The sequence below is a fragment of the Humulus lupulus genome, chromosome 3, assembly GCF_963169125.1.
Source record: "Humulus lupulus chromosome 3, drHumLupu1.1, whole genome shotgun sequence".
Lineage (NCBI taxonomy): Eukaryota > Viridiplantae > Streptophyta > Magnoliopsida > Rosales > Cannabaceae > Humulus > Humulus lupulus.
This window is the reverse complement of record NC_084795.1, coordinates 9828561-9899583: the sequence shown is the minus strand read 5'-3', so window position 1 is coordinate 9899583 and position 71023 is coordinate 9828561. Positions and strand designations below refer to the sequence as shown.

Below are 71023 nucleotides of genomic sequence, written 5' to 3'. Positions count from 1 at the left end.
GAATCTACGTAAATGGTTGATAGCAGAATATAACTGGGTTAAAGGCTACTGATAATATAACTTATTTTTTCCTAGACTAGATTGGAGATTCTGTAACATGGGTAGTAATATATTCCACTGCATGAAAATATATATGAAGGGAAGAAGCGAAGCAATCTAATGATAAGGCATGTTTAAAGTCGTAATACTATACTATTGACCGACAGTACAGCTTGCTTGTTGCACATATTAGTGGTTTATTACTTTATGTAAATGCTGAGGATTTTGTTTTTGTTTTCTTGCAGTTGAAAATTATCTTAAAATGGCTGGAAGAGCTCAAATTCCCACTAAAAGCTCGGCTCTTATTGCCATGATTGCTGATGAGGTATGTATGATGTAGTTTTCCTGAATTTGAGACTGAATTAGTTATGAACTTCTTGGATTTTTTTGGTTCATAAACATTTTGAATTTTATATGATGAGGAGCTCCACCATTATAACGTCGATTGATAAGGGACAACAATATAGTCTTGCAACCAAACTGTGTAAATGTGTCAATTGAATGACCGAATTTATACCGATGTTCATTCTTTTTCCATTTAATTTTGGAGTTGTAAGACAATCTATATAGTTTGTGTTTTAACACGAGGGTCAGGTTGTGAGACCAACCCTTTGTTTGCTCTCATGACATTTGAGATTTGATTCATTGAGAGGATCTACCTAGCAATTTGCTATAAAAGAAATCATCTAAAAAATTGTAGGGTTCAGCAAGAGGACAAGTATTTCTATGTAGGAAAAGAATTTCTATGATTAACTTTACTGACAATGGGAGGAGAGGAAAATCAGAGGCGTTCTAGTTATAGGGGACTTGAAAGCTAGAAACAAGACATTACTACTGAAGTGGTTGTTGAGATTTCCCTTAGATTACAGTCTCTGTGGTAGAAAGTTATCAAAAGTTGGCATGGCCTTCAAGAAAATCAATGGGGCACAAATTTGGGGGAGAGATTAACTTCTAGAGGCCCTTGGAAAGGGATTGCTTCTTCTTTTTTTATAGACGTACAAAGTTATTTAACTTCAAGGTGGGTTGATGTGAAGAGAATTAGATTTTAGAAGGCGGGTAATAATGAAGTGGATGAAAGGATCAATGTAGCTTGGAACTTACATTTCAAAAGAAATCTGAATGATAGAGAAGTCCCAAAGCTTATTGCTTTGTGAGTTATGTGGGAATAAAGAAGTATCTGTCATGATATAGAAGAAAGTAGGGTTTGCCGAGGTGATAAGTCAGAAATATTTACTTGTAAATCTGCCTTGAATGCCTCGAGGTAAAGGATTTCCCACATGAGAATCTCATATGGAAAAGTTCACCTCTATCCAGAATGGAGGTGCTCCTATGGTGTTTGTTTTGGGGTTGAGTGTCGTCATGAGGTGCTCCTTCGTAGGTGTAAAGGAAAAATAAGGGATCATTTGTTTCTGCATTGTGATTTTTCTTTTAAGCTGTGGTGTAAGTTCCAAGAGTTTGATGTGCAGTGGGTGGTACAGCACCAATTCTCGGATTTTCTCAGTTCTTTCATTTCAAGAGTTAAGAAGAAACAAAAGATTTTTGTTGCAGTAGCCATGGGTATTTGTTGGGTAATTTGGTTAGAAGAAATTTTTATAACATTGGATATAAATTAGATAACCTATGAATAAAATTCAATAATGAGTAGCTATATGATTGTTTGATGTAAAAAAAGTATATAGGTTTTTTATTTGCATATCTTCTTAGAGATTGGAGTTCTATTATGTACTTTTTTGTCTGAACTTGTTCAAAGCTTTTATATTACTTCTTAGTTAATCCAAGTTCTGCTTTTCTTTTTTTTTCAAAAATAAATAATAATAACACGAGGAGAGGTGAGAGGGTCTGTGCGTCATTAGCCAATGTAATAGGAGATCTCCTTGCTTATTTGGGCACGAAGTCTTAAGTCTTACTGCTTATATTCTTCTTTACTTAAGAGTTAAGACCTTTTTAAGTATTTGTACTTTTGGTGCTTCGAACTGTTTAAATTGACCCATTTGATGTCTTATCTTGATATTGTAGGATACCATTACTGGATTTTTGTTAGCTGGAGTGGGTAATGTTGACTTGCGTAGAAAGACAAACTATCTTATTGTTGATTCCAGTAAGTTTTACAGCTTTGTCATTACTAGTTTTGTTGAACTTTTACTTCAATGTCTGAGTATATCTTGTCATTCTTAGTAACTATATTGTGAATTTTACTAGTCATCTGTAATTATGTTCAAACTTTTTTGTACCTAGGTAGATGTACAAAATGTGGAATTTGTTGTATCTTACTGTTTAATTTTGTGGGTGCTTCACAAAAAGAAAGGAATTAAAAGTTTTTATGAAGATTATTGTTCCATGTTAGCTTTTTGTGCTAATCTGTTAAAATAGTTGGGCATTATAAGCTACTGTACTAGCTCTTCAGGAATGGCTAGTTGGCTACTGCCAGCTCACAACCGGAAATCATGTCTTTTTACTGTTTGACGTTTACACATATAACATGAGTTTGATGTTAAAGTCTTTCACTGGGATATTTGCTCCTATCATTGCATAATGCCTTCTCCCTCTTTCCCCAGCACGACAAAACATATGGATGTGTAGGTTTTTATCAAGTTGGCATCCAAGTTGCTGAACATGACAAGTCAGTTTTTATAAAGAGAGCTTGAAAGATGTTCTTAAATTGGTGTATGGTAAAGGTTTTAAAATAGGTAACGTGGTTTGCATGTCTCCCCTCTTGAAGTTGTTCCATGTCTCTTGGCCCTGATATCTAAATGCTAAAGTTTAATACAGTGTGGAAAACCTGAACAACTAATTCGTAGGAATGTCTAAAACAAGGATAAATTTAATCTTTATTTTATTACCTAATAATATTGTCTTTGCAGAAACGACGGTGAAAGCAATTGAAGATGCATTCAAAGAGTTTACCACAAAGGAGGACGTCGCCATTGTTTTAATTAGCCAATATGTAAGTTCATATTGCATTTTTAATCTCTCTGTTGTATGATCAAATGTAATACTAATATTGAGACCATTATATCATGTTTATATAAATTTGAGAGACTATTATTCATTAAAACATTCATGAGTCTGAAAGATTAATATTTTACTTTTTAAAACAGGTCGCAAACATGATAAGGTTCTTAGTGGACAGCTACAATACACCTATCCCAGCCATACTTGAGATCCCATCCAAGGATCATCCATACGACCCTGCACATGATTCAGTTCTTTCTCGAGTCAAGTACCTCTTTTCTGCTGAATCTGTGGCCTCAGATAGACGTTGAGAATTGCCCATATTCTCTTACTTTGGACTCTTGTGACACACCTTTGTATGTTATGCATAGCAAGTGGGTTGCTCATCTGCATCTCTATCAGATTCTTTTTGTGCATATTTGGATTCTACCTACCATAAGAATAAATCATGACAACATAATTTAAAGGACATGATTGAGCTAGTTGGTGTGATTCTTTTCATTCATTTGATGGCCTTCCTCAGAATCTTATTCGGAAGAACATATGAATTTCCCAATTTGGGTTTTTGTTTTATGCCTGCCCAGTTCAGTTGTAACTCTCATAAAGTTGAAAAGCAAATCTTGAATAACTAGTTTCTTTCTCTAGAAACTCATTGAAGAAGACCTCTTCTTTCCACTCTAATCTATGAGAATATGTCTGATAATATCTATAAAGAATTATGAACAAAAATCTGAAGTGGGTATCAGTTGAGGATGGACCCAGGAGCTTACTCCTTTCATCACCATAGCACAGATCAGCTCATGATGATAACTGTGCTTAATGTTCTTTAACCGAATAAAAATATGGAGATTTGTTTTGTGATATTTTTCTGTAAATTTTAATTTTACACCAAAGACAAAACTCTCACACTTATCCACCTTATCCTACTCCCAGCATACACAATTGATCTTTGATATACAATCCAACGTTTTCAATAATGCATGTACATAAAGGTTATTCTCAATTAAGCTGTCTACTAGGAGAACTCCCATACAGAGTCAATCCCATAATTTTCATGAGCAAAAGTGAAAATATCGACTTGATCACTACAATTTTACAGAAATAATAAAAATCATGAAATGGCATTTTATCAAGCTTGACGAGAAAATGGTATTTGTTGTTAATTAGATTGGACCTTTGGCTTAAGAAGTCTACCAACTACCGCAACTAGTGAAGATAGCCCAATGAAAAAGGTCCAACCCATTTTCGAAAATAAAAATAACTATATGGCGTCGCCCGGGTTCGAACCGGAGACCTTCAGTGTGTTAGACTGACGTGATAACCAACTACACCACGACACCATTAGATGACAGTCATGCTAATATATTTGTAATAAACAAAATAAAACTTATGTACGAAATTCTAATTCGGTTTCGAGTTTTGATAATTTTTGGTCCCAATCCTCGTTGATAGCTCAGCGGGAGTGTCTGAGTGAGAAAAATGGTTAGTGCCGGAGGTTTAAGTTCTCTTCTCGCAATTCAGAGTACCACCACTGCGTCTTCTCTCTTGTTCTTCCCACATAAAACTCACCTGAACCAGTTTGCTTCGAACTTGAAGAACCCCTCTTCAGCTCTTTCACTCTTTGCTGTTATCCCCCCAAATGGTTTATGTTTCTCTACCCATCTCGCGTTTTCATCTGTTTATGGCCGGAAACGAACTGGGTCGAGACTATTTGCGTCGAAGAAGAAGCAGGGGAAGCGTGGAGTCGAACTCTTGGATGTGGAAGGTTTTGATGATGAACTAATGGGTGATGATGATATTGATATTGATATTAATGATGAAGAAGAAGAGGATGATGATGGAAGCATTCTCTTGCCATTGGAGAAGATGAACAAGTGGCTGGAGAATAAGCCACGTGGGTTTGGTGTAGAGAAGGTGTATGACACTTCCCTTGAAGACAAACTGCTCGAAGAATTGGAGCAAGGTAGACTGGCCCAGGCTGCTAATTTGAATAAGCTCAGGAAGGATACCCCAAATCCTGATTTGAAGAAAGATGAACAAAAGAAGAAAGGTTTGTGTATTTTATTGATTATTTGTTGAAGATGTTGTGAGAGTTTCAATTTTTATTCAATTCTGAATTTGTAGTTCTGGCCCGGGAATTTTGTAGCCAATGAGATTCCTCCAAACGGAGTTAGAGTGAGGGTTTCCAACCTTCCTAAAAAGAAGAATGCTCATAGAGATTTGAGCTCAGCTTTTAAAGGGGTTCCTGGTTTGATTTGTATAAATGCAATGGTATCTGGAAACAAGAAGACTAGGGACCCTATCTGCAAGGGTTTTGCTTTTGTTGATTTCAAGTCTGAGGGGGATGCTACTAGGTACATTACATTACATATACATTTATACATTCAATCAAAAAGATTCAACAAAACCAGTTTTGAATGTGTTCTCTCTTGCTATTAATCGAAATAGTGTTCATTTACTTGACAGGTTTGTACAAATTTTCTCTAGGCAACATGTAAGTTTTGGCAAAATTCAGAAGCAAATAAAATGTGAGATAATAAACTCAAAAACATCAGATTTTGCTCTTGAACAATCTGCTGGTAACACTCATGGCGTGCCTCCACTTAAAGTGAAAGCTGAAAGTTTGGGCAAGGTCCAAATTGCAGATTCTGATACTGATACAGATGGCTCTTCCCCGGAAGAATGGGAGAAGAGTTCTTCTGTTGAACACGACGAAGATGCTGGCGACGAGGTTCTTATGGCGGAATTGGAAGATGGTATGGAGAATTTGAACTTGGTTGATGTTGTGGAGATCAATTCTAGTGATAGGTTGGAAGAAAGAACGGAATCTGATGACACAAAGGATGATAATTCAGTTTCCTCGGAAGTAGAAACAATTCGGGCACTTGAGAAAAAACTACTTGCTAAACTAGGGAAAGAAGGGAAGGCTCCTAAGAAAAAACTAGCTGCTAAAGCTAAAGGAGAAAAAGCTTCTAAGAAAAAACAGGTTGTGAAAACAAAAGAAGCCATTCCAGGATCAGCCAAAAGGTATTGTTGGTTACACTTTTTGATGACTGCTATCAAATGAGATTAATTATTTCTTTTGTTGAAAAAGTTATCAACTACTGTGTTTGTTTGATGATGCAGGTTAAAGCTTAGGGAAAAGGCTGTGCTTACTGATGTGCTCTCTAAATATGCACAGAAATATTCCATTGATTCTAAGGAAGAGAGCTTAGTTAGTGGACTGTGATTGTATTGGTAAACCGGGTGTGAATGATTTTAGCTAGAGTCCTCTTTGAACAGCAGCTTGTACGATTTGTTATTTATGAAGAGAAAGCGTTTTGTCACCTACATTTTTGTATATCTAAACTCGAAATAGGCTTAGGTAAACAATACTTGTATGTTTATTAATGTCGATAGTCCTTGCTTGATTTGTGTTCTTTTAATTATGTTAACATGTTGATTGGAAGAGAAGAAAAATGGAAAGAAGTAAAAATATGAGGGATTAAAAATCGGAGAAATATAAATGATAAGCATTTGGTTGAAAAGATGTAGTAAGACTACGATTTACCAATTTTATTTATATTAATTTGTATTAAAGTTAAAGAAACAAATAATTGACTACAATCGCATGTATGGAGAGTTTGTTTTCTAGAGAAATTGTCCTTTTCAAACATATTAATGTTAGAGCTATTATTTGAGGGCATTTTAGTCTTTTTTTTAATTATTGTTATTTTATATCTTTTGCCTTATATAAAAGGCTTGGCTTATTAGTTATGGAATTGAATTTCTTAAGCGTAACCATAACTTTTTTTTTGGCTTGGGTCTCCTTCGTATTGCAGCAAACTGGGTCGAAGCATCTTTGCAGTATCTCGGTATGTGATTTTCGTGTTCATTATGAAATTTTAGGGTTTTGTCAGATTGCAGAATTTGAGAACTTTTGTTTGAGATAGCATTTGGAAATTTGTTCTTTGTTTCTGAAATGACAAGTAATAGAGATGATTCCCTTCAATCCATTAGTGTGAGGTTAGATGGAAAGAATTATTCTTATTGGAACTATGTGATGAAAAAAAATTTGAAAGGGAAAAAGATGTGGGGTTATGTTTCTGGAACTTTAGTTAAACCAACAAATGACAAAGCGGATTATGCAACTTTGCTAGAAAATTGGGAAGTGGATAATTCAAAAATTATTACTTGGATAAACAACTCTGTAGAACACTCCATAGGTACCCAACTAGCCAAGTATGAAACAGCGAAGGAAGTTTGGGACCATCTTGCAAAGCTGTATACTCAGTCTAACTTTGCAAAGCAATATCAATTAGAATCAGATATTAGAGCTCTTGAACAGAAAGATATGAGTATTCAAGAGTTCTATTCAGTTATGACAGATCTATGGGATCAATTGGCCCTTACTGAATCTGCAGAGTTACGAGCTTTTGCACCATATATTGCTCGTAGGGAGGAACAACGATTGGTTCAGTTTTTGATGGCACTTCGTGATGACTTTGAGGGACTCCGTGGCTCTATTTTGCATCGTTTTCCACTTCCTTCGGTTGATTCAGTAGTTAGTGAACTGTTGGCAGATGAAATTCGTCTTAAGTCTCAAGCAGGAAAAGGCATCCTCCCAGCACCCAGTCCCTCTGTTTTGGTAGTTCCTCCTCGACACTTTACTCACCATGAGAATAAACCTCACACAAAGGTTGGAGCTGATGAATGCAGCTTTTGCAAACAAAAAGGTCACTGGAAGGCTCAGTGTCCTAAATTAGTACATCGTGCACCTCAGCAACAAAGACATCAACTCAGACCTCCTCAATTCGGTAATCAACCGCCTCATTATGGTAGCCAACCACAGTTTGGCAACCACTCACAACCTCGACCATACCGTCCTCCGCAATTTAATGCCGCTGCTACTGTACCTCCATCTGACTCGTATGATTTTGGGGCCTCATCTTCCAATCCTGCTCTTGCTGCCCTCTCAGAACAGTTTCAAAAGTTTCTTACCATGCAGCCACATGCCATGTCCGCCTCTTCTTCGGTAGGTCAGCCCCCTACTAGCTCTTCAGATATGACATCCTCTACATGGATTTTAGATTCTGGAGCCTCGCACCATATGTCTCCACATTCGAAATCTTTTGTTTCCTTGTGTCCTGCATCATCTGTGCCTGTCATGACTGCTGATGGTACTCCTATGCCATTAGCAGGTGTTGGTTCTGTTGTCAGTCATCATTTATCACTTCCTAATGTTTACCATATTCCTAAGCTTTCACTAAACCTTGTATCTGTTGGTCAATTGTATGATTCTGGTTACTCAGTGTCTTTTTCTTCTACCTCTTGTCATGTGCAGGATCCGTAGTCTCAGAAGCTGATTGGGACCGGCCGTAGGCGGGGGGTTTATATGTTTTGGATGAGCTGAGATTACCAGTATTTGCAGCTCCTAGTGTTGATCTGTCTTCCTTTCGATTGTCTCCATCATCGTCTAGTTTTTATTTATGGCACTCTTGCCTTGGTCATGTTTCAGCTTCCCGTTTAAGATTCTTAGCTTCTACAGGAACCTTAGGAGATTTGCAAGTTCATGATATTTCTAATTGTAGTGGTTGTAAACTTGCAAAATTTTCTGCTTTACCTTTCAGTAAAAGTACTTCATGTTCTGTTGCACCTTTTGACTTAGTTCATTCTGATGTGTGGGGACCCTCTCCTGTTGCTACAAAAGGAGGGTCTAGATATTATGTCTCTTTTGTTGATGATCACACTCGATTTTGTTGGGTTTTTCTAATGAAATGTCGTTCTGATTTCTATGATATTTATGATCGTTTTCGAGCTTATGTAAAAACTCAACATGCTTCTGTTATTAAATGTTTTAGATGTGATCAAGGTGGTGAATATACTTCAAATAAATTCTGTAATTTGCTTGCTTTAGATGGAACTGTGTATCAAACTTCTTGTACAGATACCCCTGAACAAAATGGTGTTGCTGAAAGAAAGCATAGACACATTATTGAAACTGCTCGTTCTCTTTTGTTGTCCTCATCTGTGCCTAGTCAGTTTTGAGGAGAAGCAGTTCTCACTGCAGTCAACCTTATTAATAAGATTCCATCTTCAATCACTTCAGGTTTGTCCCCTTTTGAAAAACTATATGGACATATCCCTGATTATTCTTCTTTGAGAGTCTTTGGTTCTACTTGCTTTGTTCTTCGTCCTAGTGTAGAGCGTACAAAAATGTCATCACGCTCTGCACTTTGTGTGTTCCTTGGTTATGGTGATGGCCAAAAAGGATATCGTTGTTTTGATCCAACTTCTCAAAAATTATATGTATCTCGCCATGTTGTTTTTCTTGAGCATATACCCTTCTTTTCTATTCCTGGCACTACTCACAACTTGACCAAATCAGATCTTATTCATATTGATCCTTTTTGTGAGCATACAAGTACCTCTTCTCCTCAAGTTCCTCAAATTGTAGAGTCTGAATCTTCTCCTGCTCCTATAGTCCCTTTTCCACTTCATTACTCTCGCAGGTCTCGAGCTATTGATACTGGTATTTCGCAGGCTGACATTTCTGAAACACCTCCGCCTACAGCTGTTCTAGATCCTTCTGATACTGTAGATCCTCCTCGCTATCCTCAGCGCACTTGTAAGTCTACTAAACTACCACATTTTGTTTATTCGTCTTATTCTATCCCTTTCACTTCGTTTTTAGCGTCTATTCATTGTCTCTCTGAGCCTTTATTCTATCCCTTTCACTTGTAAGTCTACTAAACTACCACATTTTGTTTATTCGTCTTATTCTATCCCTTTCACTTCGTTTTTAGCGTCTATTCATTGTCTCTCTGAGCCTTTATCCTATAAAGAAGCAGTTACTGACCCTCTTTGGCAGCATGCTATGAATGAGGAACTTTCAGCTTTGCACAAGACAGATGCTTGGCATTTGGTATCTTTACCTCCTGGTAAACATACAATTGGTTCTCGTTGGGTTTATAAAATCAAGACCAAGTCTAATGGGTCTGTTGAACGCTACAAAGCTAGATTGGTAGCTAAGGGATTTTCTCAACAGTATGGTATGGATTTTGAGGAAACTTTTGCTCCTGTTGCAAAAATGACTACTGTCCGTGCTCTTATAGCAGTTGCATCTGCTCGTCAGTGGAATATATCTCAGTTGGATGTTAAGAATGCTTTCTTGAATGGCGATTTACATGAAGAGGTCTACATGGTTCCTCCTCCTGGGGTCCTTCACAATCATGGAGAAGTTTGTAAGCTTAAGAAAGCTCTGTATGATCTCAAACAGGCTCCTCGAGCATGGTTTGAGAAGTTCTCCAATGTTATTACTTCTCTTGGGTTTCTCTCAAGTAATCATGACTCAGCACTATTTGTTAAGTGTACCAATGCAGGTCGTATTCTCCTTTCCTTATATGTTGATGATATGATCATTACTGGTGATGATTTAGATGGAATTGCAATGTTAAAGTCTCAATTAGCTTCTCAGTTTGAGATGAAGGATTTGGGGCCTCTTCAGTATTTTCTGGGTATTGAAGTTGCCTTCTCCCCAAAAGGCTATCTTCTTTCTCAGTCAAAATACACTTCTGACATTATTGACCGTGCTTGTCTTACAGATACAAAAGTAGTTGCCACTCCTTTTGAGCTCAATGTTTAGTATTCTCCTTCTGATGGCACTCCCTTGCATGATCCTACTTTGTATCGCACTATTGTTGGCAGTTTGGTTTATCTCACTATCACTCGCCCTGACATTGCATATGCTGTTCACATTGTTAGTCAATTTGTTGCCTCTCCTACTACTGTTCACTGGGCAGCTGTTCTTCGCATTTTGAGGTATCTTCGGGGTACTATCTTTCAAAGCCTTTTGTTTCCCTCCACTTCTTCCTTGGAGCTGCGTGCATACTCTGATGCTGATCATGGTCGTGATCCCACGGATCGGAAGTCTGTTACTGGTTTCTGTATCTTTTTGGGTGATTCTCTTATTTCTTGGAAAAGTAAGAAACAAACTGTTGTCTCCCAATCTTCCACTGAAGCAGAGTACCGCGCTATGTCATCTACTACCAAAGAAATTGTTTGGTTAAGATGGTTGCTTGTAGATATGGGTGTATGTCATTCTCAACCCACTCCTATGTATTGTGACAATCAGAGTGCCATCCAGATTGCTCACAACTCAGTTTTTCATGAACGCACCAAGCACATTGAGATTGATTGTCACTTCACTCGTCACCACCTGAAGCTTGGCACTATCACTTTGCCTTTTGTTCCTTCTTCTTTACAGATTGTTGACTTCTTTACTAAGTCTCATTCTATTTCTCGTTTTCAATTTCTAGTTGGCAAACTCTCGATGCTTATTGTTGCTGCATCGTGAGTTTGAGAGGGGGTGTTAGAGTTATTATTTGAGGGCATTTTAGTCTGTTGACGCCGTTTTTCGTCAAACAGTGACAGAAGAGCACATAAACAATAGTTAATAATGACCAATTGAAATAAAACAATGTAAACACACGATTTTTACGTGGTTCAACAGTTAAATCTGCCTAGTCCACGAGTCTTTGTTATTAAACTCAAGATTATCTCTAGGAATTATTCAAGAATGAATTCTCCAGAGTTTTCTCTCAAGGATCAGAATTTCGGTCATTTACAATGATGCATGACCTCTCTATTTATAGAGAAGGCTGCAGAATACTATCCCACATATTTTGGGTAGTTACTCTTTTTGTATAAATAAAATAAATGGCTTTAAATGCCTATATTCAGATATAAAAGGAAACGTCCCCTGAAGACCAGGAGACGTATAACTGACCAAATAATATCCCACGATTCTAGGGGATTTACAATAATAAATGAGGATTACATCTCATATTTATAACACTTGTAGATATTCAAGGTGGTTATCGCGTATCTCTAAGGTTTTAGCCTCACAGGTTTCCCGTCATCTATCGAGCTAGGAATATCTCCCGAGGCCACATGGCTTTCGAGATCGTACGTGCGTCGAGCTCGGGACCCCTGATCCGAAGTCGTCCCTGAAGATGAGTGTGTTCCCGAAGCTATCTTTCGAGATCATGAATACTTCGAGGTCGTCTATATCCTGCAAGCTCGACATACAATCCTGGAGCATGTTCCCAACCTTATGAGTCCACTTATTTGCGAATCCAACTTTCGAGGTCATAATTAACATAGCTCGAAATTTGGGTGTAACATAGTCTTTTCTTAATTATTGTTGTTTTATATCTTTTGCCTTATATAAAAGGCTTGGCTTATTAGTTTTGCAACCTATAATACTTTTATCTATTTTGCAATACACTTTAGCATCCTTTTTCTCTCTTCATCTTTTTTGCTATCTATCATTTGAGTTTTATGGATTGTGTCTTTGCATAATTATCAATTAATAGTGTGCGAATTTAAAAAAAATCCAAATAAATTTGAAAAAAAAGTTTTAGTATGAGAGAGAGAGAGAGAGCAACTAATGTCTCACTCTCTCTATTCAATTTATAATATATTTAAAAAAAAATTGACTCATAAAATATAATTGTAAAATTTTATAAAATTAACATTAATAGCTAATTAAATTAAATTTAAAAGTTTAATTATTAAAAAAATAATTATGTTACTAATTTGCATTTTTCAGAAGCATCTATTGCCCAACAAAAAGAAAAAATCAATAAAAATTTACCTAAAATCAAATAACTAAATGCATTTTTTTTTGCGCCATTAGGCAAAATCATCATGTCTAGTGCATTTGTTCCAAATAAATCTCTCACTAAATGCAATGGACATTCCAAAAAATATATATTACAAGTACAATTATTTAAAGGGGAGTATACTCTTTTTTCCTTATTATAGTTTCTATCTCATTTAGTTTTTCGTAATAAATTTTTTAGCGAGACAATGTTATATAAATTGTATATTGAGGTTTCGTTTGGATGGTGGGATTGAATAATTTTTTTAATGTAATTTTGTTATTAAACTAGAGAAGATATTACAATAATTAATCCACCAACCTAAATAATCCCTCTATTTTGGGATAACTCAATCCTATTAAAAAATTTATGATAATTTTATCTTATTCAATCCTCATCTCCATATAGATTTTAGTAAGGAAAAAAAAAAATTGCTACTTTGCTTCCAATTTATTTATTCTAATTCATTGTTACCAAATGATCATCTCATTCATTCTTCTCTATTTTTTAATTCAATCCTATCTAATCTCACCATTCAAACGTGACCTAAGAATATACTAAGGCGTGTTTGGTATGGGGGTTTGATTTGATAGGAATAGGAATGTCAAATTTATCTCATGTTTGGTAAATTTATTTTTAATGAGTTGAGAATTTGATTTGAAGTAATCTTAACATCTTTAAAATCTTGAGTTTCAATTTCCCTTAATCTAAATATCTTCTAATTCTACTCCCACAAATTCAAACCTCGTATCAAACACTCTAAGTAGAGTGTTAAGAATAGTATACTTGACTTCACAATAATGTTCTTATCCATAATTGCTACTCACCAACTATTTGTGAAGAAATAAGATAGCAAGTAGGATAGTTTTTATCCTATAAAATTTAACTAAATTTTTTATTATAAAAAATCCAACCGGTAACCAAAACCGGTTATAAAAAGTAAGTCTTCACCCTATAAACCAATTGTCAGAATAGTACACATAAGTGCACTTGAGGACAGCACCTTCCCAACACTTTTACAATAAAACAATTGGCATATAATAAATTGAAGGAGCAAAAGTCATTCTTCTTATATGTCAAGCGGTTTGGAATCGTTGGTCTTGTATTTTATAGTGCGTTTATATATTGTTTTTACAACACAATGGACATTTAAAATATATACAAGTATCGACTATTTACATTTAGACCCCAAGTGTTGGATTGGGACACGATCCTTATCTTACCCAAACTTGTCCAAAGCCAAAAGTTTCTATTTACAACTACAAGTACTCATTTTTGTGTTTAGCAAAAAAAAAAAAGTACTCATTTTTGTGTGGCTTGGCTTCAATCCCAATAATGCTAACTCAGTTGGGAAATTGGTCTTCTTCAACCCCTTTGTTAGTGCCCTGTGTTCTTCCTGGTAGAGCCATAGCCATAGCCATAGCCAGTAGTACTACTTCTGGTTCATGCCAAATTATTAGGGTTAGAGAAGTAACAAGTTTAAGCAGTAGTAGTAGTATTAGTACTAAGCTTTACGCTGCTGCCAGGAGAAGAGTGAGATTTAACGAAGAAGATGAAGATGATGATGAAGAAGAAGAATATGGTTATCACGAAGAGATTGGAATGTTGGAACTGTATAGTCAAAATGCTAGAGGTGAAGCACTTCTAGTCCAAACTGTGCTCCATGCTCAAGAAATCCAAATCCTTATCTTCAAGGTCAGTTATTTCTACTTTTCATACTATATATATATATATAGTACAGTTATATAGATACACTCTTCTCTAGTATATTACATTTACATGAATTTTAATACAATACATTATTTTAATTGAAATCCACTGAAATCTTAGAAGAATAATGTGGATGTATCACTATAATTGTCATTTTTCAAAATTCAAAATATTTCAATTTCACCCCTATAATATTTAATTTCAAGAAAAGTAAACTGTTATTCATAATGAAAATTCTACCCTCATTCAGCACTTTGATACAATTCATGACTCCTTTTTTTTTATTTTCCATAAGTATCATACTTTTAAGAATATTTTGAAAAATACCTCTTTGTTCATAAATTTGATTTTTGTTTAATGCCAAGGAAAAAAAATCAAATTCCATGAACAGTAAGCAGCTATTCTTAATGAAAATTCTACCCTCATTCAGTATTTTGAAATAGTTAATGACTCAATTTTTTTTTTTTTTAATTTTCCAAAAGTATCACAATTTTAAGCATATTTTTAAAAATATCATGTTGTATCTCTTTGTTCATCTTTCATTTTTTCCAAGGAAAAGGGAAATCAATCAAAGAAATTATTCTGCTTTGACCCTCATGAAGAAGAACAATTAATTATGTTACTAAAGAATCAACTTTTTTTTTTTAAAATTGACAAAGAAGTATGAGTTCTACTTTCATCATCTCCTAGTTTCTATATTGTTAAGCCCTAATTTAATCATTATACATAGTTTTTTTTTGGTATAATAATTAGAGTACATGATATTTCAGGGATTCTCTTCATGCTTAAGCTATAGTACATCACCAGACCCATCCAAGAGCATTGTTCCAGCCAGAGCTGTGATAAAGTCCATAGACAGAATTAAAGGTCCTTTTGACCCATCTAATATAGAGTACATTCAAAAAGGCCTATCATGGGAAGAATTTAAGACCACTCTCCTATCCGAATATGAAAATAAATAACTCCACAAATTACTCTTTTATTTAATACCACTTCTACTATCTCACCCAATTATATTGCCTTGTGTTGTGCCCATTAATTATGAGGAAAATTTCCAAGAAGAAAAAAAAAGGTATAAAATTTTGGAAAAGAGTGGCAGGTTAGTTGGGTTAGAGACCCAAATCTAAGTATTGACATTGCGAGGAAACTTTTTTATAAATTATGGAGATTTTCTAAGCAATATTTTTTAGAACATGTTCACACATTGTAAAACAAATGAAAAAAAATGTTTTAAAACAAGCCCTAAATATAATTTTTTTTTGTTTAACAATGAACATTTCATTGAAAACAATCTGAGTTTAATACATTCAATAAAGAGATGGAAAAACATCTATTAATACAAGTCCATACATGAATTAAGGATGTCACAGAAAAATTAGAGAATAAACTTGCTATATCCTCTAACAAAGACCCAACTTATTATAATAGAAGGATCTCGTATAGAAATCAGATACTAAAGTCAAATAATCAGTCTTCATAAAATATAAAGGGAGCTCAATCAGAAAATACCAATCGAAAGTCACTATTAAAGTTAAAACTTCTGTTTGGATGACAGTTAAACTTCCTACAAAAACATTGTAACACTTAATGAGAATAGAGAGACACATATAGCAATTACAAAGAAAGTTATGTTATTAGTTAAAATGTAAAAAATTCTAATATTATTGTTACAGACAGCCTTAAATATGATTGTTACCACATTTATACCCATAAATATATAAATATTAATTGTTAATTAAAATAGTCCATTCTTTTCAATATACATGAGTTACTTTGGACTATGCTTTTATTCATGGATTTCAAAAGCTTTATTTTGGAACATTTGTGTAGCACATATTAGTATAAATAGATAATATTAAATTCTCATATAAGTTCCATATTTGTGGTACCAAGGCTTCATGTAATTCTTTTTAAAGGGTGTTTAATTTTTGAAGAAAAAAAAATAACCATATAATTTTTATTCAAAAAAAAAAAACCACATAATTTTTATTTAAAAAAAAAAATCGGGAGGGGTGCAAGCCCCTATGCTTACACTTACTTCCAAAAATGGCAACTTATACCTAAAAGAAGGGTGCCGAAATTCACAAATATTATCAGCTAGCTTATGGATTTTTGCTAATTTCATTTATGGAAGGAGTTTGGGTTTAATATTTCAATATGTGACAAGACAACTTGCGAAATTGATTATAATCTTCTAATTATGAGGGAAGTATGATAAAGCATTACCTATAATTAATTTATTTTCATGTTACGAGTACTAATCAGACTCAAATTATAAAAGCATCTACAATGCTAGCACTCTCTCATGTTGCCAAAAAAATTAAAATATTAATAATTTTGTATTCTCTTTCATCCACATAATCAAAAATATTTTTATTAAAATAAGAAACAAGTTGGGCAACGTTGCCAACTTTTGGCACTCTCTCTTGGCAATAATCTAATTTGGGGACCCATTTTTCTGATTTGAGACCCACAAATGACTATGGCAACTCTTCTAGCTTCAGCATTGGAGTTGCTCTAAGTAGGTAAGTTAAATAATTAAACATTACATATAGTCTAAGATGACACAAAACAACAATAACAAAAACAACCTAAAATAAAAATCACAAATTCACAGTAATTCAATAGTCTAAATTAGTTTATTAAAAAAAAGTCTAAATTAGTATATTGTTTTCACAAATGATCAAATAATGCATTTCAAAAGAAGTATGAGCGTTCATCGGTCGATTTGAGCAGTTTAGGTGGATTTTCAACCCATCCAAACTTATAATCGGGTTGACACTTGCAACCCGTAAATCACCCAATAAAAAAGAATTGGACTCCAACTTGACCATTGGTTTAGTAAGGTTAACCTGCCCAAATTGCCGAATTTTTTGTTTCTTAAACAAAATTTATTTTTCACTAGAAGTTTTAATAATTTTATCTATTTTTAGTTTGAACTTGTAATTTAAATAATTGTTACTTTAAAATTTAGGAGTTTTTTTATTTAATTAAAATTAAATTTATATAATGTATAATTAATAATTATACATATAAAAAAATTAAACAAATCATTAATCAGGCGGGTGATGTTATATTGGGTAGGTTGTCAAAAATTTCAACTCGCTCAGTATAATAATTGGATTATTTGAAATGAAGTTTAAGTTTTTCGAGTTTGCATTTTTCGTTTGTTTTTTTGGATTGGTTTAAACAATTTATTTGAGTCGAGTGTGTGGGTTGTAATTTTTTTTAACAACCCTAATAGTGACTTAGTGAGCATCTGTATCCTTGATTATTCCATGTTGACCAATAAAATTTTGCAAGCAAACATTTTCATCTACTGCCATTAGTGATATGTTGTGGGTTTTTTTTTAACTTAGTGTTTTTGTATTTTCATTTATTTGTAGTATTTTAAAGTATTGTTATTTGTTTTCAATTTCAGGATTTTATATTATTGGTATTATGTATTTTTTTTACCACTTTAGTATTTTAATTTAATCTTATCTTGTCTTTTCTATAAAAGTTAGTATTTATAAATTCGCGGTATGGTTTTTTCTTCTTTAAAATTGTTATTTTTTTAACCATATAATTATTATAAACAAATTTATAAATATTAAAATACAAAATAATCAAACATATATAATACAATTTTTTTAATATATATAACATTAAAAATAAGGATATTGATGTGATCAAATCTTATTTAAGGACTAAAATGTAAGATCAGTTTTCTTTTTCTTTTTAGGATTAAAATAATGCTTTGGACTATTGAAACACCAAAATGGTACACCTTTGGAGATGTGAAAATTTTCTAATTTATTTTTATTGATTTAATATTTAAATTGTTCAAAGACTACAATGATAAAGTTTACATTTTAATTAGAAAATAAAATAAAAGAAGACTAATATTTATTTATTGTCAAGTAGGTTAGTTGCAACTCGTTATCGTCTCCTTGTTATTCAAATATTAACTACAAGTTATGTAACAATCGACTTGTCCTTTTTATATTTGTTAAACATAATACATTATTATGAAAATGAAAAATATGTATACATTTATTTTGATATCATTTTAGATTTTTCATACTTATCAACTAACAGTGTGTTTGACATTGACAATATTTCTTATTTTGAATAAAATAAGTACTTGACATTGTTTTCGTATAACAATTTAAAAAATAGAATTAAAGAAAGTAGAAAATTATAAGAGCAACCCAAATTTAATTTTGATCATTTTGAGAATTATTATATATTATTGGTATAAGTTGAAAATTAGTCAGTTTAATGAGTTCTTAACTAAAATTATCCCATAAATATTTTTAGTTTAGTTCTACCCATTTTTATCACAGACAATTCCAAAAATACTCTTCATCACATGGTTCTCTTCTAAAAACAGTATCCACAGATTATAGGGGTATAATAAGTATATTGATTGAAATAGTGAGTATTATACTAAAACTTAAAAATTATAGATAAAAAAGAAATGACTTACCTAAAAGTGGCTACTGGATTTAATTTCAACTATATTATTTCTCTCTTATCCATGTTTTTACATGAGGAATTTACATGAAATATAGGAAAATTCAATAAAATTTTATATATATGGCTTTTTTTTGTGTGTGCATTTTTTATGGTTTTTTTTTGTTGTTTTCCTTTTTTATGGGTTTTGTTTTCCCATATTTATCAAAATATTGCTTCTGTATCCCATATTTTTTTGTATACGTTTATTTATTCTATATGGGTATTTTTGTGAGGGAATTTCTGTCTTTATTATTATTATTATTATTATTATTATTATTATTATTATTTTGGTAAACATTTTTGTAAGAAAATTTTAATTCAGTAGTTGTTTATTATGCATTTATGTGAATTTTTGTGAGGACTTTTCAGTCATTTTAAGTATTTTTTTTTAAAAAAAAATTTTTGTAAGGAAATCAATTCCCAGTATGCATGCAGGTACTTGAGTACATATGCTCTATCACGTTTTTATCTGCATCACGTTTTCTTCAGTGGTGATATTTGTTCTTAGTTTTCGTTCTGTTTTAGGGTTTATTTGAGTTTTTCGTTGTGGATTTTGTGCCCTCTATGTGTGTCTTCGTCTCGGTGAGTACCTGGTTTCAGGTATGTATTTTCCGTTTGCTTCAGTTTCACGTTTTTTATATATCGTTTGGTTCGAATTTTTTCTTTCCTTCAACATTTGATTTTTTGTGTTGATTTCTTCTTTTTTTTTTTTTTTTTTTTCTTAGGATTTTTATAAGTTTCTCGTTGTGGATTTGTGCCTCTTTGTGATGTTTTCGTATCGGTGAGTACCCGGTTTCAGGGTTTATTTTTTTTATTTTTTTAATGTATATTGATTGTTAATTTTGCTTTGTATTATCTATTTTTCTGTCTTGGGTGGTTGTTTTTTAATCTGTGTTAATGGTGGTTTTTATTTTTGGTGCACGATTTTATCGTTAGTTTTTTAGTGGGATTTTTGTCAGTTTTTTATCAGTTTATTTTTTGGGAAGTTTGTGGGTAGTTATTTGTAATTTGTGCTCTATATATAAGTATATCTGTTATTCTTTTTTCATTTGTGTTGTTTGTTTTTTTTATGCAGTGCATTGTATATTTTAATTTTCGAAGTTGTGTCATGGATCACTCTGGAGAAACCGGTGGTGTTTCTGGTTCTGAGAAGAAAATTTCTGGTATAGTAGAGGATGAATCGAAGAATGTAGGGGATGATATTGGTGAGATTCTTCCTCGAAGGAGTAACATTACACATTTGAAGTCTGTTGCAAGGAAGAAGAGTAAATCCCCTTCCTCTGTTGCAAGGAAGACAAGTAAATCGCCTTCCACTGTTAAACAGACGAAGGATTTGTGTGCATCTGGTAGTAAGGATGCTGGAGATGATTCTCATGAGACTAAACATGTTGTGGTATGTGTTTATTTTTTTAAGTATAATAATAAAAAATTGTTCATCTGTTTATGTTTCTGTTATTGTGTTTCATATTCGGTGGATTCTGTTTGTTTTATTTTTTTATGGTTGTGTATCTGGTTTCTTGTAGATTTGTAGTTAATTTGCATAATGTTCAATTCTGTTTTGTGTTTGTTTTGTTGTTATTGTTGTGTTTTCTTTTGTTGTTAAACTGTTTTATTTTTTTTTTGTACCTGGTTACATGTGGATTCTGTTTGTTTTATTTTTTTATGGTTGTGTATCTGGTTTCTTGTAGATTTGTAGTTAATTTGCATAATTTTCAATTCTGTTTTGTGTTTGTTTTATTGTTATTGTTGTGTTTTTTTTTTGTTAAACTGTTTTTTTTTTTTGTACCTGGTTACATGTGTACCTGGTTTCATGTGTACCTGGTTACATGTGTACCTGGTTTCTTTGCAGATAACAGTGAACGATTTTGCTTAATGAGTTTGTAATTGGTTACCTTAGTGAATGAATTGTTTTTTTTATTATATGTATATTTCAACCATACAAAGTTAAATACATATAAGTGGTTTTATAAATGTAAAGTACTTATCAATTTTTCATGTTTATATTTTTTGAAACTGGTTACATGTTTAATTGTTTTTTTCTTTTTCTGCAGGCTCATTTAAAGATAAACCCCTCCAAGAGGTTTGGTAGTAAGGTTCAACATTTTAATGACAAGAGTGTCATTACTGACTTGAAATCTAAGTTGACGAAAAGTCAGAAATCATTGTTTAAGAAGACACCATTTGGGCACTTTTTAGAAGTATGTGATATTCATTTTCAAACTCAACTTGCCCAACTTGTGTTATTGAGAGAGGTGTCTCATGAGAGGGAGGGAAGAGGAAATGTGGTTTAAGCTTGTTCGTAGAGTTTGTAGGTTTTCTGTTGAAGAGTTTGCTCTAGTTACGGGTCTTAGATGTGATGGTGATTTTGATTTAAATCGTTTTCAAAAAAAGAAAGTTTTGTTTAAGAAAAAAATATTTGGCCGTTTTGTTGGTAAGGTGTCAAAGTCTGAATTACGAAATGCTTTTATTAGTAAGGATCCAGTTGATGATGAAGATGTTGTCAAATTGGGTATAGTTCATAACTTAGTTAACTATTTGTACGGCTATACTAGTGAGAAGTTGGTTGATGATTTCTTTTTTGAGATGGTTGATCGAGATTTTTCTGAATTAACAAATATTAGTTTTGGGAAGTTTGTATGGGATAGGAGTTTTCATTATTTGAAAACTGCTTTGAAGGGTGGGAATAAAATCTTTGATGGACTTTTCGTTGATGGGAAGGTTGGCCTTCACCCTTACAAACTTCTTGGGTTTCCAATTGCATTTCTTGTATGGATATATGAAAGTATAGCTGAGTTGAGTCCTGAGTTTTGTCAACGGGTTGGGAAAAAATTTCCACGTTTGTTGAATTGGAAGAGTACTGACAATGCCTTCTATGCAAACTTGGTGGGAAAGGTTTTCAACAATCAGAAGGTATAATATTTTTGTTTTGTACCTGGTTACTTGCTAAATTTGTTTTATACATTTTTGGATTTGTGTTTGTGTACCTGGTTTCAATTGATGGTAACCAGTTTCTTGATTTTGTATATATATATTTTTAATTTATTCAGTTGACTATCCTGAATGTCTATCTGTCTTCTGAGGAGAGGAAGAAACTGGCAGTAAAGAAGTTTAAGTTTGAGCCTCTATACTTGCCGAAGGTGTGTGCTGAAGATGGAGACAGTAGTCCGGGTACCCAGGTACTGGTTAGTTTTGTTGTTTGTTTTAGTTAAAAAAATATATTATTTTGTTTTGAAATTTATAGGTTTCTTTTTATGTTTTTTTTTTTTTTTTGCTGTTTTGTAAAGTATTTTATTTTGTTTTTTTTAGGTTGATAGTGAAAAGTTGAGATTGATTTGTGAATCAATCTCATCAATAAAAGCAAGCCAAGAAACTATTATTAGTGACATTGCAGTTATGAGATCTGAGTTCATGGGGAAACTCAGTGATTTGTCTGCAATGATTGCAAAATTTGTTGCAAAAAATTCTGAAAAAGTTGCAAATACAAGTGATGAAAGTGCTGGTTTTAATGAAGGGGAAAAGCCAGCTGATTTTGATAATGCTTCCAGTCCTATTTCTGATGATTCTAAGGTAACTTGTTTGTTTTTATGCTTTATTGTTTTTTTTTAACCATTTTTAGTTGTAACCAGATTGTTTTTTTTTTTTTTTGGGCTAGGATTGTGGAATTGATTCAGTTGAAGAGTCTGATGGTAGTAAAGTAACTGGTTTATGTTTCTTAATAGTATGTTGTGTTTTTGTAGTTGATTAGTGTAACCAGTTACTGTTGTAACCAGTTTCATTATTTATTTTAGGGTGTCAAGAAGAATTTAAATGAAAATTTTGATGCTGTTTATTCTGGGTTGGAGTTGTCAAATGTTGTGGGTGGAGATAAGGTTTTGTAATTTATTTTTGTTTTTGTTTCTTGTATTATTTTATTTAAAATTGAATTTGTTGTAATTGATTTTATTTTTATTCATTATAGGATTTTTCAAAGAAGCCTGAGTTCAGTTCAGTTGGTTTAAGTTCTGAAGAAGTATATGTGGATCCAGAGATTTTGAATGTTATTGATAAAACTGTTAAGTATGCAGAAGGAGAAAAGAGATTTAGTGGGAGTAAGGATGATTGGAAAGTTGTGATGGTTGGTGATGATGATGAAGTTCATGTTGCTATTGAAAAGAGGGAGCCTAAACCTAGTACTCATGTCAAATATCCTTTTGTTACTGAGTTTGGTTCTTCTGAAGTAAAAGAAACTATGAAGAGGAAGGGAGAGGAAGTGGTGATTGTTAGAGGATTGCTACCATTTGAAGATGAAATTGGGCAGAATGTTTCAAAGAATGAATGCCTGGATTATATTTCTTGGATTGAGGATAAAATGAATTTTAAGAATAAGTATGTTTTTTTTTTATATTTTGTTTAATATTATTATTCTTGATATTTAATTGTTTGTTAATATATATATTTTTTTGTTTTGAAGGAAGAAGAAATTTTCTGATGTCAATAACATTATCAATCCACCAATGGATTATTCTTTTGTTAAAATTTCTGAGAAGATGTAGTTTTACAAGCTTCAAACTTGTGGGGAGGACCTTATGGACACTATAAGTAACCAGGTTCTTGGTATAATGTTTATTAATTAGTATTTGTTTGTTTAGATGTTTTTTTTTTTTGTTGATCATGTTTAAGACAAGTAACCAGGTTCCTTTTAGTACTGTGTGTAAATTGTTTTTATTATTTATGGGTAGTAACCAGGTTCTTGTAGCATTGTGTGTAACTTGTTTTTTTTATTATATATTGGCTAGTATCCAGGTTCTTGGTATAATGTTTATTAATTAGTATTTGTTTGTTTAGATGTTTTGTTTTTTTTTTTGTTGATCATGGTTAAGAGAAGTAACCAGATTCCTTTTAGTACTGTGTGTAAATTGTTTTTATTATTTATGAGTAGTAACCAGGTTCTTGTAGCATTGTGTGTAACTTGTTTTTTTTATTATATATTGGCTAGTATCCAGGTTCCTAACTTTTGTATGTTTATTTATTTTTTGTAGCATATCAATGTATGTTTTTATTACTTGAGGAAGAAGATTAAGTTGATTGATGGTTTGAACAAGAGGGTTACAACTACAGACTCTTGGTTTGATGCAACTATCAAGAATTTGTATGATAACTTTGTGGCAGCCAAATGTGATTCAAGCAGCATTCGTTTTGATAACCTCATTTTAGATTACATTATTGGTGAATATTTGTTTTGTAACACTCCTTGGGTGGATGTGGATCATGTTCTTTTTCCTGTGCATGTGAAGGTTCAGTTGCATTGGATTTTTATTCACTTTTCCATTAAGAGTAGGATGTTAACTGTAATGCCCCAGATTCCCTATTATGGTTAATGGCTGGATTAGTAGGCTGGGAGGGCCATAACTGTTTAATTATGCCATTAAATGTGCTTATGTATGTTTATGGGAAAATATATTATGATATGATGTTAAATGCATGCATGTGAGTCCATATTTGTTTACGAGGGTGTTTTGGTAATTTGGCCCGTTGGGGGTATAATTGAATATCTGTTAGCATGTTAATGATATATTGTGAGACCACATTATAATGTGGATTGGTTCGAGTATTTCGACATGAGACGATCTTTAAACATGATTTATCGGTTTGGTCATAACAGGTTTGAGCTCGGGGCTTGGGGTGAGTCTCGGGGTTGTAACGCCCTGGTTACCCCAGAACAGTTACGGTGAACGGTGAACTGGAAATTTGACCCGCTACCAGAGTCCTTTGGTTAAAAAACGTGATCTAAGTGTTATTATCAGGTTAAGGTGAAAAACCAGTAAAAAGGAAATGGTGCATTTCATTAAGTAAACAAACTGCTCACGAGCCTTTCAAAATGTTTACAAGTAGTTCGTAATACAAAAGAGTCACTACAGTTTCAAATTTACAATCCCCGCCGGCCTAAGCGGCAAAAATAGGGTAAACCCCTAGTCCCTCTGAGAACTCCTTTACCGTGGCGGTCAAGCGACCCTGTATGTACACAACAACGCCCAAGCTCTCCACTCAGGGCTGGTTAAGCTTTTCCTTCCCTTTACCTGCACCACGTAGCACCCATGAGCCAAGGCTCAGCAAGAAAACACAAGAAAACATGATATAATATCAACAGCGATCATAATAACCACTCAGGACTATCAGTCCAAACAAATAGGTGACAATAGCCGAAAGTCACAACAACGAGCATCGCTCCCTCTAGCCATGTGACGATAGGGTCGCCGGGGATTAACTGATAAGAAGTTCCTTCATAAGTTGATCAGGACAGGTGTATGGTGATTAGTCACCAACATAACCTTCCTCACGACTCTAGAGTCGAAACTACGGACAACGTCCCTTAGCCATGTGACAAACGGTCACCAGGGTCATATACCTTGGCTATAACCATCTGGTCGTAGACCAGGCAAGCGCTTATAAGTTCTTCGACCTTAGGGCCGATCCCGCATTAATGCCATAGAGCCATTCAATGCGTGATCATCAACTTTAGAGTCGGTCCCTGACTAGTCAGTGTCTTAAACAGGTAATCAGCATTCATTAGCATTTAATATGCAATCCACGTTCACATATATCAACCAACATGCCTCAATATCAAACCATGCACATCATATACCTGTACAGGGTGCAACTGTATCCATACACTGTTTTCTTACCTCAGGTTCGAGTGAAAAGTATGATAAAGACGACCCTTGAGAACGATCGATCTTTTAGTTCCTTAGCTGTTACCTAATCACAACCAATTATAACCTCCATTAATGAGAATCCACAATAATAGGGTCTTAACCTAAGCACCACCCTCGGGACCTCAAAACATTCCCACACAGTGAGTAGATTCGATCCCGGGCCTTAAGGATTGAAACCCCAAGTCAAAAACCCTTAAAAACACTCAAAACGGGGTTTGGAAGGAACAGGGTAGCGCTACAGCGCTCAACCCCTAGCGTCACAGTGCTCTACACAGAACCTCCCAAGAGCCAGAAAGCCTCCTAAGGAGCGCTATAGCGCCCTAAGGTGGGCGTTGTAGCGCTACCTCCAGACCCAATCTCCCCTGAACCGACCTTCTTCAATTCCTTCGATTCTAACTTGATTTCCAAGCTTCCAAATCCTATTCTTGATGCCAAATGAACCCAAAAACCTTCCCAACACACCCCAAACATCACAAGCATGGGAACCCTAGCCAAAACTCCCAACAAAACCATGAATTCACCCTAGAAATCTCAGCTGCAAAATAAAACCAGAACAGGGAAAACTAGAGAAAACCATGGTTAGAAACTTACCCAAGGCTTGGCTTAGGATGATCTTCAATGGTGGAACTCCCAAGGCTTGCTTCCCAAGCTTGAATCCTCAAAATTGGTTCAAAAACCACAAAGAAAAGTGAAGAGAAGAAGGTACGGGAGAACTCCTCTTGCATACTCTGTTTTTTCCACTACTTTCTTCAGCCATCAAGAGTTATATCTATCCTAGGGGTGAAATATCCATTTTACCCCTAGGTCAATTAATACTTTCTAAAGGCTCCCAATGGCATATTTGGTACTTCCCTCCTAACTCGTTAATCATAATTAATGCTCTCCAATTCCCGCTATTCTCAATAATCATAAACACCAATAACTCACATCCCGTTACCCTTTATCTCCCGGTAACGCTCTAATCATCAAAATCACCCCGAGACTCAACCCAAGTCCCGACACTTAAACCTGTTGTGACTAAACCACTAATCAATATTCTACGATCGTCTCATGTCGAAAAGCTCGAACAAACCCACATCATAATGTGGTCTCAACACATATCATCGACATGCATACAATTAGCATTATATTATAATATAATTCTCATAAACATGCATAAACACATTTAATGGCGTAATTAAACAATTATGGCCCTCCCGGCCTACTAATCCAGCCATTAACCATAATAGGGAATCCGGGGCATTACAGGGGTGATATTTATGGATATGGCGTTACCGGGGATTTTAGGGTAACAGGATATGAATTATTGGTGTTTGAGGATTTTGAGATTAGCGGGAATTAGGAAGCGTTAATTATAATTAACGGGATAAGCGGAAAGTACCAATTTTGCTCTTGTGATGGTTTTAGAGGCTTAAGATGACACAAGGGTATTTTGGTCATTTTAGGGAGGATATATGTGACTTTAGGTGGCTGTTGGCTGTAGAAAGTGGTAGACTAAACAGGACAAAAACAGAGACTCTCATCTTCCTTTCCCGTACACAATTTCCTTCATTCTTCCTTTGAGGTTCTTGAGTTCTAGGTGGGGATTCAAGCTAGGAAACTCAAGGGCTGGCTTGGTGGTCTTGGTTCAATCATTGAAGAAGGTTCAAATCTGAATTTGAGGTGAGTTTTAGTCACTGGTTTCAGGTGTTGCTCTGTTTTCGTTTTAGTTTTCAATTCATGGTTTTTGATGTGGGAAGTGAGAATCAAAGGGGGTTTTTGTGTTGTTTTGATTGAGGTTTGATGAGGGTGAGCTATGGGTGTTATTTGGGGGTTTAAATGAGTGTTTGAAGGAGGTTTGGAGTTGGTTCGAAAGGTTAGTTCCAAGGGAAAACGCAGGGGAGAGTTGGCTGGTGCGTGATGGTTTCTTGGCTGGTTTGCGTAATGAGCCGCGGCCTGTCTATGGTGTGCCGCAGCCTGAGTTGGCTTAAAAGGTGAAAATGGCCCTGTCAGGAGGGGTGAGCTGCGGCATGGCTCTGGTGAGCCGCGGCCCATCAGGGCAGATTTAGCCAAAAAGGTATTTTTGGCTTGGGGATTCAAACCTTAGGCTTCGGGGTTGAACCTAGTACCTAGTTGAGTTATGTTTGATGTCCCGGAGGCTAGATCTTGGTTTGGGAACCCTCAGTTATCATTTTTATTGATGAATCCTATATTTTGGTTATGACCAGGTAACCGTCGAGGAATTTAAAGGTTGATCGTTCTCAGGGGTCGTTCATATTTTAATTCTCACTCGAACCAGAGGTAAGAAAACAGTGTATGAATACAGTTGCACCCTGTATAGGTATGTGACATGCATGGTTTGATATTGGAGCATGTTGGTTGGTATATGTGGACGTGGATTGCATATTAAATGCTGATGTACGCTGATTACCTGTTTAAGACACTGACTAGTCAGGGACCGACTCTAAAGTCGAGAATCTCGCATTGAATGGCTCTATGGCATTAATGCTAGACCGACCCTAGGGTCGAAGAACTTATAGGCGCTTGCCTGGTCTACGACCAGATGTCTATAGCTAAGGTATATGACCCCGGTGACCGTTTGTCACATGGCTAAGGGACGTTGTCCATAGTTTCGACTCTAGAGTCGTGAGGAAGGTTATGTTGGTGACTAATCACCATACACCTGTCCTGACCAAGCTTATGAAAGAATCACTTATCAGTTAAGCCCTGGGGACCCTATCGTCACATGGCTAGAGGGAGCGATGCTCATTATTGTGACTTTTGGCTATTGTCACCTATTTGTTGGACTGATAGTCCTGAATGGTTATTATGATTGTTGTTGATATTATATCATGCTATATTGTGTTTTCTTGCTGGGCCTTGGCTCATGGGTGCTTTGTGGTGCAGGTAAAGGGAAGGAAAAACTTAACCAACCTTGAGTGGAGAGCTTGGGCGATGTGATGTACATACAGGGCCGCTTGACCGCCACGGTCAAGGAGTTCTCAGAGGGACTAGGGGTTTACCCTACTTTTGCCGCTTAGGCCGGCGGGGATTGTAAATTTGAAACTGTAGTGACTCTTTTGTATTATGGACATCTTGTAAACATTTTAAAAAGGCTCATGAGCAGTTTATTTACTTAATGAAATGTACCCTTTCCTTTTTATTGGTTTTCACCTTAACCTGATAATAACACTTAGATCACGTTTTTAACCAAAGGACTCGGGTAGCGAGTCAAATTTCTGGTTCACTGTTCACCGTAACTGTTCTGGGGTAACCAGGGCGTTACAACTTGGTATCAGAGCAATGCCAAGGTTAGGGTTCCTGTAGACTGGCTGGGTATGTACACATATCACCGAAGTCAAGCTCGACTCATGGTTTGGTAACTATTTATGTGGTTACATGTGTAATTGCTTAAATGTGATATATATATTTTACCTGTGTGCATGAGATATTATGTTGAGCCTGTGCCCTGAAATATTATATCCTCAGGAAATGTGTACTGATTAGTACTGAGATTGTTGGCGCCTGCTTATTAGTATGGTTGTTTATTATGTGATACATGCTGAGTGCTGAGTGCCATGAACATGTATCTGATTGTGAATATTGAATGACTGTGGAATGTGATAATTGTCTGTTGTTCTTGGACCGTAAGGCGGCAAGAGGTTTAGTTATTACTACCTGACTGGCCGTATTGATTATTGTTTCAGTAAGGTATCAGTGACAGAATGAACCCAGAACAGACAGGCACCTCAGCTGGCCAGAGTGGTCAGGGTCAGAATAATGACAATAGTCAGGGTCAATTGAATGACCAATCTCAGGTTCCACAGCCAGCACCTGCAAACTGGCAGCAGATGTTTAATGATTTGCAGGCTATTGTGATAAAACAAAGAGAGGAGCTTCGTCTCCTAAGACAGCAGCAAGTGCCTGTGGTGGCCAGTGTTGCAGAGGCACCTTCTGTGTCAGTGCCAATTATTGGGCAACTGCCTGGGGTTGAAAACAGATTGGAACCTCTTTATGAGCGTTCAGGAAACAACAACCTCCTGTGTTCGAAGGCAGTGCCGATCCTACCAAAGCTGAGCAATGGATGAGCATGATTACCATTATTCTTGACTTTATGAGGATAGTTGGTGCTGAGAGGGTGGCCTGTGCGGCCTATATGTTTCGGGATGATGCCCGGATTTGGTGGGAAGTGGTTGGCCAGACCACGGATGTTAATCTCCTGAGTTAGGAGGAATTTCAGACCTTGTTCAATGAAAAGTATTACAATGACGCCATTAGAGCGGCAAAGGCTGATGAATTTATGAGGCTACTTCAGGGAAGCTTATCAGTAACCGAGTATGCCCTAAAGTTTGACCGTTTGGCAAAGTTTGCCAAGGAGTTGGTGCCCACTGATGGGACCAGGAGAGAGCGTTTCTTACAGGGGCTACAGCCAAGGTTAGCCCGAGATGTACGCATCACCATTGTGGCAGGAGTGACTACTTATGCACAGGTGGTGGAGAAGGCACTTATAGCTGAAACTGCAAAGATTAAGATCTGGCGTGCCAATGCAGCCAGAAGGGATTTCAGGAGGCCAGGTCCTCCATTTATGGGTTCTGGTAGGGGTGTTGGTCCCAGTGATCAGAAGAGGAAGGTTCCTGATACCTTCCCAGTTCCAGGTCCTGACAGGAGACCTCGTGGTATTACAATAGGTCGTCCTGGGGGCAGTGAAGCCTGGAAGTCTTATCCCGAGTGTCCTAGATGCAAGAGGCATCACTTGGGAGAGTGTAAGGCAAGGGCCTGCTTTTCTTGTGGAGCAGTGGGTCATCTCAAAAAGGATTTCCCTAAGGAAAGAAAGGAAGAACCCAGGAAGGCAGACAGCTCGGCCCCAGCCCGAGTGTTTGCTTTGACTCAGGCAGAGGCTGAGGCTTCTCCCTCAGTTGTTACAGGTCAACTTCTTAGTGCAGGAACTGTTTATAATGTATTGATTGACTCTGGTGCTACACATTCCTTTGTTGCTAGTAGTGTTATTGATAGATTGTGTAGACCTTGTGATTTCTATGCTGTGGGGTTTGGTACTTTGTTACCCACTGGGGAGCTGGTTGTATCCAGGAGGTGGGTCAGATCTTTGCCAATGATAGTGGAGGGCAGAGAGTTGTCAGTGGATCTTATAGAGTTGGTTATGACTGACTTCGATATGATACTGGGTATGGACTGGTTAGCCAAGTATGGGGCAACCATTAACTGCAGAAGGAAGATGGTCACCTTTGAGCCTGAGGGTGAGGATCCTTTTGTATTTGTTGGTACTGTGCATGGACCCCGTATTCCTATGATTTCTGCATTGAGGGCTAGGGATTTATTGCAAGGGGTTGCATTAGATTCTTAGCCAGTGTGGTTGATACCACCCAGGTCGTGCCAGTGAGACCAGAGGATACTAGACTTGTATGTGAGTTTCTGGATGTGTTTCCAGAAGATCTGCCAGGGTTGCCACCACACAGAGAGATTGAGTTCGTTATAGAACTGGCCCCAAGGACGGAGCCAGTGTCTAGAGCACCATACAGAATGGCCCCAGCTGAGTTGGAAGAATTAAAGGTACAGTTGCAAGAGCTGTTGGATTTGGGTTTTATCAGACTTAGCTTTTCACCTTGGGGTGCACCAGTTCTGTTTGTAAAGAAGAAAGATGGTTCTCTGAGGATGTGTATAGATTACAGAGAACTGAATAAGCTGACAATTAAGAACCGGTATCCTTTGCCAAGGATAGATGATCTGTTTGATCAATTGCAGGGTAAGACGGTATTCTCTAAGATCGACCTTCGTTCTGGTTATCATCAGTTGAGGGTCAAGGAGGGAGACATACCGAAGACCGTTTTTCGTACCAGGTATAGGCATTATGAGTTTTTAGTTATGTCATTTCGGTTGACTAATGCCCCAGCTGCTTTCATGGATATGATGAACAGGGTGTTCAAGGATTATTTAGACCAGTTTGTGATCGTCTTTATCGATGATATTCTGGTATACTCTCAGACTGAGACAGAACATGAACATCATCTGAGGTTGGTTCTGCAGAGATTGAGAGAACACAGATTGTTTGCAAAGTTCAAGAAGTGTGAATTCTGGTTATCTCAGGTGTCCTTCCTTGGGCACATTGTCAGTAAGGAGGGGATTAAAGTAGATCCATCAAAGATTGAAGCGGTCAGAGATTGGCCAAGGCCAAAGAATGCTTCTGAGGTTAGAAGTTTCCTTGGATTGGCAGGGTATTACAGGCGTTTTGTGGAAGGGTTCTCAAAGATTACTACCTTGTTGACTGAGCTAACACGCAAGGGTCAGAAGTTTGTATGGTCAGATAAATGTGAGAACAGCTTCCAAGAGTTGAAACAGAGGTTGATTACAGCTTCAGTTCTGAGTCTTCCTACAGACCAAGAGAAGTTTGTGATATACTGCGATGCTTCTCATCAGGGTTTGGGCTGTGTTTTGATGCAATCAGAGAGAGTTATAGCTTATGCTTCTCGTTAGTTGAAGGAGTACGAGAAGAGGTATCCTACTCATGACTTAGAGTTGGCAGCGGTGGTTTTTGCTTTAAAGATATGGAGGCACTATCTCTATGGAGAGAAGTGTGAGATTTATACAGACCACAAGAGCCTGAAGTACTTCTTCACTCAGAAGGACTTGAATATGAGGCAAAGGCGTTGGCTGGAATTAGTGAAAGACTATGATTGTGAGATTCTGTATCACCCAGGGAAAGCCAACGTGGTAGCGGATGCTTTAAGCCGGAAGGGTCCGGGACAGATTTATGGTATTAGGCTGATAGCCAGAGAGTTAGCTGATGATATGACCAGAGCTGGTATAGAGTTACTGGTGGGCCAATTGGCCAATATTACGCTACAGTCTACGCTGCTAGAGAGGATTAAAGAGGGTCAGTTGGGTGATCCACAACTGATCAAGATTAGAGATGATGTCTTGGCTGGAGCATCCAGGGATTATACAGTGTCTGATTTGGGGTTGTTGAGATACAAGGGGCAGATATGTGTTCCGTTAGACACTGCGTTGAGGCGGGAGATTCTAGATGAATCTCATACTACACCTTACTCTTTGCATCCAGGCACCACGAAGATGTATCAGGATGTGAGATCATTGTACTGGTGGCCAGGGATGAAGAGAGATGTAGTGGAATATGTGGCTAAGTGCTTGACATGTCAGCAGGTCAAGGCTGAGCATCAGAGGCCGGCAGGGTTACTGCAACCTCTGGATATCCCAGAGTGGAAGTGGGAAGACATCACGATGGACTTTGTGGTGGGCTTGCCCAGGACTGTTGGTCAGCACGATTCCATTTGGGTGATAGTGGATCGCTATACCAAGTCAGCTCACTTTCTGCCAGTGAGGACTACTTATATTGTTGACCAGTATGCAGATCTCTATGTGAGAGAGATCGTGCGCCTCCATGGAGCTCCTAGGTCGATCGTGTCAGATCGGGACCCTACGTTCACTTCCAAGTTCTGGAAGAGTTTACAGACAGCCATGGGTACACGATTAAAGTTCAGTACAGCTTATCATCCTCAGACAGATGGGCAATCTGAGAGGATGATTCAGATATTAGAGGACATGTTGCGAGCATGTGTGCTGGACTTTGGTGGATCATGGAGTAAGTATCTGCCTTTGATAGAGTTCTCCTATAATAACAGTTATCAGTCTACCATTGGTGTTGCACCTTATGAGATGCTATATGGTAGGAAGTGTAGATCTCTCATTCATTGGGATGAGACAGGTGAAAGGAGATACTTAGGTCCTGAGGCAGTTCAGAAGACCAGTGAGACTATTGACAAAATTAGAGCTCGAATGCTTACCTCTCAGAGTAGACAGAAGAGCTATGCAGACCCCAAACGCAGGAACGTGGAGTTCCAGGTAGGAGACTATGTCTTCCTTAGAGTCTCACCATGGAAAGGGGTGAGAAGGTTTGGGAAGAAAGGCAAGCTGAGTCCCAGGTTTGTAGGTCCATTTGAGATCCTGGAGAGGATTGGTCAAGTGGCTTACAGACTAGCTTTGCCTCCGGCGTTGTCGGCCGTGCATAATGTATTCCATGTATCCGCTCTTCGGAGGTATGTATCTGATGAGAAACATATTTTGAGTTATGAAGATCTGGAGCTTGAGCCAGATCTCTCCTTTGAGGAGCAGCCTGTTCAGATACTTGATCAGAAAGATAAGGTCCTCAGGAACAAGACAATACCTTTGGTTAAGGTATTGTGGAGGAACAACAAGGTCGAGGAGGCGACCTAGGAGCTGGAGTCAGATATGCGGAGTCAGTATCTGTTGACTGTGTTTTTAGCCAACGACGTGAGAACGTCAAATACGACAAACCTTCAAGAGAAATAAAAATGACACAGACGGTTGAAACAGGAAAAGTAAATAACACAAGAGATTTTATAGTGGTTCAGCCCCGATTGTCGGTAATAGCCTAATCCACTTAGAGTTGTGATTTATAGATATGTACTCAAGATCAGATGGACTGAGCCAACCGAGTTTCTTCAGTACAGATTGCAAAAATACAAGAATTCTCTCAAATTTCAGCACTTTCTCTCTCTAGAATACTCAGACCCAATTTTCTCTCTCTAGAAAGAAGAAGCCGAAGAAGCCCCTCTCTCATCCCATAAGCCCTCTATTTATAGGCTTAGGTACATACAACTGATATCCCTTAGAACCGGGATATTTTATTATATTTAAATTACAAAGAAACATTCAAAATTCAAAATGTAACAAACCCCCTATTTGTGGGAAGAATGAGAGATTCCCAGGTGCCTAGACCAATTCTTGACATAGTCTCACATGCATGTTGGTTACTCCTTCAAGCTTTCCTTGGTTCAAAGTGATGTATGCATGGCTCTCCTCGGACCAAGGTCATGTGTGCTTGGCTCTCCTCGGACCAAGGTGGTCCGAGCCAACCCCCTTGGCCTTTCATCTCGGGTAAGCCCGAGCCTACCTCCTCCAATCAAGGTCCGATCGGACCTTGTGGCCTTCTCCTCAGACCAAGGTGGTCCGAGGCATCCTCCTCTTGCCTTCTCCTCGGACCAAGGTGGTCCGAGGCATCCTCCTTGGCATCTCACCTTGGACAAGTCTGAGGCAATCTCCTTGGACTTTTCCTCGGTCCAAGGTCCCTTGGTCTCTCTTCGGACCACATCCTTGGGGTCTCCTAGGACCACTCTCTTGGGGTCTCCTAGGACCACTCTCTTGAGTTCTCCTCGGATGCATTCTCCTTAGCTCTCCTAGGAGACACTCTCCTTAGCTCTCCTAGGATGCATTCTCCTTAGCCTCCTAGGATGCACTCTCCTTAGCCTCCTATGATGCATTCTCCTTAGCCTCCTAGGATGCACTTGGCTTGGTTATGACATCTTTCAAGCAGCCCAAATTCTTCGTCAGTCTACCGGGTCCTTTATCACAACTCTGAGGAGTCAATGTATTTATTGACTATTTAATGTGTCTTTTACGGACCATGTACTGCCATATGTCACCTTTATTGCCACGTTATTGATCTCCAATTTTTGGGTATAACAGTATCCCGAGCTGTTCAGGTAAATTTCGAGGACGAAATTTCTGTAAAGAGGGGATAGTTGTAATGCCCCGGATTCCCTATTATGGTTAATGGCTGGATTAATAGGCCGGGAGGGCCATAACTGTTTAATTATGCCATTAAATGTGTTTATGCATGTTTATGGGAAAATATATTATGATATGATGTTAAATGCATGCATGTGAGTCCACATTTGTTTACGGGGGTGTTTTGGTAATTTGGCCCGTTGGGGGTATAATTGAATATTTGTTAGCATGTTAATGATATATTGTGAGACCACATTATAATGTGGATTGGTTCGAGTATTTCGACATGAGACGATCTTTAAACATGATTTATCGGTTTGGTCATAACAGGTTTGAGCTTGGGGCTCGGGGTGAGTCTCGGGGTGATATTTATGGTTATGGCGTTACCGGGGATTTTAGGGTAACGGGATATGAATTATTGGTGTTTGAGGATTTTGAGATTAGCGGGAATTAGGAAGCGTTAATTATAATTAACGGGATAAGCGGAAAGTACCAATTTTGCCCTTGTGATGGTTTTAGAGGCTTAAGATGACACAAGGGTATTTTGGTCATTTTAGGGAGGATATATGTGACTTTAGGTGGCTGTTGGCTGTAGAAAGTGGTAGACTAAACAGGACAAAAACAGAGACTCTCATCTTCCTTTCCCGTACACAATTTCCTTCATTCTTCCTTTGAGGTTTTTGAGTTCTAGGTGGGGATTCAAGCTAGGAAACTCAAGGGCTGGCTTGGTGGTCTTGGTTCAATCATTGAAGAAGGTTCAAATCTGAATTTGAGGTGAGTTTTAGTCACTGGTTTCAGGTGTTGCTCTGTTTTCGTTTTAGTTTTCAATTCATGGTTTTTGATGTGGGAAGTGAGAATCAAAGGGGGTTTTTGTGTTGTTTTTATTGGGGTTTGATGAGGGTGAGCTATGGGTGTTATTTGGGGGTTTAAATGAGTGTTTGAAGGAGGTTTGGAGTTGGTTCGAAAGGTTAGTTCCAAGGGAAAACGCAGGGGAGAGTTGGCTGGTGCGTGCTGGTTTCTTGGCTGGTTTGCGTAATGAAACGCGGCCTGTCTATGGTGTGCCGCGGCCTGAGTTGGCTTAAAAGGTGAAAATGGCCCTGTCAGGAGGGTGAGCCGCGGCCCATCAGGGCAGATTTATCCAAAAAGGTGTTTTTGGCTTGGGGATTCAAACCTTAGGCCTTGGGGTTGAACCTAGTACCTAGTTGAGTTATGTTTGATGTCCCGGAGGCTAGATCTTGGTTTGGGAACCCTCAGTTATCATTTTTATTGATGAATCCTATATTTTGGTTATGACCAGGTGACCGTCGAGGAATTTAAAGGTTAATCGTTCTCAGGGGTCGTTCATATTTTAATTCTCACTCGAACCAGAGGTAAGAAAACAGTGTATGAATACAGTTGCACCCTGTATAGGTATGTGACATGCATGGTTTGATATTGGAGCATGTTGGTTGGTATATGTGGACGTGGATTGCATATTAAAATTTTGATGTACGCTGATTACTTGTTTAAGACACTGACTAGTCAGGGACCGACTCTAAAGTCGAGAATCTCGCATTGAATGGCTCTATGGCATTAATGCTAGACCGACCCTAGGGTCGAAGAACTTATAGGCGCTTGCCTGGTCTACGACCAGATGTCTATAGCTAAGGTATATGACCCCAGTGACCGTTTGTCACATGGCTAAGGGACGTTGTCCATAGTTTCGACTCTAGAGTCGTGAGGAAGGTTATGTTGGTGACTAATCACCATACACCTGTCCTGACCAAGCTTATGAAAGAATCACTTATCAGTTAAGCCCTGGTGACCCTATCGTCACATGGCTAGAGGGAGCGATGCTCATTATTGTGACTTTTGGCTATTGTCACCTATTTGTTAGACTGATAGTCCTGAATGGTTATTATGATTGTTGTTGATATTATATCATGTCATATTGTGTTTTCTTGCTGGGCCTTGGCTCATGGGTGCTTTGTGGTGCAGGTAAAGGGAAGGAAAAGCTTAACCAACCTTGAGTGGAGAGCTTGGGCGATGTGATGTACATACAGGGCCGCTTGACCGCCACGGTCAAGGAGTTCTCAGAGGGACTAGGGGTTTACCCTACTTTTGCCGCTTAGGCCGGCGGGGATTGTAAATTTGAAACTGTAGTGACTCTTTTGTATTATGGACATCTTGTAAACATTTTAAAAGGCTCATGAGCAGTTTATTTACTTAATGAAATGTACCATTTCCTTTTTATTGGTTTTCACCTTAACCTGATAATAACACTTAGATCACGTTTTTAACCAAATGACTCGGGTAGCGAGTCAAATTTCCGGTTCACTGTTCACCGTAACTGTTCTGGGGTAACCAGGGCGTTACATTAACTGTCTACAATTCTTTGACGGGGAAGAAGAATGAGAGTATTGCTTTGCCATATGTGAATACTTATTATGTTGTTTTACCATATTTTCTAGATTTTTATTGTTCTAGGAAAGATTTGGACTTGAATGTTGGTCCATATTCTGTTGGGAAGAAAGATCCAATTGATTTTAACTTTGCCAAAGACTTGCCGTTTCAAGAAGATAAGTAAGTAACTGGTTTTTGTATATTGTTGTTTATTTTTAAATAATTTCATATGCTGTTTTTTGTGTTTTTTTTTTTTTTTTGCAGTGATTGTGGAGTATTTGTTATCAAGTATGCTGATTTGTTTATCCATGGGAAGATTGATGACATCCCGAAGAACATGGCTGCCAAAATTGCTACCTATCGTGATTATCTTGCCATTAACTTGTATAGTCATGCAAAAAAGAAGCAGATTGGTGGGTACAAGACAGAAGATGATGCTCCATCAAAGAAATCAAAGAGGAGGAGGAATTATAAGTAGAGATGTTGGAGTTTTTTTTTTTAGCTGTATTAACGACCATGTCTTTTTTTTTTCTTTGTTTAATAGTGAAGTTATGGTTTGTAACTGGATACTGTTTTAGTACTGGACTTATGTATGGTTTTTTTTTTTGGTCAATGTAAAGAATTGGTTTCAACTTTTGGCTTAATATAAAGTTTTTTTTAATGTATTTTATTTTTATGTGTATGTTTTTTTTTTCAATAGAGTTGGTGATTTTTTTTTTTTAAAGTGTGAAGATATTGTTATGTACATGTTTTTTTTTCATATAGGTTTCGATTATTATTGTATGAAGATGATGTAACCGGTTTCTTCTGTGTTAGATAGTAAAAGCTATATGTTTCAGGTAACTGGTTACTGTTTCTTTAGTTTTTATTTCTTTTTTTAATTATTTTTTGATTTATTTATGTTTCTTGTTTTTTTTTTTGTGTGAACGATTTGTGATTATATAACTAGGTTTTTTAAGTAGTTGGTTTCATTAATATATAGTCGTTTGTTAAATTTACTTATAGTATCTGCTTTTTTTTTTCTATTTTATGTGTTGTAACCAGGTACTTGAATCTTCAGATTTTGAATATCTTGTGTTGGAACCTAGAAGTTGAGTATCAAGTTTATAATATTTATGTTTTTTTGTTTTTTGTGAAAGATTTGTGGTTATATAATTAGGTTTTTAAATCGTTGGTGACATGTATATGTAGTCGTTTGTTAAATTTACTTATAGTATCTGTTTTTTTTCTTTCTATAATATGTGTTGTAACCAGGTACTTGAGTCTTCAGATTTTGAATATCTTTGTGTTTGGAACCATGAAGTTGAGTATCAAGTTTTTAAAATGAAAATGTTTAAAAAGTTTGTACTTTTATTGAAGTAGAAAACATTAGGATACAATTTTATTACATCAAATGAAAATATTGAAATTGTAGTATATCTATTCTTTAGAAAATTATTTGTCTATTTCCTTTGACTTTGTTGGGTTTCGCTGCTTTCGGATTGGTTCATTCCTGCATGTTTTTCTATTATGTCTTGGCTGCGTGCATCTTCCACATTTTATTTGCACCTTTGGTTCTCCTCTAGATCTGATTCTTTTCCTTCTAGGGCGGCCTGGTGGTTTTCTTGATTTTTGTGGTAGGAAAATTTTGTTTAAAGTCTCTGGCAGTGTCCATTCGCTTTCATTTGGCAATGGATGAACAGTTGAGTCATATGTTGCTTTCATAGTTGTAGTTTTGTAGTAATCAGCAACATAATCATATGTTTTCAGCTGTGTTTTGGCGAATACTACTATTGCATGTGCACACGGTATTTCGTCTTGTTGGAACCTTTTGCATTCACATGTTTTCTCCATTAGGTTGACCAAAAAATTTCCTTTCTATTCAACCACAACTTGGTACAGTATAGTGTTTACTGAGAAGACCTGTTTATTTTAGTAGAGGAATACATGTTAGAAACTGGATACCGTGATATTTTTGAGTAACTGGTTACTAAAAGTTTTGGTAAATAATATTCAGTGCTCAATATATGTCAGGTACCTGAAATTTAATGGCACGAATAAAGTTTTCTCTAAGCACAGTTTCAGTATATGTTGTTACTTGTGTGAATGTTCCGTTTGCTTCGTTACCATTTTTCCATACCCATTTTTGAACTAAACTTCGAAGGCCCTCCATCATTGTAGTGATTGGCAGCGTTCTTGCAGCTTTCAATGCAGCATTTATTGATTCAGCTATATTTGATGTCATCATTGTATATCTTCTTGTTGGAGAATGGCATCTAGACTAAGTTGAATATCCAATTTTTTGTAAATATGGTCTTATGCGTGTGTCAATCTTGTCTATTTCATGCGTGTAGTGCTCAAATGATTGTACCCTGTATGCCTTTGCTGCTTTGACAAAGTTTAGGTTTAGGTCCTCCCCATGGACACCAAAATTGACTTTGATGTTGTTTAACAGGTGGAATATGCATGCTCCATGGAAAGCTTTTGGGTATACATCGTCTATAGCATTTTCTATGCTTTTATGCCTGTCTGAAATGATTGCCATACCTGTTTGCAAAATCACAATGGAGTAACTGGTTATTCTGTCTTAACAGAGTAACTGGTTTCATTAATTTATATGACTGTTATTTTTTTTTACACTGTTTTCACTATTTTATTGCTGGATTATTATTAAACTGATAATTTTATGAGTTTAGTTTGTTTCAATAAGAATATAAAGAAGAAAACAGTACCTTCTCTTTCTCTATATGTCTCCTTTAGCTTTGTGAAAAACCATAACCATGAGGAATCATTTTCAGAGTCTCCTATTCCAAAGGCTAATGGGAATATGTTGTTGTTAGCATCCATTGTTGAAGCAGTGAATAAAGTTCCCCCAAATGATGTCTTCAAGTAAGTTCCATCTATGACAATGACTGGCCTACAGTGTTTCCATCCTTTGATGGAATTTGCAAATGCTAGGTACATATATTTGAAGTGATATGTATTGTCTGTAACCAGGTGTATAATTGTACCTGGGTTCGAGACTTTTAGCATGTGAAGGAAGATGGGAAGTTTTTGGTATGAATCATCTTGGTTTCCCCTTGCCAATTCTAAAGCATTTTCTCTTGCTCTCCAGGCTTTTTGGTATGCCATTGAAACACCAAAATCATCTAGCATGTCGTTGATTATGTCATGTGGTGTGTGTACTCTCTTTATTGACATGTATTTTGATTTTATTAGTTCCCCAATGACATTGCAATTAGCCTGCCTGTGGTCTTCCATAATGATATTGTAACGTCCCTAAGGTAGGGTACGTCTGCCACATACTCGTAATTCTAGGGTTTACGAGTATGTAAGGCACTTGACCAAAAGAATTAAATAAAATGATACGAAGAAATACAGAAAAATTTAAAACTTTTATATAAACTTATTAGAAGAAATTATTACACGTATGAATACTTTAAATTTAAGGCAGCCATATGAAAACTCTAAACTATTATTGCATTGCTACTGAGTCCGTGCTCCACAAGTTGCTCAACAGCTAAAGCCACACCTGGAAAAATGTTGGAAAATAACATAATGAGCTAACGCTCAGTAAGTAAATCTCATGCATACACATACACATGAATGTCGTGAGTTTGTAGTGCACATATACTAATATGCTGACTTATATACTTATGCATTTCATTTATTGCTCATGCATTTTCAAACTTTACTTTTATGCTCTTTATTTTAGTTTCACGTTTTTATGGGCCCGATTTCACTTGTGCACACTGTTTGATTCGGCAAATGCCTGCAGGGCTTATAACAGATATCATATAGAATCCCATGGGTTCTCCTCCGGCTAGCCATCGTCTCAGCTAGGCTCATCATAACACTCATTTCATCGTTGCCATAGCTGCCATACTTATTACACATATGGAGGAGAAAGACGGGAACATGGCAAACATATCTGAATGGTCAACTCTGACCTAGCCCACACTAGTGGACGGCCACTATAAGCCATAATAGACCTCCGTCTTCTTTACTGAACTTACTTGATTGCTTCATCGAAACAGTGGCACCCTTTTTAACATCTTATTATCACTTTGCTTAAGCCTTGTGTCATTAAAATGTTTAACTTTACATAAAACTTTTCAAGGCATTTCATAACTTTTCTCATATTCATATGCATGGTCTTATATCACATAATAATGTATCACATAACTGTACATGCCATGCATACATGCTGATGCTGAAATGCCAATGTTCATGTTCATGATTCATGTTGATGGTATTCAATCAAGGCATTGTATCACATCTCATATAACTCAAAACATCTTTAGTCATAATACATGAAGCTTTGGGTTGGTGGCGTTGTTATACCTTAACGTAGAGCTATGGCTCAGGTCTAAGGTTTCCAGCCTAAAAACTTAAACGCTTCATATATCATAACATATAACAAATCATGAACATAGAGTAATCCACATATCCATCAACATAAGAACACATACTTGCACATAATTCATATCATTCTTAACCAAGTAAGACATCTTTCACATATCACAGAATTCATCAATTACATATCACACAACACCCTTATGGTGTTCATATAACCATTATTCACATACTTATCATATGCATCATCATCATACCATACTTAACTCATCAGATGTACACAATCAATGTAGTCATGCATCTTACACTTAAGCACAAAAGGTGAGATTTACTTACCTTAGGTCCTTAGCTTATTTTAAAACGGCTCACCAAGAGTCAATCAATTAAATCCATACAAATCCTATTCAAGACACATAATTTATTAAATTCTATCAAATCCATAAATATACACTATTGATAGTGTATATTAACAATACCAGAAACTATATAAATGATAATAATAAGTATTATCAACGTAATGCAAATCACTCTTCATATAAAACCATGCTTTAAACCTTGGTCATAAGATAATGTACTCTTACGATAATAATAATAATAATAATAATAATAATAATAATAATCCCAACAATAATAATAATTATCGTCTATAAATAAATTTATTTCAATATTCATAACAAAATACTTCAATAACAATACGTATATGAATGTATATATTCCAATAGTCATTTTATAAAAGAAATCATATTTTTAACATAAAATTGTAATAATCAGCATAATGATAATAATATAAATATAAATATTTATATTATTATTAATTAGTCATAATATCAATTCCAGTGATATAATAAATATACTTTATCCAAAATTCACTGGTCTTACAAATATCAATAACTGTAAGAAACTAATATTGATATTATTTTAATATTCAAATATTAACAAAATATTAATATATAAGAATAATTGTTAAATAGCATGTTTACTATAAATCACACTTTATATATATATATATATGTATGAAACTATATTCTTGATTTACTTAACAAAATAATAACAATAATAATTAAAATTACTTAATCATAATAATTTCCATATTAATATAAAATCAATTAAATATGTATTTTTATACTTTATTTAATATCTAATATTTTCTAGAAAATTGGACAGCACAACAGCTATAAAAGTGGACAATTCCAAAAATCAAAACCTGTATAAAAAATATATATAATTCTAAACAGCCAGTATAATTACAGAAAAATATTTCATTTATCAATAATATATAATTATATACTATAAATACACATAATAACAATCACTCTAATCAATCACAATTAAATCACAATATATAGGTAAAAGAAATTATACCAAAGTGATCGGGTTCCACAACAAGTCAAACGATGATTTTCTGAGACTCAAAACGTACTTCAAAACCCCGAACACTAAGTTTCGACCGTCGGTCTACGGTGGATCGCGGTGGCTCGTGGTGGGCCCACCACCTAACTATGGTAGATGTAGGAACAAGTTATTGGGTTTTGAAGCCCACAACACGAGGAACACGATGGTGGTGACGGATCGGCAAACGGATGCCCGAGGTGGCCGAATCGCAACTTTGAAGTCGCGGGGTGGCCGAACTTAAATCGAGTGGTTGAGGCGTTTAATCGGCGAGTGAGCTCTAGATTCCCGCGTGGGTCGATAGTTCGGAGGCCTCTGAATCCAACGGTCCGGCGCGTGGCTAAAAATGGTGGCCGGAAAGTACTCCTGCGTCGTCAGCAACAGTAATACGCAGAGGAGAGAGAGAGAGAGAGAGAGAGAGAGAGAGGGAGAGAGAGAGAGAGAGAGAGAGAGGGGTTTTCTGAGGAGAGAGAGAGAGACTCAGGTAAAAAAAGAAAGGCTGAAGCCTTTTCTTTTTTCTTTTTTTTTTTTAAATTATTTTTAAAATTACACTTGGACCCAAAATATTAAAATTCTTTTCAAATAAGCCCTTTAGCAAAACTTTCTTAATTTTATAAAAATCCCCAATTAAAATTATATGACATTTGGGTCCAATACTTGACTACTCAAGTTTCTCTCTCTTTAATCTCATTAAAAACATAAAATCATATTTTAAACACTATTTTTCCATTACCATTTCTTAAATTTGTAAACTTGTACGTTTTATGTATTAAAACTTTGATTTATAATAAAAATGTTGGATATTACAGATATCCAAGGAGTAGGTGTGAGTTTTTACATACTTTCTGATTTTAAATGTTTCTGTTTTCCTGAACTTTGAAGCTCTAAGTAACCAGTTACAATTGTCATCCACACAGGTTACCAGGTACTCTCTTGGTTCAGATCTTTTTGTCTTGAATTGGAAGTTGTGGATCATAGCATAATAACATAGAGCAGATTTCAAGAGCTTTTTGTCCTTATAAATCTGGCCTTCTTCAACTTTGAAAATTTTATGATCAGTTATAATTTATGTTTCTTCTTTTCTTTTTCTTTTGTTTTCTTCTGTTCTCTCTATGATAAATTCTGCTACATCATCAGCTATGTTTGTAATATTTGGGAAGATTTGTACCTGGTTATTTCTCGTGTAGGTTGCTTCGTTATATTGTAATTCTGTAGCTGATTGCTCGTTGTTTAGTTGAAGAACTAGCTTTTCTAAATTTGTGTTCTGTTTTTGTGTTTCTTCTTCATATGTAGTGTGTTGAACAATTTCAACTATTGTTTGATCAACAGTGGTGATGCATAGTGGTAGCTCAGTTACTTCACTTTGCTTCTTTTTCAGCTCAATGTAGAATAGAACTGAATTGTCAGTGAGTAATTTCATTGGTGGCATACCTGGTGATAACTGGTAACTCAGCTCAATATTTTGAATATTGCATTTTATCTCAGTTTTCACTAAATGAACCAAATTGTTTAGAGAACAATTTGTTGGTATTATCAGTCCAGTCATGGTGTAGTCATCATACTGATATCTATCTGTCCATACACCTCCAAAACGAATCAATGTCATTATGGTCTCCATATCTGCAATATAGCACAATATAATTTTTAGTGATGTTTAAAATGTATCTGGTTATGTTAGTGAATGAATACTATTAATGTTGAAATTATTTTAGTAACTGGTTTCTTTTACTGAATCGAGAACTATTTTCCAGGTTCCATAATTATTTATGTTGCATTAAATTCTGTTTTTGTGTGTGTAACTGGTTACTTTAGTGAATGTGTTGTTTTTTTATTTTTTATTTTTTTTCAAATATGCAAAGTTAAAATTATATTGTGTAACTGGTTTCATAAACGTAAATCAGTTTCTATTTTTACATTTTTCATGATAATTTATTATGCAGAATGTTATTATTATTATTATTATTATTATTATTTTTCGTATGTAACTGGTTACTGTATTTAATTTGTTATTTTTATATTATTTTGTAATATTTGAATTATGTAATGTGTAACTTTTTTGTGATGTAACTGGTTTCATGTGTGTAATTAAAAAAGTTTTGAAACAAGTAGTTTGAGTCAAGAATTTTATCAGGAAGTAATTTGCAGATTCTTTCTGTAAATATTTTGCATGTCGTATATTTGAAAAAAGATTTGCTTACCTGTTTGAGAAATCAGAGAAATTGATGGTTTCCTGCTTTTGCTGATGTGAACGAACGTAAAAGCAGGGGATGTAATCGGAGAAGAAGATCTGTTTATTGGAGAAGAAGAAGAAGAAGAAGAAGAAGAAGAAGATCTGCCGGAGAAGAAGAACTGCCGGAGAAGAAGAAGAAGAAGATCTGAAATTGAATTGAATGTTGATGACTGGAGAAAGATGATGTTACTGTCGCGATATTTGCCAAGAGGAGACGATGATGAGAGTAGCAGCCACCAATTTTTAATCGGATTTTGATTGGAAACAATGGAGAATATGAAGCTGTGATCGGAAAAAATGGTCGATGAATTGCTGTACGCGGAAAAAAAAATTCTTGATTGGCAGTGGGCGAAATCTTTTTCTTGATCGAAAATTATGGGAATATGATTTGTTAGTTTATGGGAATTCCATATTTATATTTTTGTATTAACCGTGTATTATCATATTTAGCTTAATTATTTTTTTGTCCATATATATTTAAAGTTTAGTTAAGATTCCATATTTATGTTAAGTTTTCTTTTTACATCAGCAATTATCTCTCTTCTTATTTTCTATCACATTGTGTTTTCTTTTATTATTATTGTATTTCTTTTCCCTTTACTCTTAAACAACAAATTATTGTTTGTTAAAACAAAACTTATTCAAGTGATAAAGAATAATACCAAACAAGCAGGGCCGGCGCGTGAGCATTGGGAGCCTAATGATTTTTTTAGCATTTTTATAACAATTATATATAAAATATCATTTTTGTAATTTTTTGGGGTTTTTTGTATAGAAAAAAATAATATTTTTCAAAATATTGGGCATTTTTAAAGTGAGAGTCCTAAGTACAGGCATGACTCGCTTATGTTAGATTAAAATAAATATATGCATATAGACAATCCTATACATGTAGGTGGAATTAATATATAGAATGAACATATACAAATAGAAGATCGAATATTGTATACCTCCGGCCATTACAATTGATAACATTGATCTAGTTTTAGAAAAAAAATAATTAGAACGAGTACTCGGGTATCCAAGCTCTCACTAACTTTTTTTAGATGGAGTTACTGGTAGTCAGAATGAGCAGTGAGCTTGGGCACTGGTTTCTATATTTATAGAGTGAGACCTACCATCAGAGTATCTGCCACAAATTGAGATATTCTCTCAATCAGTTGGGATATGAAAAATCGAATAACAACAAAATCAGGTAATAAATAATATTGATCATTAATTAAAATATTTTGTCAATAAATTAAATATTGACTTTAATATATTAAATTAATTAATTATAAAAAAATTAATTTTATATACTATTTAAATAAATATTCTAGAGTCGGCATGCAAACAAGTAATGAAGAAACAAAAGAGAGTAAGGATTAGAAATTGATATTTTGATAAGCTATATATATCATAGTTGTCTTTACCTATTTTAGTAGGTTCCAAAATGAAACAAAGGAGATATTTTTTTGTGGAAATTAAGTTATATGTTTCAAGTGATGAGATGCATTCAATTTTAGTAACAAAAAAACAAAAGAAAGAAAGAAAGGGTGAGATGGGTTCATCATGATCACACCTCGATCTTGAAAAAGCTATGGATGAGAGTGAGACACCCATGAGAGGGGTCAGGTCTCATGTGTTCCTACCAAATAAGCAAACTCCTGCCTCCATGGGATCTCTCTCTCTCTCTCAATAATTCTTGTATTTTGTCCAAATTAATTATCACCATAAATTTCTAATATAAAAGCTATGCAAATACTCCATTTAAATTATAAACTATTTCAATATTAAAGAATATACAATTTTAATACACTCTTGTGTGTTTTAATACCAACTTACATTCCTCTAATTTATTTAATATTAAAATATTATGTAAAAAATATGCATTGAACATAATTTTGATCAAATTTATTTTCAAATTTACCAAAATATAACTATTTTAATTACAAAATATATGTGATAAATAATAAAAAAAAATCAAAATTTAATAATTTTCATTAATTAAAAACCTTTAATTTTAATCTTTAATAATTTTTTTTCCTTCTTAGCTTTTTCATTAATTGAAATAATAATAATCATAATTAGATTCTAAAAAATTATTGTTTTTTCTAAAAAATTGTTTGGAAAAATTTAAGAATTATTATTATTATTATTTCAGTTAATTAAAAACTTAAGAAGAAAAGGATGATTAATTTTTTAAATTAAACAAAATGAATAATATATTTTTTTTCATTTTTAACATATTAAAAATATTATGTAATTAATATAGACATGTTTTGGTAATATTGAAAATCAAATTTGTGTTCAGTGCATATTTTTACATTAGTTTATAAAACATAAGATAATATTTGAGTAATAATTAAATTAGAATAGTCTAAGCTAATATTAAAGCAAATAAAAAATATATTAAAATAATATAATCTCTTTGGAATTATTGGTTTGTGAATGTGATATATTTTAGAGTAGTGTTACTCATCCCGAGGACGAGTATCGTCAACATATTTTTTTATAATTCGACTTTGAAAAAAAAAAGTTTATAAAAAGCTATATCAATATCAAGTTATTTCATATGGTTTATAATTTTTTGTATCTTATGGTTTAAAAAATTTATTTTTCTACTTTATATTTTGTAAAATAGTTCAAATAAATATTTAAATTAAATTTTAATAAATAAAAAATTAAATATAATAACGCAGTTTTTAAGCATAATGATTTTTTTTTTCTGAATTGTTAGTTTGGTGAATTATTTGTGATTTCAATTGAGAAAATTTTGATCAAAATAGGGTTTAGGATTATATTTGAACTATTTTACAAAACATAGGGTCTAAAAAATAAATTGTCAAAATACAAAGTTCAAATATGTAATAGGACAAAATATAATGTCTAAAAAAGTGTAAACCCTATTTTTAATCACCAATAATAATATTAAGGGTCATTTGGCAAAATAGTCTACTTTTTAAAGTCATTTTGCAATCTAGCATAGTTTTAATAATTTTTTGCAAAATGACCTCTCATCATTTAGACAAGTAGTCGAAAATTTAAGTTAGGTGGTCAAAAAATTCAAATAGTCAGTCGAAAATTTAAGTTAGGTGGTCGAAAAATTTAGACAACTAGTCGAATTTTAGACAGATGTCATTTTGCAAAAAAAATATCAAAAGTAAGCTAGAGTACAAAATCACTTAAAAAAAATATGTCATTTTCGCCAACTTCTCTAATAATAATAATAACAAATAAATTAGCTCGTGAGAAAATCCATTTCTCTACGAGAGGAGACTTTAGAATTTTTATGTATGGAATTAATTGGTGGTGGAAATAAGAGTCGAAGTTGAAGACATGGATCTATGATCTATCAACATCACATGGGAAGATATTACTTATCTTTTTTCAACTACTTTTCTTTAATGACCTCTTTTCTTTTCTTTTCTTTTCTATTCTATTCCACTCCTTCTATTTTTAGATTCATGTTGTGGCCGTACCTTAACCATTCATTTTCTCACTCTCTTTCTTTTATTTTTTATTTTTATTTGTAAAAGTATAGAAGTTGTAATTGCACCCACAAAAATTGAAATTGTGTTTAATAATGAGCATGCATAATTGATTTTTCTTTTATTTTTTATTGATTGAAATGTAAATGAAATGTACAGTAATTTTACAAACATTTTTTACATTTCCCTCTATTTATTATTTTTTTAATATAGAAAAAACATTATTTTGAGCAAGAAAAATGAGTTGAGTGAGTAGCAAATTAATTTGACAAAAAAATAAAATAAAATAAAGCTCATTTAGCTAAGTCCAATAATACTAACACAAAACGAGAAAACATGAATATAAACAAAAGCCATGCAAATAAATACACGTATTTTTGTTTTACCAAATTAAAATAAACAAAAACTTTGAACTTGTAGAATATTACAATTATTAACCTTTAATATGATGATAATAATTAAGTTTTTTTTTTAATTTATTAAATTACCTATTAATAGTTATGAGTATGAGTCATGACCAAGTAATATTTCTACTCTAGATTTGGAGATGAAGTACTTAGTTTTTAATTTATATTTAATAAATTAAAATATTAAATAGAAAATTGGGGTGGCAATAAAGTAAGGTGTAGATTGATTGGTGACATAAGAGTAGTGGGTAGACTCAGCCGCAGCGAATAAAAACCTGGACAGGGCAAAGAAACATAGGTAGAGAGAGAGAGAGTAGAATGAAATGACATAATAATAAAATAGAAGCCAAAAATATCTTGTTTGAAATATATAACCTATGGAAGCTCCACGGTGTCACCTCTTCTTAGATATTTTCTCCCATCAAAATATCCCTTCGACACGTTTGCCCACTTCACCCACGTGGACTTTCCTTCTTTCTCTTTGCCCTTCTTTCCTATCTAATATTACCATAATGCCACTACCATTACCATTCATAATCTTTCTTACAAAAGATGCTTTATTATTTCATTATCTTACAAATACGGGTTTATATATTTGTAGACTCAGATTTTTGTACAATTATCTGTTTGTATTGTATATTTTGAAAAATTATATTTTGGATTATATATTTTGTAAAATGGTTTAAATAGAGCCTTGAACCTGATTTTAGTCAAAACTTTCTCATTTAAAATCATAAATAATTCACCAAACTAACAATTCAGAACAAAAATAAAATCATCCTACTTAAAAACGGTATTGTTATATTCATTTTTTCTTTATTAAAATTTAATTTAGGGATCTATTTAAATAATTTTACAAAATATAAGGTCCAAAAATAATTTTTTTTTTTTTAAATATAGGATTGAAACAAATAATCCAAAAAAATAGAGAGTCTAAAAAGATATAAATCCTTTAAATAATAAAATTATTCTCAATCATTACTAAATTAGTGCTACTCACTTCATCTTTTTATTTTTGAAAAATTACTCTAGTTAGAATTGGTCGAAAGATATCCTCTAACTAAATACACTTTAAGTTAAGAGTCAAAACTTAGCTAATTTATGACATTCTCATAACTAAAACTAAAATTAGAAAAGAAAAAAAATTGACAACAAACTATTTAATATATAAATAAAAATAAAACCTCATTATTAGATATTAAATCAACTAAATTTGGTACAAGTTCAATTTCATACGCTAGTCAAAAGTGCACATGCCTGATATATTGCTGAAATTTCCATTTATCAAATTAGCACACATTTAATTAGACTAGATTCTAAATTAGAATTAAAGATTTATTTTTCAATGAAAGCACAATGAAAGTATATTTATTCTTCAAGATTTGGCATACTAATTTTACTAATATACTTGCATTAAGAATCAAAGTTATCTCATTCCCAAATATTAAAAGATGATTTTTTTTTATAATATGATGAATAAATTATTTATTCAATTCATTTTAAATAAGTCTTACTTTGTTCACATCACGATAAATAAAGTTAAAGTTGATTTTTTTAAAATATATATTTATAATTTTTATATATTTTAGAATTTTCTTAGCTAGGGGTATTATTTTTGTTTCTACCATAGGGGCGTAGTCTATTTTCAACACTTGGAAAAATTATAACTTAATTTGTTTTGCATGATGGGGTACATTATAGTTATAATAGACTTCTGGTTAATTTTTGGAAAATTCTAAATAATTTGCAATGCTGAAATCAAATTTAAAATAGTTAGTTGCACGTGTGCCTGATTTTTTTTATACGCATGAAAAACAGATTATTTGAACTTTGATTTTGGTATTGTGAATTATTGAGATTTTTTTTAGAAATTAGCGGGATGCCTATTATAACTACCATGTAAATTGTTATAAAAAAATTAAGTCATAATTTCTCAAAGTACCAAAAATATAAAATTTCGCTGCAAGAACAAAAATAATGTCTTTTTCTAAGAAATTCCCTAATTATATTATTTGGTTTTGATGTATGAAACAAATTTTCCTGTAAAAAGAAAAAATCTTATTTAGAAGTAGGAAAGGGTAATATTGTAGTTCAAATACCATATGGAGGGCATTTTTGTCAAAGAGTATAATTAAATATATAAAATGAAGTTCAAATAATATCTTGAACACTGCACATGTTGAAACCACTTCCATTTTTGCAGAGAGAGAGAGAGAGAGATAAGAGAGAGATAAGAGAGAGAGAGTATAGAGAGAGAATTGAACACCCGCCATGGCTAAAAAAGGAGTTGGTGGTGGAGGAGGAAAAGAGGAAGATGAGGAGAGCGGGAGCTCAGGTAAGAGAATAAAATTGGCCAAGGAAGAAGAACAGGAAGACACAATTGATTTTGGAGAAGACGATGATGAAGAAGAAGAAGAAGAGTTCCACAGCGAGCTTCCATTAAAAGCAGGGATCTTGTTCTACCCATTGACGACGCCCACGTCGTTCGTCGTCTCCGATGCTCTCGAGCCCGATTTCCCCATTATTTACGTCAATAAGGTCTTCGAGATCTTCACCGGTTACCGCGCCGACGAGGTCCTCGGTCGAAACTGGTACCAATTCTTTCTCTTTCTTATTACTCTTCTGTTTAATTTGAGAGAAAATGAATTGTTGTTTCTTTGCGACCCAGAAAGTGATTTTTTTTTCTTTCTCTTGTTTGTGGTGTTAATAATTTTTAATAAATGAAACTCTATTATATTTTTGCTCGATAAGAATTGAATTTTGAATGTTGGTTTGTAGATCTTAGCGCCATTATGGGATCGAAAAGAATGTTTTTTCTTGAGATCAATTTAAATCGCGCTTACCATGATACATAAATATTATTATTTATTTAATGTTTGGGATGTTTGGTTTTTATTTGGTTAGAACAATGTATGTTGTGAATTTGGATAAGCTGGTCTTTGGTTCTCTAACATGTGGTGAAGAAAAGGTTATGGTGTATTATAAGCTGAGGGAAGAAATTAATTTTCCTTTTTTATCTGCTTATGAACTTTGTATCTACATTGTATTAATGGGCCAACACTTTAAGCTTCGTTTCTCTGTGAAAAGGGCGTAAGAGTTTGAGAAGTTTCCGTTTAGCGACTGCCATCACCATCAGACATTCGAAAATGATCAGTGAAATTGTTTGAAGGTCAGAAAAGGTGCCATATAAACCTGTAACTCACTAGCTGTTCTTTTATTTTCACAATTTTCAACAGAGAACCTTGTGAGGAAAAAGAAACAGTCTGCTGTTTTTGTTTTGAATTGGACAAAAACTTTTGCTTTAGTTTCACTAGTTTTTTTTAGTTTGAATTGGACAAAAACGTTGGTTTTAGTTTAACTTGAAGGGGATGACTACTATAACAATTTTTTAATCTGATGAGGAATCCTATAGCCGTACGTATTCAAAACATTACTCTCTCTCTCTCTCTCTCTGTGTTGCAGATGTGATGATTTTATCACAGATAAACATTTGTGATGAATCATATAGTTTTTGTTTTAATTGTAAATTAGTCCGTTTAGTTAGAACTGGAGTTGGAGACTCAAAATTTTCCTTATAGGGAAGTTTTAATAATTGGACCTTTAAAAGATTCTTTCCCAAATTGACTTTCTGGGTTTTAAGTTGTGGCATTTTCCATATTTTTCTTTGCTTTCCATTAAACTTTCTGGAATGGTTTATCTGTAAATGGTGAGTAAGTAAACAAAAGTGAGAGAAACGCACATTGATATTTGTGTTGCATCCTAAACACTGTTTGTGATGCTGTTGGTTTGTTGTATTTGCCTTTGTTTTATTTTAGTCATAATCATGCATGTCCATATTATGCTTTGACTACTATTTTTACTAAAATAATCTAGTTCGACATATTTGTTTTGCAAATGAATTTCTGCTAAACTATAACATTATTATTTTGTTTCAGTCGGTTCTTACAATATAGAGACCCTCGTGCTCAAAGGCGGCACCCTCTGGTTGATCCTGTTGTTGTTTCTGAGATTAGAAGATGTCTTGAGGAAGGAGTTGAATTTCAGGGTGAGCTCCTTAATTTCAGGAAGGATGGCACACCTCTGGTTAATAGGCTAAGACTTGCACCTATACATGATGAAGATGGAATCGTGACACATGTGATAGGTATTCAAGTTTTTGCAGAAGCGAAAATAGATCTGAACCGCCTATCATATCCTGTTTTCAAAGAGACTTGTGGTCAGCAGTTTGATCAGTCAGGGAAGTATCCTTGTATTACTGGAGAATCTCTAATCAACCAGGAGCAACAAATCTGTGGAATTCTTCAGCTTTCAGATGAAGTCTTGGCTCACAACATCTTGTCTCGTTTGACACCAAGGGATGTTGCATCCATTGGTTCTGTCTGCAGAAGGATTCGTCAGCTCACGAAAAATGAGCATGTGAGGAAGATGGTATGTCAAAATGCATGGGGAAGAGAGGTCACTGGTACATTGGAACTGATGACTAAGAAATTAGGATGGGGGCGCCTAGCTAGGGAATTGACAACTCTTGAGGCTGTATGTTGGAGAAAATTTACAGTTGGAGGTGCAGTGGAGCCGTCACGATGTAATTTCAGTGCTTGTGCTGCTGGCAACCGGCTTGTTTTGTTTGGAGGTGAAGGAGTTAATATGCAGCCAATGGATGACACGTTCGTTCTCAATCTTGATGCTGCAAATCCAGAATGGCGTCGAGTGAGTGTTGGATCATCCCCACCAGGACGCTGGGGTCACACTCTCTCATGTTTGAATGGTTCTTGGTTGGTAGTCTTTGGAGGATGTGGGCGTCAAGGATTGCTCAATGATGTCTTTGTTCTGGACTTGGATGCCAAACAGCCAACATGGACAGAAGTTTTCGGAGGAACTCCCCCTCTTCCTAGATCCTGGCATAGTTCTTGCACGATTGAAGGCTCAAAATTGGTTGTTTCAGGTGGATGCACAGATGCTGGAGTACTTCTTAGTGATACGTACTTGCTGGATCTCACCATGGACAAGCCTACTTGGACAGAAATTCCAACTTCATGGGCACCTCCCTCTAGGTTGGGGCACTCACTTTCTGTTTATGGACGAACAAAGATTCTTATGTTTGGTGGGCTTGCCAAGAGTGGGAACCTGAGATTGCGATCAGGAGAGGCGTACACCATTGATTTAGAAGATGATGAACCCCAATGGAGATTACTGGAGTGTAGTGCATTTACCGGTGTTGGCAGCCAGAGTGCCGTGGTTCCTCCTCCTAGACTTGATCATGTTGCTGTGAGCATGCCTTGTGGAAGGATCATCATCTTTGGTGGATCCATTGCTGGGCTTCACTCTCCTTCACAGCTCTTCCTTTTGGATCCTTCTGAGGAAAAACCATCATGGAGGATTCTTAATGTTCCGGGGCAACAACCGCCTAAATTTGCTTGGGGTCACAGCACTTGTGTGGTTGGGGGGACAAGGGTCCTAGTGTTGGGCGGGCACACGGGTGAGGAATGGATACTTAATGAATTGCATGAGCTGTGCTTAGCAAGCCGGCAGGACTAAGACCTATGAAATAATACTGAGATGACCAATCTGCATAATCACACGATATCCCACATCAACACCACTCTGGGACAATAAAATTTTGTTTCATGGCTCATGCCATCTCCGGTTGTTCCATAGTTCCAATACTGCATTTTGTAGCATTTGTAATTTGCTTAGATCAAATTCTGGCGAGGTTTTTCTGATGTGTTGTGGTCTTGTATCATATATGTAAAGATCTTTGTGCCTATTTGACCTTTTTGTACATTTTGAGCGTAGGATAAATTTATTTGGTATGTTAATGACTCTCTGCCCTTTGGCATGTTTTAGCTCTTGTACAATTTGTACTAATTTTGGTTATTTGACCTTCGTCTTCTGCAAATCAAGCTTGAATAAAATATTTAGGGATTTTTTGTCACATTCATCCGATAAGCAATTGTTTACCAAGTCATTTATATTGCTAAGAGTAAATTGCTCATTATGTAAACATATGTAAATTTAAACATATGACAATTCGCCCAAGGTAATGGGTTTACTTGTTCATTGTGTAAATATATGTCAATTTAAACATATCTGTTCAAATTGAGTATGATAAAATCCATAGAAACTAGCTGTGAGTGAGTTGTCAAAGAATATTTTACAGTGATATTGAAGGTATAACACAAAAGGAAGAAGGAAATACAGATACACCACTCATCTTTCACAGTAATCGAAATTCTCACAAGAAAAAGAATCATATAAATGGCTGAAATAATGGCCGTTCTTACATTTAAGTCTCCTCATTTTCAAGTGTGAAAAAGAATATGGATACTAATAAAATTTTCTATTTTTGTCATGTGTGCATATAAATTTTGGCATGGTCATCGTGTTAGGCTGCCTCATCATTTCCATGCAACTGCATCAATCTCGTCTCTAGCTGACTTGTACAGTTCAAGCCGTTTAGCAATGGTTGATCTCCTTTCCATGAGTGCCGGGTCCTCGTCCAACATTGCACCGAGCCTCTCCTTCTGCATAAACAAAGTAAAGAACTTCCTCAACATTTTAGTCAGATAATTTCTTTTTTATATTTGGACAAATTGTTCAGATAATTTCATATGCTCAAGAATCACACACAGTAGGACTTAAATGCCAAATATTACTCAATGTGCCTCGAGTTCTACCGAGATTCTCAATCTTTGGCAAACAAATCTTTAGGACCAACAAAAATCATTAGGTCCCTGTCATAAAAGGCAGATTACTTCAAATAATTTCTGTATGCTCTATTATAGGATTGAAAGATTATCTGGACAAACATTATTGTTATAATTTGGTTGTTGCATTAAGGTATCTTTCCTTTCTACTTACTTTACCCATCAACTTGGTTCGTCTTCTAAATTTATCCATCTTCTAAACTCAAGTTACAATTGTAGTAAATATTTATACTAAGTGGGCTCAAGGAATGTAAAGCAAAGCTACACTGTTGATAGTACTTGTTTATAAATTAAAGACTAGTGGGTTTCTTCATTCCATGGAACTTCAGTAATGGTATACTTGGATTTCTTAATCCCATTATATAGGCATGGTGGTCTCTTCTTCTCCTTTTATTATTGTTGAATATTGTGTGGGAAGTGGGAGGCAATGAAACACAATCATGATAAAATTAATAAAGTAAGATATGGATACTCTACCTCTCTCCTCCCAACTTGGGCATAGAAGTGGGTAAGAAGTGATCTTTTTGCTTCTCGAACTTGACAGTGAACCACAGCCTTTGGGATTGAATGTTTCAGTGTTTCACAAACCATATTAATGTAAGCGCTCACATTTGATCCTGATGAATAACATTAAATCTGTCTCAGCATTCAAAATATTCTAATACATGCATTTATATTAGCAACTAATAGCATGCAATGTGATAAATGAACTTCTGTTTATGAGTTATGTAGTGGCAGAGCAAGAAGAAAAATGGAATACCAATTCTTCTGAAATGATTATCTGAATAACGGTCTGCATTTGGTCCTGTTGGATTTGGAGTTTTCTCAGGTTCAAGATGAAGTTTTCGGAAAAAATCTACAGTGAGGTAGCTAGATTCCATATCCACCAGTCTTGTAACTGTTTTCCTGCTGTCCTCGCGAAATCTTTCTAATGCTTCATTAGCAGCAGCGGCTATGTCAGCTTGAAGGGTAGGAAACCGCCTCAGTTCCTGAAATCATCAAGACGAAGTATATGCACTAATAAATAAACTTATTCATATTTAAGGCATCTAAAAACCCAAAGGAACAACAAAGATTTTTTTCAAAGATGCCATCCATTCGGTGGGGATGTTGCCCTCTCCAACTCAAACTCACAACTACACCAGTCGTAATGTCACAAGTCACAAGGCCAATAATTTACTTAAGCAAATTAAGGGTACCACTTGATTATTATGAATCAAGTAGCAGATAATAATTATTATTAATCTTCTATACTAGTAAACAACACCACACCATTCTCGTGATCTCCAAAGACACAAAAGCAGAACACATATACCAAAATTCTTTCACATAATATGCAAGGTCGCAAATACATATTGAGACCTACCTTGAAAGGAAACAAAACGATAAATAAATACTGAAACTGTTGACTTGAGCAAAAACTAGGAAAATCTTGTTTTACAAACCATTTTTGCAGTTGGAAACCAACCCTACGTTTACACTAAAATTGCACCTCTATATGAAGTAATAGCTTTTTTATACCCAGAAATCTACATGAAGTAATAGTTCATTACCAATGTTTCAGCTATGGACTTCCGTACAAGTTCTTTCATCACATTGTGCACCTGAAGAAATGAAATTCAATGGTTCTTAGTAAACATTCAGAAAAGCAAAGAACAAAACAAAAAAACTGTAAAAATTCTGGATTATAAATTACAAGAACACCAAATACCATATTCGCTCAATTTCTGCCTCCTATTTTCTTTTCTTAGTCCTAACACTAATTAAATTACCTGCATAATATGAAGAAGAAGAAAAATGTGCGACTATTTTTCATTCTTCAATGTGCGGTCTACTTTTTCAGTACTTATCAATTGTTCTTGGCTAAGACTCTGATTCCAAGAGCTAAGTCTATCCTATGTGATGTGCGGATTGTCAGGTACCTAAATAATTTCTACTAGCAGATGCCCGCCTTGCAAATCAAATATTTCTGATTTCAAAAAGCCTCCACAAGTAGGATAAGTGAACAATAAGCAAACACAATGATATACAAATCAAATATATTATAGTTACTAATATAAGTTATACAAGATTGATCATTTATGCTCAAATATTCAAATCATAGTAACAGTGAAACATAAATTATTTGACAGTAAAATCACAGAGAAAGTATTACTGTATCCACAGAGGCTTCAGCTGGTCCTTTGAAATAACCAATAGATCCATCAATGAGTCTCCTGTAACCTTGCTCTGGAGCAATCAAATGAGGCTGATAACCATCAGCCTCTGAAACAACTCTCTGAACATTTTTAGTTGAAAGATGTCGATCAAAGGGGAGTTTTTTCAAAGCAGCTGGTAATTGATGATCAAAAACTCCATATATTCGATCTCCACCAGGTCGCCTGAAGTATTAGGGCACAGTTAGTTTGACATATCCTATTAGTTTTGTCACATCATCCAATTTTTAATTTCAATGGCTATAGAGTATAGATGGGTATTATTGAAGGAATACCTTGAAAAGGAAGTATCATAGGTATGGGAATTAAATTTAAGCAGGTCTCAATCAAATGTATGCTATTTTTTGCCACATTAGAATAAATTAAGCAGGTCTCAATCAAATGTATGCTAATTTTTGCCACATTAGAATAAATCTAAGGCCCTGATAATTATGGAATTTTAAATTACAAATCTTACTTTCCAACTGTGAGCATTTATTCAACCTTTTATGGCACCAATTGGAGAATTTTATTTTACAAACCAAAGTTTCTTACTCGAATGACGTATTGTCACCAAAAGTTTCAAAGAGGGGTTTCCTTTGTCACCAGTAAAGATCCAACAGACCAAGCAATAAGTCAAAACACAGTCTAAAATTAATGTTCCTATCAATCTCTGGACATATTAAACAGAATTTCTATCCATGTAATTCATTTTCATTTACCACAAGTACAAAAGTTTTATCAAAATTTAAAGTTTATTTTCAGTCAGTTGCATTAGAACCACCATAACGCAGCCTGTGCAATACTCTTACACAAAATGCAACACATGCTAAACAAAAAGGTTCAAAAATATACCCTCCATCCAAGTGTTCCTTAAATACTCGATCAAATGCTCGACATAGTTCCAAAATAGTGTAAAGCTGGGCCTGCAGTATGATGTACAAATTTTGTTAATAGTATAACAAATGTTCATGTGCAAGCAAGAAACTAACAAAGGTTAAACTTGTTACCCCCGAGTCTACTGCAATTGGCCTGCCAATGCGATCCAGCTCTGCATTAAGCTCATCAATGGTTTTATTTATTAAAGAAATGATACTTGGTATCCGCTGCCTGATGACATTCTCCAAATGCTAACAAAGGAAGAAAAAGAAAAGGAATAATAAGAAAGAGTGGTAGGAGGAAGACAAAATTTTGAAAAGTAATGAACTATAAGAATAATATAGGAAGTATTTAAGATAAAGATGCCATAGATGGAATATGACCTTAGATAAAAGTTTGGCAAGATACTCAGATCCCATCTTATGTGCCAAGTGTCCATACTCGGGACTAGTTTGAAAGTATTCCTTCTCCTTCCTACGAGCAGCCATCATATCAACATTCTTGTTAATTTCGGCCTGCGATCGGTTCACAATTCCAACCCATGGATGCTGCAGTCTGTATGACCTTCCTTCAAGAACCTAAATATTTACATAAATTTAACATTAAACATTGACCGCATACAATCAAAGTTGCCAATATCCAAAAGAATGGTAACATACAGTATATAACCAACTACGTACATGCATGTATGACATAAGCAGGTGCATACAAATATATATAAACTCCGGAAAAACGTGCAATAAGAACCTTAAAGTTAAAAATGACAAAAGAACAACAAGGAAAGAAACAGGGCAACCAGAAGTCCACGGAATACAAACAAGGCCTAATTTAATAAAATAACCTTATGAATAAAGAAAAAGGAATATCATGAACTTTGTTAGAATTCAGATAGAGAAGCCGAGAAATAATAAAAGCAGAAAATGAAATAATCATTTGAAGTTTAAATTTTGCACTAGGTTAAAGTTGAAGTAGCTTGTCTGATTAATCACTGCAATCAAGATATTAATACTTACATCAACTGCATTGGTTCCTTTGTCCATTAAATCAAGTTTTGTTAGCACCCCAAATGTTCTTTCACCTGAAATATCAAATTACAATGAAGAAAAATTATTTCTTAGCCTCTACAAGAAAAACTGATGAATGTAAAAGAAAAGAGAGAGAGTTATAAGATTACCTGAAGGATCAACTTCTCTTGCAAGTTTGATTGCATCTGATGTGGCAATATCTTGATTTGCAGGAGATATAGCCAATATGATAGAGTTAGGCTACAAAATAGAGAAATATATCACTAAGCATGAGGAAGAACAAAAGACTAATCTTGAAATTATGATTATGAAAACAAGTTTTTCAATTCTTCTATATATGAACAACAAATTGTAATTTTGTTTTCCTCAGATAATAGATGTACCTATATATATATATATATATATACATGGTTAATGCATATCCTTCTATATAATGTAACACCAAAAACATGACACAGATCACTGATTTGGGAAAAGAACATATCAGTATAGTTTTATTTGTTTGGCCCAAAGAGAGAATCAATCCCTTGTTACCCGCTCTTTACGCAGACCAATAAGCACAAGAGATATTCTGTCTTCCATTATACAGTTTCAAATATTTTAAAAAGTACAATCCCAACGTCCGACAAAATCTATTATAAACACTAAAGAGCAAAAGCAGATAGATTCTTCTGTTAATAGTTTGGTAAGGCATATTTAGTTAGAACTTAGAAAGACAGTTGTATAAGGTAAATGATATCCTTCCCCTTGAGGTAGAAATTGCAACTGACATAGGGGTAGAACTCCATAATTTTTACAATCTAAGAAATTGATAGGAACAACTGCATTGCATTTTTTTAAGACACAAACGCATATTGGTGAATATAAAAATACTAGATAAAACTGACTGTTGGCCCTTCTTTATGAAAGCTTTTCAACCAATGAAGCAATGGCATGTAAGAAAGTAGCAATTTAATCCAAAACCCAGATAGATGATTGCCCTATTCACAAAATTGAGTTCTAGAAGAAAGAACATGAATATTTTCATCCTAAAATGTGAAATTCCATTGCTTCATTTAATAAATTAGTTTCTTAGATGATGAAATTAAAAATAATAATAATAATAATTGCACTGGCCCAAACAGTTTGCAACTTAAGAGGGGAGAAATAAAAATAATAATAATATTAATTAGTTTCCCAGAAAAAAGAAGAAAAAAAATGAATCTTTTTGCATCAATATATAATTAATTTGGAGCTCATGACTTGGTAGATACTCTTGCAGTATCTAATATTTTGATAGTGGTGATACTGGATTTGGCAGATGTTTTTAGAGATGATGGGTAAAAAAATACCAACAATTTCTTGAGAAGCCATATGAAATACATTTTCACGGCTCACACCTCCATCTCTTACTAACAAGAAGACACTTTTTTTCCTTTTATAAGAATCTACAATAGGCAATGAACATCTATTTACTTTTCTAGATTTACAGTATCACCGTTTATTTCTGTGTTTGGTTTATCAAGTGACTACATGAGCTAGGAAAACTGCCACCATTTATTTCGAATTCAAAAATAAAAATATAAAAAAAGAACAGAGAGAAATAAAAAAGAAATGTTTCATGTACTCACCTTCTCAACATAAGAGCGGACCATATTTTCAATATCTTCAACAATGGTTTCCGGTTGTCCCTCTGCAACAGCCAAAATTTGTTACTTGATATTATATATTCATTATATTTACCAAATAAAGAAAGGAAGTGCCATTTTCTTTGACTGAATTATATAGATTAGAGAAAATTATTACCTACAGCAACCTTTGTCAACCCAGGAAGATCTATGACTGTCAAGTTTACAACTGCCAGAGGAAACATGATTTTAGTTATTATAGATTATACAATTAAAACCAGCGTAGAATAGAAGTGTTTCATCAACAAGGCAATGCAATATGAATAATCATCCATAGAATCCAGGAAAACAAATAAAGCTCAAGACGAACACTTATATGAAAAGCTAACAGTGATCTCCAATTTCATTTGCACGAATAAAGCATGCTTGTAACAATTTACGAGAAGAGTTTAAGTGTATATAACAGACAACAGAGTATGCTTTCCATAAGAATTTACAGTTTGCTAGTGGATTGGATTACCGATCATTGCAGATGGACTAAAGAAATTATAAATTTCACAACAGATCCATCAAGGAGTCGCCAGCAAAACAAGGTTACCATCGCAATATAAAAACCTAAGTATGACAAGTATAACAGAATTTTCAAGGACATGGTAGAGAAGCTGAAAGTGGGTTGCCCCATAGTTGTTTGGTGCAATAGATTTTAAGGATGTATTACTTTTCTGATCTTCTGAGATATTGGAGCTTTCTGTTGCAATTTTACAGTATGGATAACTATCTATGCTTAACTTGTACTCTGTTCTTCATAATTAATACTTGTTTTTTTCTTGTCCAAAAATTATAAAAAGAAAAGTTCAATAGTTCTTCAGACAAAGAGATTCATTAGCACACATCTTGGTTAATAGACAATTAAGGGGTATATGGGACAATCACCACCAAGAAGTTGCAATATAAAGGAAAGATTAAAAATTAAGAAAGGATATGAAATTTGAGAAATTACTGATGATATATTTTTTTTATTTCCACATATTGATTACACAAATTTATAAAACGATTAATATTTCAATATTATTAGCTCACTTAAAGCACTTCTATATGAAATGAAAATACAAACCATTTGGAGAATATATGCTCAGATGAATTGGAATGTTAGATATTTGCTTAGATTTCCCAGTAATACGATCTGTCTCATCTTGGATCTCCTTACGCACAGCAGCTGCAGAAAAGAAAAAAATACAACAGAAAGATTATCTTTAAACAAATAGAATAAAAACCCTCAATAAATGATAAATGTCTTAATCGAGAAGAAATTCCCAGATAAGAAAATTAACTCACCAAAATCAGTATACTTCTTTCTAGGAGCATGAAGAAACTCCGCGTACTCAGTCTGACCATCTTCTGTCTTATGAAGTTGCAACACCAGTGGCCTCCTCGTAACAATACCTAGAAATCAAGGAGCTTTAGTTAGACAAACTAAAGAACTGTTCGAGATATTAATTACAAAACTCTAAATGATTTTAACTCTTATGACTTGACTACACATCTTCTGATTAGGAGATCAGATACACAACTCATGACACCAATCAGGCTGAATATAACAGTTAAAATACTCTGCTTGGCTGCTCGGAAAGATTGGGAAAACTTGAAAGAAATTCCCACAATTTGTGTCAGTTGGGATGCTTAAAATAGCAAAGCTTTTTTCAAACGAGTTCCATACAAGTGTATGCTCAATTAGATAAGATCCCAATATTTTGCTAGCAAAAATACACTAACAAAAAACCCTCCTCACATTTTACAATTCCTTCACTTTCTAAGTAACCAAACACAAATCTTTATTGACAAATCATCCAAAAAAACGAAACCCAGAAAGAAGTACCAGATCCACGAGGCAAGAAATCTCTGCCCACCACGCTTTCCAACACCGAAGATTTACCAGAACTCTATTTACCAATTTCAAAAACAAAACGAAAAAGCTTTAAAATCCCAGAAACTGAACAGAAAATAAAATGAAAAACCATTATAAATAAATGAAGAGGAAAAGAAGAAAAACCTGGCCACCAACAACAGCTACCGAAGGGAGAGCTTCCCAGAGGGACATACCCTCTCCGCCATGGTCGCCCAAAACGGTGCAAGCTCGTTGGATCTTATTGACTAAACCGATCAAGCTCTGCATTGTCGCCATCTTTAGATCAAATCCAATAAAGATCTAATGAAGAAAGAAAAAAAAATGTGAATTTGAACAAAATTTAGGTGAGTTTAAAAGAATGGATCTGAAAAAAGAATGTGAGATCAAAGATGGGGTTTGGCTTCTTCAGAACATTGATCGATCTGATGAGTTTAGGTGTAGAGAGAGAGAGAGAGAGAGAGAGAGAGAGAGAGAGTATATGGGAGAAAAGAATGGTTAGAATAGTGAATGATTGTTTGGAGAAAGTTGCATGGAATTTTTTAAAAAGCTAAAATTTGATATAACAATGTTATGAGAATAGTGGCCTTTTTTTTTTTTTGAAGGATATGAGAATAGTGAATTTGACATTTGAACTTCAAATAATAAATAAATAAATTCCAAATTTTACAATTAAGTATGATGTTTTTTTTTACACTGGCATAAAATGAAGACATTAAATTTCACCATTAATTCTTGCCAAAATAAAATTATCGCTAATAATCCTTTACACATTAAAAATTGGGAAAATCACTTTTTTCATAAAAAAAATATATTATTTTCTTTTAACATTTATGTTTATATTTCAATGATTTTTTTAATATTTTTAAAATTACTAACATTTATATTATATTAATTATATGATCAATTTAATTCAAAATGAGAATTTTTTTCAACCTCAATTAAAAAAGAAACTTAATATTTAAATCCTAAGTTCCCCCACAAAAAAAAATCCTAAGTTTTACTCACAACTCACTTATTTAGTTCCCTTTTTTTATTGTCTTCCATTATATTTATTTGTTTTATGATTTTCATCTTCCTCTTATAAGCTTTTTAATTTATTGTTTTCTTTTTTTATTTATTGTGAAATATTTACAATTTATGACTATTTAGTTTATAAATATGATTATATAATATATATCTATATATATTAGTTGTTAAAATAAATTATCTATCTGTTTTGGAAAGTTTTATGATAGTTTTACAATTTTATTGTTTGCACATATATTGATTTCTTAGAAGGAAAAAAAAAACTTAAATGTTTATTTAACAAACTAGTTTGGATTAAATCTATTTTGGATTTAAAAAAAAAACAAACTGTTTGGGTTAAATCTATTTTTATTTTTTACATTTTTACATGTTAGTTTGTTTTATAGTTGTTTATTATTAAATTTTAGTGTGATTATATACTTTTTGAATTATATCAAATGCAAGATGTGATTATATTTCAAATGCAAGTCTCATTATATATCATTTGGATTATAATGTGATATATATACCATTTGGTATTTCTGAACTTTTTCCCAGAACTTAAGATATTTGGTCATCATTGATATTGATACATAGGTTTGACGTTAATTTTAATGTTGATGGGATTGTTTATGTGTTTATAAATTAGATTCTCATATTTGTTTTATTATCTATTTTGGACCATATATTTTTTAAAAATATTTTTTGAACTGTGTTTTGTAAGGTAGTTCAAATGAACCTCCAAACCTGATTTCTGTTTAAATTTTTTGAACTAAAATCACAAATAATTTACCAAATTAACAATTTAGAACAAAAATACAATCATTTTGCTTAATAACTATGTTGTCATATTCAATTTTTTCTTCATCAAAATTGAGTTTAGTGGTCTATTAAAACTATTTTACAAAACAAATGATCTAAAAAATAATTTGTCAAAACACAGGGTCTGAACTGTTGATATTAAAATAGCAAATCAAAGATACGTAGCAGAGAATGAGCATTTTTAATAATTATTAATATGAGCCAAAATCATACACACATATATATATATATATTAAATCACATACAATCAGTTTTAAGATTACTTCTTGTAGCATATCAAGTGTTCTCGAATCTTTTTGTGTAAAATCAATAATATTTCTATCTAAGTTCTAAAAGCCCACACCTTGATCTTTCAAACCAATCCTTAAACAGACAAGAACGTGTGTGGGCACATAGGATTCAAAAAGTTGATGATTTACTCAACACATGAGATCTATAAATGTTTGATAGAGAAAAGAGGAATTGAATAGTTTTCAGGTTTAGAAAAGCTATTGCATCTCTTTTTTTAGGGATAGTCTAACAATCTATGAAAAAAACCAATGATTTCTTAAAAGTATCGCTTATATTTTAGATTTATAAAGATAATTAATTAATATTTATTTTAGTAAAATAAAACTGATCCGTTATAACCTTATTTAATTATATAATTTAAATCATATTTAAAAAATAATAATTAAATAAAAACATTTATTTGAAATTCTAAATTCAAGTCATAGAGATAACACTTAGTGTATTTTCTCATTTGTTTATTTAATTAATGTTTAAGACAATATATTTATCCCAAAATAAATATCATTTAATTCAAAATTAACTTTATTAAAAATTAACTTTATCTTAAAATATTAGCTTTAAATAAATAAATATTTTATTCTAAATAAGATAATTATTAATCTCTCTTTATTTTAACATGTAGTTTTTCAAAATAAAAACTATATTGTTAAATAATTAATCAATTACCCATAACTATCACATAATTATTGCATTGCCATGAAAAATTAATTCCTTTGTAATTAAGTCATTCTCTCTACAAATCTTTCTTTTTATATCCTTACCCTTGACAATGTTGGACAAAGGTGATCTGGGGACCATGACATGGACCTATAATACAAAGCTCCAATAAACCAGATTATTAATTAAACTCTTTAATCCAATAATCTTATTTATTAATCTCATGATTACTCCACTATAAATATGAAATTGCACTCTAAGTATTTATAGAATTATATTTACAAGTTTTCTTTTGTAATCCATTGACGTAATCAATAAATGTAGTTATGTCATCCATTTATTGATTCGTTAATTAAAGCTTGTCAAGATTACCGTTTTATCCTTCTAATTACCTCTTGATCCTTAAGTATCATTAATTCACTAGCGAATAATTAATCTATATTCAAATTATAGATTTGAGCTCAATAATTATCCAGTCCCAGAATTAACCCTTAAAGGAACCAATATTCGATCCATTATAAAAGTATGGATTCCATTGTTGTAATTCATATTCCCAACTATTGACGCGGTTCTTCGGCAACAGATAATTATATGAATATGGAGAGGGATTAGTGCTAAATGATGAACCGTAATGGAAAAATGATCTCAAAGGAAAATTACAACTCGAATCCTTTTTTAGGTGGTTCAAAGGTTAAAATCCTTATAGTCCACCAGCCAATATTATTGATATATCTCTGATATTCCTTACAGAGTATTTCTTTACAAATTAGAAGCCAACCCTTTGCAACTCCCAGGGCTCCATATTTATAGGGAGAGGACACCTGGGTGTTGGCAAAGGAGGTCATCTCGTGACCTTCTTACCCATCATGTCACTTCTGCGACATTCATGATTAATTCCTAAAACCTGACAATGAAGTGTGGTCTAATCAATAGGTAAGGGGAATAATGGGCCGCATGGCTCAAACCAGTCGTGGGGTGCCTGAACACGCACGTTGATGCTGCGTGTCCGAGAATTCAGGAATATAGTAGACACGTGATGTCTGATATATGCACGTTTACATTGCGTGGTTGACTTTATAAAGGGTCGGAGGTGTCAACTCAAGCTCGTACCTCGAGCTTGATGTAGTCTCAGCTCGTGGTGTCCACACTGCTGATCCGATGCCTTAGTAATCTCACTAAACCTTTGGCTATCTCGAGCTAAAGAGGTAGAGACTTGCAACAGAAGCTCCGAGTAGGTGGCTTCCATGTGGCTGATAGAATTATGCCATTTTCCAGCTCGCTAATAACCCGTGGATATTTAGGGCGTACACCAGCCATTCATGATATTGAATCTCTAAAACAAAAGTCATTAGCCTCATTATACTAAGAAACAGTAACGAGTGAATCAAAAGATCCAATAAACACCAACATAAGTTCATGAATACTCAGTGTAACGCCCTACTACCCAGGGACCGTTACGGTGTGCATTTAAACAGTGTTATACTCGCTAATCGAGTCATTTGGCCATAATTGTGTAACTAAGTATGATTAGCGGTTTATGATTTAATTTTTTTGGTTAAGATACAACTTTTCACTAAAATGCTTACCATATACATTGGGATCCCAAAAATATAATTTAAATGTTAATTGCAACAAAATATTTACAACCAGCCGACCTAAGCGGCGGAATAGGGTTTAACCCTAGTTCCTCTTTAAACCCTCGGCCGTGGCGGTCGAGCAGCTACATATGTACACATCGTCCCCTAAGCTATCCAACTCAAGGATAGTCCACCTTTCTTTTGCCTTTACCTGCACTTTAATGCCCCAAAATCCCTAATGCAGTTTAATGGTCGAATTAGTAGGTCGGGAGGGCCATAATTGATTTATTATGCCATTAAATGATTATATGCATGTTTATATGAATTATATTATAATATGATGTTAAATGCATGCATGTGGGTCCACATTTCATTATAAGGGCATTTTGGTAATTTGGCTCGTTGAGGACATATTTGTATATTTTGGTGTATGTTTGTGATTATGGATGAGATCTCATTATTATGTGGATATGTTCGAGCTATTCGGCATGAGACGATCTTAGGTTGCAAGTTAGCGGTTTTGTCATAACGGGGTCAATTATTAGGATATTGGGTAATGAGAATGATTATTTGATGATATATTGGGAGTTAGTAAGACCAGGAAGAAATTTTGGGAGTTTTGACTATTTTGTCCCCGAGGGTGTTTTTGGGACCCCGAACATTAGGACTTACTTGAGACTACTTAAGCTTGACTTAACCTGTCAGAAAGAAAACTACATTCAAACACTTTTCTCTAGCACTCGTTATCCTTTTTGGCCGTTCGTCGCAATTTCGAAGGAAACTTGGGTTTTAGGAGTCGGAATCAAGCGAGGATCGAGGCATAGCGATCCTAGGAAATATTAGAAGCTTCTTAACCGAAGGATTTAGCGAGAAACAAATTAATCAAAGGTAATCTAAGCTTTAAGTTTTGAGTTTTAGAGTTTCTGAGCTTTGATTTGGATTTTGTGTGTTGATGAATCTTTGATTTGTTTGAGCCTCGGGATTTGATGATTTTGGATCATTGGGATGTTTGAGAACTTTGATTTTTGGATTTGGAGATGTTTAAGTAGGTTTTTGGAAGGATTAAAAGGTGGAAAATCGGGGTTATGGCTGAATCTCCAGGTGGGGTCGTGGCCCTGTTCTTGGGCGTCGTGGCCTGAGCATGGTGCAGAGGGGCGATGGAGTTGAGGGGTCTGGGGTCGCGGTGCTGGGGAAGGTGGGCCGCGACACTTGCTTCAGGCGCCTTTGCTTTGGCTAGGGGCCGCGGCTCAGGGTGTTGGGGCCGTGGCGCTTGAGGGTTTTTTAGGCCAAAATAGTGTTTTGATCATGGGAACTCAAACCTTAGGCCTCGGGATCATTCCTACTACCCGGTTTAGTATGATTAGATGTCCCAAAGGCTAGGTCTTGGTTCAGGAACCTTTGTTATTCATTTTATTGATGGAATCCCATTATTGGTTATGGCCAGGTAACCGATAAGGAATAAAAAGGTTGATCGTTCTCAAAGGTCGTTCTTTTACTAATTCTCGCTCGAACCTGTAGAGTCCAAGAACTTTACTTAGCTAAATGTTTAGTAGTATTATAGTATGTTTAGTGTTATCTTTGTTACCATGGATTTTTGGTTCAGACCGGGAATTATTTGGACACTCATAGTACTACCTATAGATTTTCTAAGTTTAACCTATAGTTTAAGAATATTAAGTATAACCTAAGGTTTGATTATATGACTGATATTAAGGATAGTATTTGTTATATTATAAGGTTTAGACATCAACCAATAGGATTTTAAGCACATGTTATGAATGGTAATTAAGGATTAAGTATTTTTGAGGATTAAATTAAATAAGGGTAAAGTTTGAATGATATAGGGTCAGTCAGCAGCTTTGAATACGTTAAAGGCTTAGTCAAGGCTGTTTACTCCATTCAAACTTAGCTAAAAATGTGTAATTTCGTGTTTAAATATTCAGCGTGTGCCGATATATCGCAGCACGTAGATATGGAAAACACGAGACGATGCACGATAAGCAAGTCACTAACATGGGATCTGCACCCTTAGATGAGTGACTGATAAGCAAGTCACTAACCTGAACCAAATGAGTGACCATGAAGTCACTAGTGTGGGTTTCGTACCCTTAGCCATGTGACGATACGGTCACCTGAACCTTTTGGCCCCAGCTCTGAGTAACTAGTCATAGAACTAGACAAGCGCTTTTAGTTTTCATTGAACTTGAGGTCGGTCCGACATTAATGCTCATGATGAGTCATTCAATGCATATGTCGATTAGATCTAATCTTTTCGGCTCTGCGTTCATGACGCTTATGTCGCTCTTGACTCATAGGTCAATAACACACGACCAATGCTCAGTACCGCTGTCGAACTTGACTAGTAAGTCACAGGTTCACAGCCAGTTCTGACATCATTGCTGATTCTGACTAGTAAGTCAGTGCCACGCACAAGAAAACAATGCTACCAGGCATATATCATATGTCAAATATCTGAATGTAGGGCATTCAACAAGCTTACTTAACAATTGCTAGCATAATTAGGATCATGCACAAACACAGAGACTCAAGCTCTGATCAATCTCATATTCAACATTCATGGCATGCCCTAACCACATGTTTCTCGTGCATCACATGCATCACATACTAGGTACAATTTTCTTACCTCTAGTTTGAGCGAGAAATAGAAAATGAGCGACCCTTGAGAGCGATCGATCATTTAATCCCTTAGCGGTCACCTAGTCATAACCAAATATGGGATTCCATCAATAAAATCAATCACAAAAGGATCTCAGACCAAAACCTAGCCTCCGGGACATCGAATCCTACTAAATCGGGTAGTAGGAACGATCCCGAGGCCTAAGGTTTGATTCCCCAAGCCAAAAAACTCAATCTGGGCCAAAAATGCTCTTAAGGGCCGCGACCCTACATCCACCATGCCTCGGCCCACCTTCCAAACAGAGGCGCCAGTCTCAAGCTCCTGCACCCTATGCCGCGGCATGCCTCCCAAGCGCCGCGGCCCTACTTGGCCATCAGCCAAAAACCCCTATTTTCTCCCATCAAAACCTCATTTTTTCCCTCTTTTA

The 71023-nt window shown here is 34.7% G+C and overlaps 7 protein-coding genes, 1 long non-coding RNA gene and 1 other non-coding gene across 9 annotated transcripts in view; 5 read left to right on the top strand and 4 right to left on the bottom strand.

The window, feature by feature from the left end:
- The window catches only part of LOC133822044 (V-type proton ATPase subunit F), a 4771-nt gene extending 1076 nt beyond the window's left edge, over nt 1-3695 (top strand). The window contains exons 2-5 of the mRNA XM_062254247.1: nt 285-364; nt 2056-2137; nt 2901-2983; nt 3138-3695. Of these exons, the coding sequence (XP_062110231.1) occupies nt 302-364; nt 2056-2137; nt 2901-2983; nt 3138-3302 (393 nt within the window). The 5' untranslated portion in view covers nt 285-301 and the 3' untranslated portion in view covers nt 3303-3695. The remainder of the gene's footprint in view (nt 1-284; nt 365-2055; nt 2138-2900; nt 2984-3137) is intronic.
- A 562-nt stretch (nt 3696-4257) lies between these two features.
- Nucleotides 4258-4331, bottom strand: TRNAV-AAC (transfer RNA valine (anticodon AAC)). Its single transcript has one exon. It is a non-coding gene; the product is annotated as a tRNA-Val (tRNA).
- Nucleotides 4332-4416: 85 nt separating this feature from the next.
- Nucleotides 4417-6401, top strand: LOC133822043 (uncharacterized). The gene is made up of 4 exons (XM_062254246.1): nt 4417-5041; nt 5138-5345; nt 5458-6018; nt 6118-6401. The coding sequence occupies exons 1-4, from the start codon at nt 4471-4473 to the stop codon at nt 6218-6220; spliced, it is 1443 nt and encodes a 480-aa protein (XP_062110230.1). The 5' UTR covers nt 4417-4470; the 3' UTR covers nt 6221-6401.
- A 7437-nt stretch (nt 6402-13838) lies between these two features.
- LOC133822042 (uncharacterized) lies at nt 13839-15356 on the top strand. Its single transcript, XM_062254245.1, has 2 exons — nt 13839-14330; nt 15116-15356. Exons 1-2 carry the CDS (start codon nt 13971-13973, stop codon nt 15305-15307), a joined length of 552 nt encoding a protein of 183 aa, XP_062110229.1. The 5' UTR covers nt 13839-13970; the 3' UTR covers nt 15308-15356.
- A 6565-nt stretch (nt 15357-21921) lies between these two features.
- LOC133820925 (uncharacterized) lies at nt 21922-24210 on the top strand. Its single transcript, XM_062253488.1, has 2 exons — nt 21922-23210; nt 23296-24210. The coding sequence occupies exons 1-2, from the start codon at nt 22957-22959 to the stop codon at nt 23375-23377; spliced, it is 336 nt and encodes a 111-aa protein (XP_062109472.1). The 5' UTR covers nt 21922-22956; the 3' UTR covers nt 23378-24210.
- Nucleotides 24211-39316: 15106 nt separating this feature from the next.
- On the bottom strand, nt 39317-40594 carry LOC133823619 (uncharacterized). The gene is made up of 4 exons (XM_062256481.1): nt 40171-40594; nt 39810-39985; nt 39477-39719; nt 39317-39361 (listed from the first exon to the last, which is right to left on the bottom strand). Exons 1-4 carry the CDS (start codon nt 40592-40594, stop codon nt 39317-39319), a joined length of 888 nt encoding a protein of 295 aa, XP_062112465.1.
- A 9-nt stretch (nt 40595-40603) lies between these two features.
- LOC133820924 (uncharacterized) lies at nt 40604-43621 on the bottom strand. The gene is made up of 3 exons (XR_009887224.1): nt 43157-43621; nt 42131-42194; nt 40604-40970 (listed from the first exon to the last, which is right to left on the bottom strand). It is a non-coding gene; the product is annotated as an uncharacterized LOC133820924 (long non-coding RNA).
- Nucleotides 43622-51481: 7860 nt separating this feature from the next.
- Nucleotides 51482-55138, top strand: LOC133822040 (adagio protein 3). Its single transcript, XM_062254243.1, has 2 exons — nt 51482-51881; nt 53226-55138. Exons 1-2 carry the CDS (start codon nt 51562-51564, stop codon nt 54823-54825), a joined length of 1920 nt encoding a protein of 639 aa, XP_062110227.1. The 5' UTR covers nt 51482-51561; the 3' UTR covers nt 54826-55138.
- Nucleotides 55139-55317: 179 nt separating this feature from the next.
- Nucleotides 55318-64139, bottom strand: LOC133822041 (phragmoplastin DRP1C). The gene is made up of 16 exons (XM_062254244.1): nt 63751-64139; nt 63577-63640; nt 63036-63143; nt 62815-62916; nt 61879-61929; nt 61704-61765; nt 60243-60333; nt 60082-60146; nt 59452-59646; nt 59200-59319; nt 59045-59115; nt 58150-58375; nt 57548-57598; nt 56755-56983; nt 56472-56611; nt 55318-55811 (listed from the first exon to the last, which is right to left on the bottom strand). Exons 1-16 carry the CDS (start codon nt 63880-63882, stop codon nt 55686-55688), a joined length of 1833 nt encoding a protein of 610 aa, XP_062110228.1. The 5' UTR covers nt 63883-64139; the 3' UTR covers nt 55318-55685.
- Between the last annotated feature and the right edge of the window lie 6884 nt (nt 64140-71023).

Bases quoted from the DNA above. Each gene is read 5' to 3' on its own strand.
- LOC133822043 (XM_062254246.1), top strand. From the start codon at position 4,471: ATGGTTAGTGCCGGAGGTTTAAGTTCTCTTCTCGCAATTCAGAGTACC. The intron at 5,346-5,457 runs GTACATTACATT...TTTACTTGACAG, and splicing joins TCTGAGGGGGATGCTACTAG to GTTTGTACAAATTTTCTCTA. The intron at 6,019-6,117 runs GTATTGTTGGTT...TTGATGATGCAG, and splicing joins ATTCCAGGATCAGCCAAAAG to GTTAAAGCTTAGGGAAAAGG.
- LOC133822042 (XM_062254245.1), top strand. From the start codon at position 13,971: ATGCTAACTCAGTTGGGAAATTGGTCTTCTTCAACCCCTTTGTTAGTG. The intron at 14,331-15,115 runs GTCAGTTATTTC...ATGATATTTCAG, and splicing joins TCCAAATCCTTATCTTCAAG to GGATTCTCTTCATGCTTAAG.
- LOC133820925 (XM_062253488.1), top strand. From the start codon at position 22,957: ATGGTTGGTGATGATGATGAAGTTCATGTTGCTATTGAAAAGAGGGAG. The intron at 23,211-23,295 runs GTATGTTTTTTT...TTTGTTTTGAAG, and splicing joins AAAATGAATTTTAAGAATAA to GAAGAAGAAATTTTCTGATG.
- LOC133823619 (XM_062256481.1), bottom strand. From the start codon at position 40,594: ATGCTAGATGATTTTGGTGTTTCAATGGCATACCAAAAAGCCTGGAGA. The intron at 39,986-40,170 runs GTACTGTTTTCT...TTTTGCAAACAG, and splicing joins GACATATAGAGAAAGAGAAG to GTATGGCAATCATTTCAGAC. The intron at 39,720-39,809 runs GTACAATCATTT...TATTCAACTTAG, and splicing joins AAGCAGCAAAGGCATACAGG to TCTAGATGCCATTCTCCAAC.
- LOC133822040 (XM_062254243.1), top strand. From the start codon at position 51,562: ATGGCTAAAAAAGGAGTTGGTGGTGGAGGAGGAAAAGAGGAAGATGAG. The intron at 51,882-53,225 runs GTACCAATTCTT...ATTTTGTTTCAG, and splicing joins GAGGTCCTCGGTCGAAACTG to TCGGTTCTTACAATATAGAG.
- LOC133822041 (XM_062254244.1), bottom strand. From the start codon at position 63,882: ATGGCGACAATGCAGAGCTTGATCGGTTTAGTCAATAAGATCCAACGA. The intron at 61,930-62,814 runs GTTTGTATTTTC...TTCCTCTGGCAG, and splicing joins GAGCATATATTCTCCAAATG to TTGTAAACTTGACAGTCATA. The intron at 59,116-59,199 runs GTAACAAGTTTA...ATCATACTGCAG, and splicing joins CAATTGCAGTAGACTCGGGG to GCCCAGCTTTACACTATTTT.